Raw genomic sequence first — 72,089 nt, forward strand, 5'->3', positions numbered from 1 at the left:
TAATTATTGAATCACTGTGAGCTACAGTTACAAAGCTTTTATGTTTGAGTTTCAGTCTTACAACAATCTAACAACATCCCTCCATCAATGCACATTTTCCACCACCAATGTCCCCAGTATCCCCCCATCCCACCCCTCACACTGCCCCTATGGCAGACAATTTCCTCCATACTCTCTCTCTCTACTTTTGGAAGAGCAAATTCTTACAGAAGATATTATCAATCATCTTTTAGCATCAATGTGCAATAAGGCTGAATGATGGGTGTCCTTGAAACGTGGGCTGGGCACAAATAGTGTATATTATGGTCATAATGTTTAAAATGCATTGAGCACTGTATAAATGGCATTCTCCCCTTTTCAAACAAGGAACTGGAGCTTGAAGAACCCAGTTAACTTACCCAGGTACACAGGAGGTTATTCAGACTCCATCTTGATTCCTGTTCTATATTAATGCCAAGTAGCAGGTAGTCATATACATCATCAATAGGGTGGAAAAACCAAATCTCTTCTATATTTAAAACTCTTCAAATAAGCAAGACAGGAACGTTGCATTCATTTTTGAAATTCTGATTATTTTTCCAAACTCACAATTTTGATTTGCCTTTCATCTTTTCTTTAAATCCCTAGAGAGATTGATTCTCATCTCATCTTTGGAACCAAGGGAGATTAATAAAGGTAATTGTCAGTACTTCCCCTGACCTTTAATGGTGAACATTTATTACTGCCTTTGATTTGGCCTCTTGCGCAGTTATAGGTTGCCTTTCAGTGTCTGACACAGAAAATCAGCAGCGAAAGCTTTGTGGAAATATGGGGGACCTTTAGCTACACAGAGCTGATTTTTTTATAGTGGCAATGATGACTCTGGGTCTTTGTAAGTTTGGTTTTTATTTCATTCCCTTCTTTGATGTGTTCTTTCTCCATATTAATAGATTTTTAAAAAATTTATTTATTTTTTATTGAATCACCATGTGGAAAATTACAAAGCTTTCAGGCTTAAGTCTCAGTTTACTGTGGTTCTTGGTAGTGGAATATGTGCACTGGTGAAGAAGGGATGGGTGTTTGAGCATTGTGTAACTCAATAGCTTTAAGTAGCAGTGTCTAGGCACAGACAGAAGAAGGCTCAGATCATCTCTGTGTGTATTTGATTGACTGGCCCTCAAAATGACCGAAGTTGGTTTATGCAAAACTTCTTCCTCTCGTTAAAATTTATATTCAATTTTTTTTACATCAATCACCACTGACTTGTTTCATTCTAGCACATCGGATAGGGCATATGCCTTGCACACGGCCGACCCAGGTTCAATTCCTCTATCCCTCTCAGAAAGCCCGGCAAGCTACCGAGAGTATCCTGCCTGCACGGCAGAGCCTGGCAAGCTACCTGTGGCGTATTCGATATGCCAAAAACAGTAACATCAAGTCTCACAATGGAGACACTGGAGACATTACTGATGCCCACTCGAGAAAATCGATGAACAATGGGACAACAGTGCTACAGTGCTACAGTGCTCGGTCTTCATAATATCATTATGCCCCCCCTCAAGAGAAAGCAGAACCTAAAAATGACAATCTCTACATAAGTCATGTCAACTTAAATCTATAACCCCAAGTATAAATAAATCACCAAGGAGCCTCCCTTTGCAACCTCCAAATTAATTGCAATGTCCCTTAGGCTTCTCTTACGATAACCAAGGCAAGGCAAGATTATCAGAGTTACCGAGAAACTACAGTAAATTCTAAGGTCACTCTTCTGATTGTACCTGGTGGAATCAAGACTGTCATAACTAACTTCATGCTTCATAAATGAGCCAAGCAACCAGCAATTCACAACTCCCAGTTGTTCCTTGACGTCACATAGAAGAAAAAAACTGGTGCTAAAATGTTAGCAGAAAGGAACTCTAGCAAATGGCTAGAGGACATGTTTCTTAGAACCCATAACACTCAAAATGTATCTCTGTCTTAAAAAATCATATTTAGCTTTCAATTTGCAAATAAGATGCCTAAAGAATTGCGATAATCCACATTTGTGCTTCAGTCCTGCTTGCTGTAGAGTGTATGCGGTTGTACTCAGAAGGCACTGGGATTGGGGCCAAGAATTATTAGTGTGGGACAGACCCAGGTAAATATCAGAGTGGACAATGCTGATATACAATTTCTCCTATTTTTCTTTTAAAAATATTTTTCATTTCTCAGCTAATTGGTTTGTAATTGAGATAAAATTTGCATATCATAATTAAACTATAAAACCCATCCATTTAAAATACATTTAAGTGGGTTTTAGTACATTCCACTGCATAATCATGACTACATCTAATTTTAGAACATGCCCACCAACCCCCAATAGACATTTTAGTTCATTTACATTTAGTCGTTGGCAACCACTAATCACTTTTGTCTCTCTCTATTTGCCTCACTGCAGTATTGTTGACTATAACCATGACCTAGAAACAACCCAAATGCCCAGCCACAGATGAGTGGGGAAATAAATTGCAACCTATTACAATTTATTGTATATTAAATCTTGTTCTTTTCTCCAACACAGATAAGAACTAGAAAGTGTTAATGTTTAACAAAGTAATCAGAAGACAAAGACAAATAGCATATCATCTGGCTCACCTATAAAAGCAAGGGAACAGACAAAGATCATTGAAGTTAGTTAACTTTGGTAGATAAATTCAGTAGAACTGAATTTATCAAGCATATGATGGGGAGATGTATGGGAGGTTCGGAAAGAGGAAGCTAATTAGAGAGATCATAGGGATAGTGGTGGAAGGATATTGGCCCTTTGGTGCTGACTATGTGAAGTAGTTATGACAGACAGCCTTGAATCCACCAGGTACAATCAGAAGAGCAACTGTAGAATTGTATAGCTAAAACATAAATGTCAACATTATTGTAAACTATGTTATCTCAATCTATAAATATGTAAATAAGAAAATGGGATAACTAGATACAGTAGTCTTTTGTTTGGCTTCTTTCATGGAGCATAATGTTTTCTGGGTCCATCCATATTCTGGCCCACATCAGTAACACTTTATTTCTCTTTCCTGCTGACTAGTGAGGTATGCATTTCATGAATGAGCCACTTTTTGTTTACCAATTCACCAAATGATGGACATTTGGGACATTTCCATCTTTCAGCTCCTTGGTTGCAGTGACCATCTGTGTACAAGTTTTTGTGTGGGCAAATTTCTCATTTTTTTTAAGCAGGAATAAATCTCTATGTGTAGACTTGTTAGCTCCTATGGTAATAATTGACCACGGATGTAAGCGTTGACTGCTGGGCAAGTTGTACTTCCTTTCTAAGTGATTCTTTCTTTGAAACTTCTTTTGAAACCTGGGCTGTTCTTTTAAGCCCCTGTTCTCTCTTGAACATTTATCTTGCCAGTTTGTTCTATTAAACCCATGTTCTCTCTTGAACACGTATCTATTTTTCTCTGAGGTTTTCTTTTTCCACTCTGAAGAAGCCAATGTTCTCTCTTGAACATGTATTCTCTCTTTCTCTTCCCTCATCTCTTTCGAAGTAAATTTCTTTCAATAAAACCCATCTTGCTTCATTGAAAAGAAAAGTTATCCTTTCCCTACCTATTGTGTCTCTGGATCTCATTTTTCCCTTCCTCTTGTGATAACTCAAAGAAACCTGAACAGAAACAAATGCCTTAATGCAAAGAAATGGCATTTCTAATGGTGAAATTTTAAGCAATGATAACAAAACTGTTAGACAATAGAGGAACCCTAGGGGTTTATGCCAATGATGCTCCAAAATCATCACCATTGAGAAGAAAGACTACTCTTGTGGGCCAGAGAGATAATACAAGGAGTTGAGGCACTTGCCTTGCACTCAGCCAACCCTATTTAAAATCCCCCAGTACCATATATGGCCCGTGCCCCTCCCAAGCACCAGCAAGGGTCACTCCTGAGCACAGAGCCAGGATTAGTCAATGAGTACCTCTAATTAATACCAAAAATTAGTACCTTTAATACCAAAAATTAAAAAGAAAAAAGAAAAACTGCTCTTATGAAAAACATCAACAACAAAAACATTTAAGAGATCTGAAATGCATGTCTTCTGCTTACACTTAAGCTACCCTTGTGAGGATTTTTTTCTTTTTTATTGCAGTGTTGGTGAGGGGTCACAAATTTTTCATTGTAGTACTTGAACACACATGTCTGAGCTGCATCTCAGAGCACATACTCTGTCACAGCACTGGCCACCTAAGCAGCAGAGCCACTGGACAAGCCACTGGACCCACACTCAATACATGTGGGAGGCATCAGGGATCAAACTCTGGGCCTTAGTCTTACAAGGTCAGGTCTTTTTGTTTTGTTTAGGGCCATACCGAGCAGTGCTCAAGACTTACTTCCAGTGCTGCTCAAGGATCACTCCTGACTGGCTCAAAGGACCATATGGGGTGATGGAAATTGAACCCAGGTAAGGCAAAGACCCTACCCACTGTACTATCACTTCAGACTCTGGACCATGAGGCATTTTGCCACTTAGCCAATCCCAGGTCTCTGCTGCTGTGCTTCTTAATCCTGATATATAAAAAAAATAGAGGAAGGCTAAAGGTTGGATATTTCAATTAGTGAATGTAAACAATTACAAGTAAATAAGCTTGCTTTATTGGTATGAAAAATAGAAAAATATTGAATTTTTAATGGAGATTCAAGTGAATCTTAACACCTTTGTTTTGGTAGCTAATAAAAAATTCTTATAATCCTGTAATTAATAACATTTTGATATGAGTAAGGTTCTTAGCAAAGTGCCTTCCCAAATATTTTCTTGCTTATCCTTACACAATTCTGTGAAATGGCATGAACTACATAGCATTAGACCCACTTTTGAGCTAAATTCCTAATTCCTGCACCCAAGTGAGTGACTATCTTGGTAAGTGCCCCAACCTGCTTGGGTCCAGTCCTGTAGTTCTGCCATCATCTCTCTGCTTTGTAGAGAATCTTAAGGATTCAACATTGATGCACCTACATATAATTCTGAGCTTTTGGCACATACTGGAATCTGTGAAACACTTATTTCATCCTCCTTTTTTTTTTATGAGCCTGGCACTGGAGATTGGCTTTATCAACAAATCTTTTCAAATTTCATCTATCTAACTTCTCCTTCTTATTTCCATCAGTTATCACTAAATTGACTCAATTTCTATTCCTTATATTTAGATAAAATGATGTTGTGCACATAAACTAACATAATGTCGAATGTCAGTCATATTTCAATTAAAACACAAACACAGAAAGATGTCGCTTCCATCTGGGAAAGGTACAGTGCAAGGCCTTGAAAACACAAGACAGAACAAGAGGAAAGCAAGATAGGAAATCTTTTTTTCTTACCTACATCTCAAAGGAGACTGCTTTTATGATAAAGCTACTGTGCTCAGCTTCTGTAAAAATTCTAATAAACAATACTGAAAGATTATTTCAGTGAAAGGGCCATTTTGGAGAATTCAAGAGCTGACATGTGTGTAGGAGTTGAATACAAGAAAAAAATATGGTTGTTATGAAAGTGAGTTTGATGATCCATCATTCCTTAAAATCTTGACTTAACTTTGTGCCTCGTGGGGAAAAAATATTTTTTAAGTGTATGCTACACTTCGTCAGTAGAATGGATGCTTTGTGAACAGAAATCATAAACATTCCCAACCCCAGAGACAAACAATGAACCAAAAAGTAATTAATAACTCAATTTCAGTAGTGTTTATACAGCTGTGGAAAAAGAAAAAGTAGGCTAGGAGATGAGGAATTAGGAATAGCAACATTTCCAGCTTGTGGCTCTGAAATGGGCAACAGGCTGGGAGGTGGCCAGAAAGCAAAGAGGGGCCAGAGAGATGACTTAAGGGTTAGAGTATGTAGTTAGCCTGTAGGAACCCAGAATTTGATCCCTAAAACGGTATAGTCTTCTAGCACCTCTGGGAGTGGCTTCACATTGGGAGTATTCCCCAAGCTCTTTTGGGCATCCCCTCATCTGAAATAAAGTAACACTTAGACTAAGACTTGAAAGACAAAGCTTGATTACTGAGGAAGTGAGTGCAAAGGTCCTGAGGTAGACGTGTACTAGCCTTACACATCTGTAAAATGGTAAAGAGCAGCAGAAAGAACGAGGGAAGAGCCCACAGGAGATGAGCTTTCAGAGGTAAGTGAGACCCGTTTCTGTGGGGTCTCCAAAGTGGTTGCAAGGATTTGGGGTTCCACTCTGAGCAAGAGCCCTGGTGGATTCTGAGAGGTAAAAGCTCTGGTGGATTGTGAGGTGGTTTCTGATGAGATCACTGGGGTGTGAATACAGGAGAGAAAGGATGACATCAGGTAGATTCTTGGACACCACTTCAGTTTATGAATTCTTTTGTTTGTTTCTTTGCTTGGGATTTCTTCGTTTTGTTTGCTTGTCTGTTTGGGGCCCACGCCTGACAGGATCTGCACTCAGGGATCCCTCCTGACAGGGCTGCGGGGGAAGCATGTGGGGGGCCGGGATTCAAACCCAAGTTGTCTGTGTACACAGCAAGTACCCTACCCACTGTACTCTTGCTTAGGGCCCAGTTTATGAGCTCTCAATCTTTTCCTTTACAGCCAGATATTACTGAGGCAACTAGAATCTTTAATTTCCCTTTGCAAATTCTTCACAGGTTATAGGCTCTTTGCCCTGGTATACAGCAATACTTGGAATACAATGTTGTCAACTTGGAGACATCAGACAAAACCCAATCCAGGAAAAGTTACGTTTACTGGTTATTACTAGAAAGAGTTGGTCCTCGGGCCTTGCTGCCCCCAGGAAATGCACTTAGAAATGTCAGTGACAGAAGCAACTAGATGGTTTTGGGGTCAGCAAAGTCCTCTCTGTAGGCCTGATCAACAAGACCTTGCTGCAGTTCATTTGTCGTCTACTAGATAGCAGTGTCTGTGCTAAAGATATTCAACTGGAGTTAAAAAAAAGATAAATACCTGTGGGTAGAAATGAGATCTCCAGGGACAGGGACAGTATCATGCTGAGTGCAAAGAGTCAGAGGGAGAGAGACAGATATAGAATGACTACAATCATTTGTGGGATATAGAAAAAAGAAATAGTTGTATGAGACTAATATCCAAGACCAGGGAACACAGGGTCTGGGAGGATGTGTCAGTGGTTGGAAGCTTACCACAAGTGTATAAGGAGTGAAGGGCAATTAGAATAGAGAAGGGACCAGTATGACAATAATCATTAGAAATGATCACTTTGGACAGGAATTGAGTGTTTAAAGCACTAAATGGATATATACCTTTTAGTTCCACTATAGAAGAAGGAAGGAGGAGGAGGAGGAGGAAGAAGAGGAGGAGGAGGAGGAGGAGGAGGAGGAGGAGGAGAAGAAGGAGAAGAAGGAGAAGAAGAGGAAGAAGAAGAAGAAGAAGAAGAAGAAGAAGAAGAAGAAGAAGAAGAAGAAGAAGAAGAAGAAGAAGAAGAAGAAGAAGAAGAAGAAGAAGAAGAAGAAGGAGGAGGAGGAGGAGGAGGAGGAGGAGGAGGAGGAGGAGGAGGAGGAAGGGAGGAGGAGGGGGGAAGGAGGAGGAGGAGAAAGAGAAAGAAGATAGAATAAGATAGAAGAAGAGGAGGAAGAGGAGTAGGAGTAGTAGTAGTCATAGGAGTAGTAGTAGGAGGAGGAGGAGGAAGAGAAGAAGAAGAAGAAGAAGAAGAAGAAGAAGAAGAAGAAGAAGAAGAAGAAGAAGAAGAAGAAGGAGGAGGAGGAGGAGGAGGAGGAGGAGGAGGAGGAGGAGGAGGAGGAGGAGGGGGGGGAGGGGGAGGAGGAGAAAGAGAAAGAGAAAGAGAAAGAGAAGATAGAATAAGATAGAAGAAGAGGAGGAAGAGGAGAAGGAGTAGTAGTAGTCATAGTAGTAGTAGTAGGAGGAGGAGGAGCAGGAGGAGGAAGAGAAGGAGGAGGAGGAGGAGGAATGCCTACTATAGAGGAAAGAGAGGGGAAAGAGGAAAACTGGGGACTTTAATGGTGGGAAATATACACTAGTGAAGGGACAGGTGTTGGAACATTATTTGACTGAAACCCAATCATAAATAACTTTGTTACTGTTTATTTCACTGTAATTCAATTTTTTTGAAAATTAAAACAAACAAAAAAGAGAAATGAGACCCCAGTAGCAAACAGTTTACATGTCTTGAGCATGCAGATTTAGGGCTCAGTGAGCCCCCAGGCTTTATCTCTAGCATTGCATGCTACCAGCGTTGCCAGGTGAGGCCCCAGCTCTGAACACTGGCCAGCAGAGCCATGCTTCTCGGATTATTATTTGAGCTCATGAGAAGATGGCATAGAAGAGTCATATTAGAATGGAATTGGAATTACCACCACATGAACACTGCCTTGCTCTATTGCTTGAAAGTTCTGTGAATTGGGCCAAAAGCCAAGTTTAGTTTATTTGGTTTTTATTTATATATGTTGGTTGGTTGGTCGTTGGTTTGGGGGCACTCGAGTAGTGTTCAGGACTTATTCCTGGTTCTGCACTCAGGGATCATGCCTGGTCACGCTCAGGAGAGCATAAATGGTGCCAGGAACTGAACGTAGGTCAGCTGCATCAAGACAAGTTCCCTGCGCACTGTCCAATCTCTCTGCCTCCCCCAAACAAATTTTAAGAAGTTTCTGAAAAAGAAATAGTATGCAGTAAATCCTGATTACGAGAACTAATGATTACAAAGTTTTTTCCAGAGAAAAGAATTAGGAACCATTGATGTATAGTCAAGAATAGTTTAAGTGGGTGCTGGAGTGATAGCACAGCAGACAGTGCATTTACCTTGCATGCAGCCAATCTGGAGTCGATTCCCAGCATTGCATATTGTTCCCCAAGCACTGCCAGGAGTAATTCCTCCTGAGTGCATGAGCCAGAAGTAACCCCTGTGCATTGCTGTGTGTGACCCAAAAAGCATCTTCCTCTTTTCCTCCCACAAGAACCCCAATTTGTCCATCTTTGGGGCCTGTTTTAGGTTTCTCTCTAAATCTGTGCACCTTAAACTGCAATTCTTTGATTCCAAATAAGCACTTGGCCCTTTCAATTGTCTCCTGAATAGTGAGGCCAACAACTTCTGCCTTGGAAGTTCAATACTGTTGGGATAAGTGAAGATGGAAAAACACAACCCAAGGAAAGGGAACAGTCTGACCTAATGTATTAAGGCCGACAGCTTTACCACGTGGTCCAGGGCCAGGGAGGAGGAGAGTCAGGCCAGCCTGTGGTCAGAACAAGGGCTGGTTTGTGATTTTACAGTGAGAAGGCTGTAAAATCTAGGGAAGGACAGACAGGAAAGCAAGCTGGGTTTGGGTCACGGTGCAAACAGGAGAGAGCCAGCAGCAATATCTCGAACAAGGAGCAATAAAAGTCATATTTCAGGTTCAGGGAAGTGAGCTGGAATGTGGAAGACGAACGCAAAGGGAAAGAATCACAGAAAGGTATCTTTGAAGAGGAAAACTAAGAGAAGGCTGGAACCCAACCCCCCCCCAAAAAAAAAAAAAACGGAGAGACCAAAATCAAGGTTTGATTTGCAGGAAGGCTGTACAAGTATTGGGGGAAGATTTTCCTGGAAAAGTCAGAATGAAGAAGAGATTTTTAACAATATGTAAAGGAGGGGCTGGAGAGATAGTAAAAGAGAGATGGCTCTTCTCTTGCATGCAGCCAACCTGGGTTGATCCCTGGCACTATATATTTGCCCCCATCTCCACCAGAAGTGAGGAGTGACCCCTGAACAAAATGCCAGGCATAAGTCCTGCTGGGTGTGCCCCCTGAACCAAAATATACAGATACACCCACACACAAAGGAGTAGGACAGCGAGGCCATGAGCAAGCTACTGAACCCCTGGAGCCACAGGGGAGGACCAGGGCAGGAGTCAGGAGGACAATCATGGTTATTTTTTTTTTAAGATTCTTTCCTTCACTTATTACCATGCCAATGCTTCTCGACTGTAAACAGCAAGCTACCAGATGCTGCATGTGTAAAATCATACAAATGGGCAAGAGGGAAGAAAAGATAAAACAGGGAAGGTGAGAGGCACGTCTCCAGAATTAGTTAACATCTCAAGTCCCGAGCGAGCCAGAGAGGTGGACAAGGGTTAAGGGCACTTGCCTTGCATGTAGCTGACGTGGTTTTGATCCCTGGAACTGCTGTAATATATCCCTGAGCACAGAACTAGGAGCAGTCAGTGAGCACTGCTGGGTGTGCCACCCCACCAAAAACACCCTCCTGTATCTGCAGAAATAGCCTTGACAAGAGAATCTGGAGCTATAGTACAGCAGGTAGGGCGTTAGCCTTGCACGTGGCTGACCCGGGTTCAATTTCCAGCATCCCATATGGCTCCCCAAGCACCACCAGGAGTAGTTCCTGAGTGCATGATCCAGGAGTAACCTCTGTGTATCGACTGATGTGACACCCCCCCACCCCGCCAAATAAAAGAGAAGCAGGAGCCCAGAACCATGGCATGTGTCTAAGGCTCATGGACTTTTTTCAGGATCCCAGAACCATGGCATGTGTCCAGTGCCACTTTCCATGCTGCCCACCATGGGTAGAGCACCCTAGCCATGGGCAGGTGTGGTAGCTAAAGGTGGTTGGGTGTCTAGCCCTGTCCTTTGCTGTGAACTGTCCCTATTTCTGCCCAAAGTTCTTTCTACCATGCTTTGTTAGGTTTGCTTGGACAAAATGGTGACCTGAACAAAATGATGACTGTTGATGAGACAACAATATTCCTAGAACCAGAGATTACCATGCCCCCAGCAGGAAAGACAGGACTTGTAACCCACCTGGTGCCAGGAGGCCACCAGACTGCATTCCACGCTTCCTCACCATCGACCCCCTACAGATAACGGGTGACAGATCAAGCACATGGGTTCCACTAGTCTTGGTTCCCTTTTCTAGCTCAAGACAACTTAAAAGCCCCCTTAGTCTCTCCCAGGGCGGGCACGGCTCTACCCCAGCCTCATAAAGTCTGCCCTGGAACACACTCCAATAAACTTCCTCTACTTCCTTCACTTTACTGTCTGTCTCTGTCTGTGTCGACTGACATCATGGATCCATCACACTTGTTCTTCAACAATCGTATTTTGCCATGCCATGGAACCATTATCTTTTTTTGAACATTTGCAAACATCAGCACATAGAGAAAATATGAGAGTGGTTTTAAAGAACAGTGCAACAACTTCCCAATAACAGAGAACACCCAGAAGAATCTGTTTAAGCTATAGAATCCCTCAGTGCCCTTTCCCCCACTTTTGTTTTTGCAGGGAGAAAGAGAGGAGCCAGAGAAAAGCACTTCAGGGAGAGGAAACACAAGAGGACTTGAAGTGAGAAGACAAGGTAGATTAGAGTGGAGAGTCGGAAAGATATAAAGGAGCAGCGGTTCCAAGGCCAACCAAAATACAAGAGGAAATCTAATGGGAAGGAAGAAAGGAAGGAAGGAAGGAAGGAAAGAAGGAAGGAAGGAAGGAAGGAAGGAAGGAAGGAAGGAAGGAAGGAAGGAAGGAAGGAAGGAAGGAAGGAAGGAAGGAAGGAAGGAAGGAAGGAAGGAAGGAAGGAAGGAAGGAAGGAAAGAAAGAGGGAGGGAGGGAGAGAGGGAGGGAGGGAGAGAGGGAAAATAATTCTCCTATCCTACATGGAAATGAGGGTTATGGACCAACATTTTAAAACAAACTTTAAAACTATACTATATATACACAATGGAATATTACTCAGCCATAAGAAAAGATAAAATTATGCATTGTGCTACTCCATAGAGGTACCTGGAGAGTGTCATGGTGAGTGAAGTCAAAGGGAGAGAGATCAATACAGAATGACCTCTCTCATTTGAGGGGTATAAGGAAACATCATGATGGAATAATGAATGCCCAGAGACAATAGAAACAAAAAGCATGGGAACTGGTCTTTAGCGGGAAACATGTCACTTGGGGGAAGAAGCATAAGACAGGGAGGGGACAAAGGTGGTAGAAGGAAGGGTTCAACCATCTCCATTGTGAGACTTATTACTGTTTTGGGCATAATGAATATGCCACGAATAGCTTTCCAGGCTCTGCCATGCAGGTGGGATACTCTCAGTAGCTTGCCATGCTCTCCGAGAGGGACAGAGGAATGGAACCCGGGTCAGCTTTGTGCAAGGCAAACGCCCTGCCTGCTGATATAGCCTTTCTTACAATGGGTGGGAAGCAAATAGGGGTGGGGTGGGCATTGGTGAAGGGAATTGGACCCATGTTGAAACATTCTATGCCTGAAACCCAATCATGAATAACTTTGTAATTCTTCAGTGACTAAATGAAATTTAAAGATTGTTTAAATAAAATAAAACAAACATCAGGCCTGCCCCTTGCATTGAATGAGGCTGACCTGGACTGCGCTGGGCTGGAGCTGGAATTAGACAAGACAGGCATTGCTTCATCTATTTTGTGATCTTACATTTCCAAGCCAGCACTTCCGCCCCAGGTCTCCCTCTCTTTTCTCAATTAGTTTAAAAGCCTGCTCCTACCCTTCTGCCTCTCCTCCTCATTGATTCTCAGTGTCCTCCCCCCTCCCCGTCCCCCCACACACACCTCCCCTGCTGCCCTGACCTTCTACGGGTCCTTCCTGGCTCATCCAGTCACCTCCTTGCTGCCCCCGTTTTGCCTCTGTCCTCCCCTCGTCTCATCCATCACAGGTAACTTGAGATTCCAGCTGTGTGTTCTAGAAATTGAAGGACTTTCAGAGACAGCTCTGCCTGAGAGCCGGAGAAAGAGCTGAGCAAACGAAAAACTTTCAGCCTGGCTATTTTCAGTTTTGTCTCAGAAAAGCCTAGGATTCCTCCAAGAGTCTCAGCAGGCCAGAAAGGAGTCATGGAATGGGCTTCCTGACTGCTGAACACTAGGGATGCATGCAGAGAACATTGAACACCAGGGTTAGGTTGGCAAGGGGTGGCCGGCCAGAAACCAGGATGGGCCAAAGAGGGAGGAGATAGGCCAGAGAGGAAGGTGATAGGCCAGAGAAGAAGGTGATAGACCAGAGAAAAAGGTGATAGGCCAGAGAGAAGGTGATAGGCCAGAGAAGAACATCGTAGGCCAGAGAGGAACATCATAGGCAAAAAAAAAAAAAAAATGTCATAGGCCAAAGAGGAAGATGATATAGGCCAGAGATGAACTTTTCTGGACAGAGAGAAATACCATGGGCCAAAGAAGAACACCATGGGCCAGAAAAGATGGTGATGGGCCAAAGAGAAATGTCAGAGGCCAAGAGGAACACCATAGGCCAGGGAGGAATGTCATCAGTCAAAGAAGACCATCATTGGCCAGCAGTGGATGTCAGAGGCCAGAGAGGAATGGGCTGGATGTGTGAGGTTGTGATGGGCTTCCAAGAATCACCACACACAATTCGGCTTTTACACAGGGACCCCGCCCCTGATACCACTCCCACAGCTGACGACTCTGTCACTTCAGTCACACCAAGGCCAGAACCCTCTCTCAAATGCCCTCACCCTTCTTGTAGCAGAGGTGAGCACACAACTCTGTCCCCCACACCTCTGACTTTTCATCTGCCTCCCTGTTTGTGTCTCTGGGACCTGCACCAGGTCCCGGTGAGACGGCGGTCACTTCTAAATACAAGCAATGAATATCAACCTGGACAGGGCAGGGCGATGGCTCCGTTGATGAGTGCAGTTCTTCCGACATGCAGAACTGCGGGAAGCGTTCCGGGGCTCTGCCTGACCTTCTATTTGGCCCCTAGGACAATAATATCATTAACTTGCATTGCCACCTGGCTTCCCAGTAAAAGATTTAGAACTCTGGTCTCTGGACATATTTATGGCCTGTATTCCTTGGAACTTGGGGAGTTATTTGCCCTGAGTATTGCAAACATCTTTATGTTTATTTTAAGCTGTCTATTCTCTGCATTTGTAATTCCTTAAGTATTAGTTATGGCTTATCTGGGACTTAAGAACAAGAAAGAGGCTACTACTAGGAAGTGCAGTAAATAATGCAAGGCATAAGCTCCAGCTGGGTTAAAAAAAAAAAAAAGAATGTGAGGCTAAGAATTCAATTTAGTTTCTGACTCCCTCCGGGCGAGGTAACCTTACAAACCCTTTGAGGCAAGCTTCTGAATTCCTGCAGAGCTAAACTGGAATATTTTTTAAAGTATTGCTTGAATTAAAAAGGGGTTGGGGCTCCTAGCTTCCAAAAGAAGACAGTCAACAGTTACACAATAATTTTCCACAAGTAAATGGCTCTTGGTCCAAAATGCCATCCACCTCGAAATGAATGGGCCCAGTAATGAATCACTTCCCCACCTTCAACCTCCCAGTTCCTTCATGAGCTTTAGTGGCCATTGTCCATTATTGCGTGAGATTCAAGTGTTCCCCTCATTTAACATTTCATTTGCAGCCTTGCTCCCAAATGCTTCCATGTCCTCCATGCTGTTGTCTCAACCCATTTTGGGTGGAACATCTTGGAAACTCCCACTCAGCACATTGAGGACAAATGCAGAAGTCAGACAGTCATCTGGAAGGAGAGACCAGGAGTGTTCTGTCCCAAAGGGTTGACACTGTCATTTGGCACCTCCACTTCAAGCCCAGCCAACTTGGAGATGTTGTGAATACCTATCTATAGGAAATGAGCTAAAAATATTTTCAAAGTGATGGTAGCTCTCGCCCCTAGCACCAACACACGGCTTACAATAAATAGCCTACATTACTGGAACAATTGCACTGCTGTTTATGGCATATAAAGTATGTTCACATACACTATCTTATAATAAACTTCTGAGTGCAGACACATGATCCGTGATGTACAAATTTGCACAACAACAATAGTTGTTGTTCAGGCTTACAACAACTATTGAAAAGTAAAACTCAGGTTGGAATCAATGGGTTTTTCACTCCTTTGATTTGGGCTCAATCCATATGGTTTGGGCTATTTGTATTACCCAGCATTCCTTCCCAGCCTGATTTTGTAGTAATGTCTGGTGAAAAAAAATTCCAGAATCAGGGTGATAGAACAGTCAGCCATACTTTTTAAGGACAGAGTTAACCAAAGGGCTGAAGGAAGTTGACTGGTGTGAAAACCCTTAAGAGCTGGAGCCATTTAATTTATGGAGGCTCAACAGACAATTTGCCCAAAAGAATGAGCGATTCGTTATCTATCTTTTGGTACAGAGTTGCAGAGCAGATTTGAAGACCAATGAATGTAAGGCTCTTATTTTAGGACATGTAGTTTAGGATTCTGGAAGATTACACAGTTGAAAATGCCTCTATTGGGTGGACCCTCAGACATAGGAATTGGACAAGCCTCCATACAGGAGCCAGATTGCAAGGAAGTAACAATTTTATTATTTGCACCCAATTTCATCTTTATGAGGTACAAGATAAAGCCACATCTAGAAATTTCCCCCTCCATGCTAATCTTGACATTTTAAACTGCCTGTGATTTTTACTTCATACCTGTATTCTTAAAAGAAGCTGTTAAGGCAATTACCTTCCAAGCAAAAGCTTCCCAAAATGTAACATGCATACAAGAAAGTACACATGACTCAACTTCCATGACCCACACACCCTCTAGCCAGCACCCAGGTCATGAACCACATACACACCGAGGGGCCCCTCATCTTTTTTTTTTAGGTCAGTGCCCCTCCCTAAGAGGCACTTTGCTTTGAATTTCAAGATTACTCCTTCTCTCTAAAATAAACCCACTGACCTCCGTGAACACACTTCATTTTGAAGCCCTTCTCATTCGAACTTCCAGATTGGGCCTTCTCTCTATATTAAACCCAGTGACCTTCTGTTAAAACTCCTCATTTTAAAGCCCTTCTCATCTGTGTGAAGGATTAGGAAGACCTCAAATTAATTCTGTAGCAGTTGACACAAGGCTGCTATAAAATCAAGCCAGCCAGGCTAGTTGAAGTGTGAGAAACCTAGTTTCTTTGGCCCTTATTTGCCTTGGAGTCCATAGATGAGACAGACAAGCTGTATTTGGAAACAGTCAGGACTGACATCTGAATCTTCCATTTTTTCTCAGAAAGAATTCCTTTACAAGAAGATGAGCAAGAATAAATAGATGTTCACACCATTTCCAGCAACACTTTTGAAATCTCTCCTATAGGAGGTTGGGCCAAGCTCTCCATTTCTATCCATCTTCATACTCCCTGTTAAAATCTCAATCTATTGTTCAGCACAAGGATTATTTCCCTGTCAAACCTGGAGCTATATACATGTTGTTAGAAAAGTAGTTAGTATTCAAGGCACCAAGAAGAAGTCCTTTCTAAATTAAATGAAATTTCTGTGTGGTTATATAATACCAAATCAGATTGTCTGATTTTAACAGAGATTTGGTTAAACTCAATTTTATATGTAATTTTCTATTTGTAGAAACTAATAGAAGGAAACTGTAATAGACATGAAAGAGAAGAGGAATCTTATAGAGTTTGTCATATTCCGTTATATATTAAAATGATAACACTGATTTCATGGCCCACTATTTCATTAAATTTCCTGCTGTCATTAATGCTTTTATAATTAAAATAGCCTTAAATTTAATTCAGAACTTACTCTATATTTACAACTTTCTCCTAACACTTGGCCATCAGATTTTAGAGGGTTTTCCCTTAAACAGATGCGATTAACCTTTGCTCCAGAGCCTGCATTTCATTTGGCAGTCCAAAGAAACAGGGATGAAGAGCTTATTTTATGGAATTTTTGCATAAAATATTTCTTAGTGGGTAGTCTTACATATCAAATGAGGTTTTGGCTGCTTTATGGGATTTTCTTCTTATTTATTAGTCTTTGGGGAGCTATCTTCATTGAATGCAACACTGATTTTATTTAAAGTTGACACTTTATTACAAATGTTTATGTGTATAATATTATATATGAGTATTTAACATACATTTGTTTGTATAATACATGTGTACAATGTATATATATGTATATTTATTAAATATTTATATTTATAAAACATTTATTTTTTAACATTTCGTGGTTTATTTAGGGGGTCACTCTCCCACATATGACTCAACAGTAAGAATTATCCAGATACCCCCAAATTCTAACAAATATGAAAATTCTATTTAAGTGACAGCAGGGGTATTTATACCTGACTGTATTCATATATGTTATGTACATGACTAATCAGTTTATCTGTTGAGTGTATTTGGAATTGCTCTATTTGGGTTACTTAGAGTTTCACACAAACACTTATAAAAAAGGAACTATCTCAGGTAGAGAAGGGAAACTGAAATGCATATTCATACATATATAATGTTTACACAAGTGTACAATGATGTTCAACTTCAAAAAATTGGGATTCAATGTTAAATTCAAATGTACTTTGTGTGTGCATTTGATATCTGTGATTTTTTTCTGCTTTAAATTACATTCTGTGTATGGGTAGATGCTAAAATCATCTGCATGATAGATTCTGATTCATTTCCCTGAATTTTCATGCCAGTTCCAAATAGCTCTGTGGTACATTTAAATATCAGTTAAGACTAATAATAGCCAACATTTATTGAGTGCCAACCCTAAGCTTCAAGCACATTGCTGAGTGCATGCAGAAACCTTATAAAGCAGCTGCTATTACAAGCCCCAGCACACACGTGAGAAAGCTGAGACTTAAGAAAGACAAGGGCCTTCGTCAAGTCCTACAACTCTCAATGACAGAGCCAACACTCAAACTCAGGTCACTCTAATGGCAAAGTCACACTAAGACTCCTTCTGCCATGCTGCCACCTTCGTGTCCTTGCCTCTGAGCTACTTACTGCTCTTTTCCAGAATTTTGTTCATTCTTGTAATGCTCTCCGGGTTACCCTTAGAGTTAAACAGCAATGTTTCTAAGCATCCCATCCAGGTGATGACTGGAGTTGTGTTTACCTTATAGAAATACCTCAGGAGAAATTGATCTTTATGTAAGCATTTTATCTTTCCATGCACAAATAAAACATTTTCTTTTTGTTCATTGCCTTTCATAATCACAAGAAAATATTGCACTTTTCACATAGGTCAAAAGTACTTTTTTTGAAATAAATTATTCCTACACATCACATTTTGATCAGTGCTGATCATAAGACCTCTCCCATTATGGTATTAAATACCTACTATAATTATTACAGAAACCAGGCAAGGCCTGAGATTTTACACCAACTACAAGTTATTATGCCAGCCTATTATTACTGTTTCATTCTATGATGTTGGATAAGGCTAATAAATTTGAACCCCATATTTGCACTAATTAAAAAGCCAAATATGAAACATCAGCATATTTTATATGCCATTCTAGCCTTTATTTCCTGAGTACACACAACATTTACATAAAATTAAGATCAAAGGGGATTGCCCCTCAAAGAGGTTATAATTTGCCTTTCCTGAAACTGATGTGTACTACCAACCAAGTCCTCAAAAATGCAGAAATGCCCCCTGCCCCACACATATTTTTAAAAGGTTTCCTTTCATTTTGCTAGTCAACATGACATTTCTCCAAATCTAAACTTAAACTATTTTTTTAAGTGGGAGAGAGGGAGCACCTGACGGTACTCAGGGATCACTACTGGCTCGGGGGACCATTTCACATGCTGGGGACCAAAGCTGGGTCAGCATGTGCAAGGCAAATGCCTTACTATTTCTCTGGCCCCAAGCTTTAACTAATTCTAAAGGGCTGTAGTTCCCCAGACAACTCCAGTCTTGCATAACCTTCTTTTCTAATTGGAGTCTCTTTTCCCAAACCTCTCTGGCCAATCTTAACTCATCTTCCAAAAACATTATAAATTTAACATTTTATAGAAATATTCCCTGAACACATCTCTTAATAAATCCACCCTACTCCTCTTACTCAAACTCTAAGTATATTTCATTTGAAGCATCCCTGTTTTTGCACTTATAAATTTGCAATCCACTTATAAATTTGCAATCTTTGCATTCCTATTGTGCCTAACCCGTTGTTTTATCTCTAGAATCAAGCACAGACCCCATATAGGATAAAGGTGTAGCAAATTTTCCTTCTCTCCCCTACCTTTCCTTTCATGGCCAAAGTCCAATTATTTACAAGTTTTCAACACTGAGATCTAAACCCTCTACAAATGTGTAAAGGGTCAGCCTTTGAAATTGTTGATTATGTTCTGTTCTTGGTCTTGAGTAACTGGGAAGCTAAAGCGAAAGGCATAATGCTTTCTAGGTGAGACAACAAATTCTACAGGTGCGGGAGATAGGTAGCCATAGACACTATAGGGGATGAACTAACAGTGATTGACAGTAGGGTCAAATTTGGGTGGATATTGTGAAATCCCATGGATGCTCCAAATTCTTCCAGATCCCTCTTAGAGAACTGTGGGGCTAATGGCTCAGTTCAGAATCTCTTTGGAAACTGTCATCATTCTGTGGGCAAATTTCAGCTCAGAGTTCTCCGCATGCAGTTCAGCTGCATGCTTCTATATCGCCCAGAAGCTCTTCCCTGATTCTCTTGCAAGGGAAGCTCCTAGGATCCCTCCCCAGTGAGAATTCTGTGTGAAAATCTCCACCGCTCCATTTCCTGAATAACAGCCCCAACACTAACAGAAGACTTCATAACTACAATTCTACTTGAGGGAAATGAGATGTTAAAGTGAGTCAACATGATACTCACAAAAACCCTGAGAAACTTAACCCTTTTCTAAATGATACTCTCTTGTCGCAAAGTACATACATAATATTTAGACTTGGTTTCATTTTGAGATATTGAAAATCTCACAGGGACTCTTTACTATGTTCAAGTGCCACAATTGAACTGACTCTTAGTCTCTTCCTTTTGTCTTATAAATAGGAAGCCAAGAAAAAAAATAAACAGAAGTCAAAACAATAAGTTTGCACCAACAGGATTTTATCTGTGATTATCATACCTGTAGGAACATTGCAGTGAGGTTCTAATGTAAATAAACTAACTCCCACCTTTTTTTTTGACATCAAGGCCAGGAGCAATAGTACAAAGGCTAAGGTGTTTGCCTTGCACACAGCGGACTGCGATGTGTTCCACAGCATCCCATAAGATCCTTTGAACCCATCAGGAGTGATTCCTGAGCACAAAGCCAGTAGCAAACCCTAAGTACTATCAGGTGTAGCCCCAAATCAAAGCAAAAATATGAAAGCCAGATAACTCGTCTCAACTCATTGACTGATATCAACAATGGAAGTACCAAATGGAAGATTTGGAAGTACCAAATGGAAGATTCCTAAAATCTGCAACATTTTTAGAAAATTGTCTTATAGTAATTTTTGATGGTGCTGGAAAGAGAGTAAGGGGGTTAGGCACTGCCTCACATGGCCAACTCTTTATTCCATTCTTGGCACCCGATATGGTCATGGCCTTACAGCACGGAGTGATCCCTGAGGGTAGAGCCAGGAGTTAGCCTTGAACATCACCAGGTGTGGCTCAAACCTCACCTACCCCTCAACAAAAGACTGGCTGGAGACATAGCATGTGTTGATTCATCTAGCACAGAGGGAGGCTAACTGTCCCTGGAGTATCCCAGTGCTGTTTATAAAATCACCACTATTGGGGGATATTTAAAAAAAATCAACAGACATAGTATGTGACTAATATCGAAGGACAGTAGAAACAAAGGCCAGGAGGACAGTGCACTGTTGAAAGCTTGCCACAAGTAAAGAGGGATAGTTAGGATAGAAAAGGGACCACTGTGTGTTAATGACCACTGGAAATGATCGCTTTGGACAAGTGAGTGCTGAGAGAAGGTAAAGGAATATACATGATAACCTGTCAGTATTTGTATTGCAAACTAGAAGGAGAGAGAGAGAGAGAGAGAGAGAGAGAGAGAGAGAGAGAGAGAGAGATTAAAGTCCCTGCCATAGAGACAGCTGGAGTTGGGGGGGAATGGGGGTGGTGGCAGAAGGGAAACAGGAGACATTCTATCACTATATCACTGTCACCCCGGTTGTTCATCGATTTACTCGACTGGGCACCAGTAATGTCTCCATTCATCCCAGCCCTGAGATTTTAGCAGCCTCTCCTTACTCATATTTCCCAATGATTGAAGGCTCTTTTCAGGGTCAGGGGAATGAGATAATTATTGTTATTGTATTTGGCATATCAATACATCATGGGGAGCTTGCCAGCCTTTCCATGTGGGCAGGATATTCTCAGTAGCTTGCTGGGCTCTCAGAGAGGCATATATACATATTTCCCCTTATGATGATGTGTCCCACAGCCGCATGGTCCAGGAATATGTTCACTCATGCATGAGGCTTGGCCCCAGTATGTGGAAAGCCACCTGGAGCATGACAGCAGTTGGGTAGTGGATGTCAGCTGCCGGGGCTGGGTCCTTTGGGGCATGACGAGGCGGGCTCTCACCCACCCCCCTCTAGGGTGCCCCTGGCATGGAGTCCAGTGGCATGGTTATGGGGTCCTCATTTTATGCTCCCTTCCTGGAGAAGCAGTCATGAATTCTGGAGGGTGGCCGATGAGGAGATTATCTGGTGCCAGCAGGAGGTGGCTTATGGGTGTGACTCCACACTAGGGGCACCCCAGAAGGGGGCAGGTGAGAGTCCTCCTTGCCCCAAGGGACCCAGCCCCAGTAGATGACATTCACTACCCCAGTGCCACCAGGCCGCTTTGCACATGCTTAGGGCAAGCCTCACACATGAGCCAAGTCCCACAGAACCCAGGTAATGCGGAACTTTGTGATCTTGGACTCTGGGCGCAATGGGACCCGGGAGCAGAGATCATCTGCCTGATTCCCCTAATCTCCGTTACTGGAGACATTGGTGGTGAGAAACATACACTGGTGAAGGGATGGGTATTGAAGCATCCTATGACTAAAACCCAATCATGAACAACTTTGTAACTATGTATCACATGTTGATTCAATAAAAATAAAAATTTTTAAACATATTTGATATTTTAACACAGCCATACCTACACAGATACCACAGAATTATAAACTTTTGCATAAGATTTTTGTGAAACTTTAATCATTAATTAACTGCTATGGAAATGAAACTTAGATACACCACCGTTGGCCTGGAGAGATGGCACAGGAGGTAAGACACTTAGTTTACATGTGCTTGTGGTGGTCACAATCCTGGTTTAAATGCCCAACACCACCTATGGCCCCCAAGAGCACTGCACGGAGGTTACTCTTGAGCACAGAGCTAGTAATAGCCTCTGAGAGCCTCCAGGTGTGTCCCCATTCCACGCCAACTAAGATAAAATTAAAATCACCACATTTATTCACTTTTTCAAGGATCCTCATTCTTCTAAGAACACAAGCTTCCAAAGAATTGTTCTATCCTGCCTCTCTCCCCAGGAAAACAGATCTCCACTCTCTGGAAGCCATAAGAAATCCTTCCCTCATTCATATACCCAATGAGTTGCTTTATAAATCTCCTTCCCTACTCGGGACTCCTCCCAAGTAGGGTTTGGGGCAAAAGCCTAAACTTCTGTGCATTTCATAAGTTTCCCAGGGATGGGGGATCATTAGCTAGATTTGGGCACCATGAACTGAGATTTTCCTTCTCATAAAACATTAAAACCATCATTGTTAGTCTGAGCAGATGAATTCGCTCTTTCTTAAAAAGCCCCTAGGGAAATGCAGTTATGAATTCAAAAGAATAATGGAGTAAGCAAAATTGGGAAAGATATTTGAGAATTTTCAAATAATCTATGAACTTATCAAATCAAAGTCCTCGGGAAAACTATCTCCTTTGCCTACCCTATGTAGTTTATGGATCTTTTGTGTGATATCACAATGTCCAAATTGAAGAAGTTAGAGAGAGTAGTGGCTTCTCTCTACCATTGTCATTCTCTCTCTCTCTTTCTCTCTCTCTGTCTCTGTCTCTCTATCTCTGTCTCTGTCTCTCTGTCTATCTCTCTCTCAAGTACTAGACCTTCTCTTTACATTTGTAAAAGGAATTCCAAGGACAAAGTTAATCTGGAGAGGTCAAAGTTAAACTGGATTCGTAAGAATACAGATGACTGTCCCCATGACAGTGGGAGTGGGAGGGAAGGACTTGACACCCACTGACTGATGACTAACACCCCACCAGGGGCTCTTGCTCTGAGAATGAGCACATGCTTCCTTTACTGCCCACACTTGGATGCAGGCAAATGACACACAGGCTTGATAGCACTCATTAAAAATGAACTATGTGTTCTTCAAGGCAAGATGTTCTCTGCATTGATGCTATACTGGGTGGAGGGTGGGGGTCCTCCACTCAGCAAAGGGATTTGGACACAATTGCCCCACCCCTGAGGTAACTCAGTCAGTTACCTGCTTCTGGACCTGAATGGAAGTAGAGTGCCGAATGCTGTGTACAGCACATTAAGTTTGCTGCTAAGGAGAGACAATGCAAGTGGTGATAGGGGCTAGGAGTCAAGCACCTGCAATTTTCTTGCATTTGACACATGGGCTTAATAAAAGTCCCAATAATTTTCCGAGGATTTTTTTTCTCTGCATCTTGAGCTCATGGGTAGTTTAAGGGAAGATTAATCGGAGGGTTTGCTGTAGCCTGCTTGCCTCGTTAAAATATTGCATTGGAAGACATGTTTAATACCCAAGGATCCTGCTGATCCTCTTTATTAAGCTCTTTAAAGGAACTCTTTAAACAGTGAATGGAGCTGAATATTACATTTTTCGTTTAAGCTTAAGATTTCCTTTACTACCAGGGTGCTTACAAGCAAGGCTAGATGATCCCTGAGGACATTTACACACAGGCTCTGTAATCTGTACATTGTCCAGAGCTTTTCCAAAGCCAGAGAAATGCCTGGCACCCATAGGGAGAGGAGTGTAGCTGACTTTCCCAACTGCCTTTTTCCAACTATGCTAAGTGTCTCTAAGGAATTTAAGCCAAACATCGTCTGGGAATGAAGTATGTATGGTGAGCACTATTCTGACTGCATGATGCAGCAGTAATACAGGAGGTGGGTACTGCTGTGAATCCTATCTTACAGGTGGGGAAAACGAGGCAAGTAACTTGCCCAGGAGTCACCAGAGTCTGCTTGTGATCATTCTGCAGAGCATCAACTCACCAAGTCTCTCTAGCAATAATTATGGCCCCAGAGAGAGTCTCAGTTCATTCTGGGTACACTTCTTTACTGACATGACCTAAAAAGGTGTTGGCACTTTAGATCACAGAGAATTCTCCAAGGCTCCCAAAACACCTGCTCTTTTCCTGACTTGGCTACCTTTGCCTGAGCCTTCTTGGACAAATATGAGTTTTCTGTCCTTTTTAGTGGGGTGGCAGGGAAAGGATCTCTGTGAAACACAGGGAAGATAATGCTTCTCAAGAATAAACCTTGGGGCCAGAGTGATAGTACAGCGGGTAGGGCATTTGCCTTGATGCGGCCGACCAGGGTTCGATCCCCAACATCTCATATGGTCCCCCAAGCAACGTCAGAAGTAATTCCTGAGTGCAGAGCCAGAAGTAACCCCTGACCATTGCTGGGTGTGACCCAAAAAGCAAAAAAAGAGGGGTGTAAATCATGAATTGTAAGATGTTGGCCAATATTCATTGCCAGATTTGATAAAATATAAAGCATATCTAATAGCAATGCAAGAAAACACTCCAGTACCCAAGACAGTCAATACTTGTGCTAGAAAACCAGGCTACATTAACAGGGGTGTGAGACAATAAAATAGACGAGGATGTAAATATGGAGTTGGCAACATGGAGCGAGGGTCAGGCATAAATCTTGGTGATCTGCATAAGTTATATCTGTACAATGTCTTGTGGCTTCTGAGCTCTCCAGTGCTGGTGTTTATTCTCTAGTCTAAAGTTTCATAATATAGGCAAGATGTTGTCAACTGCAGCTTGGAAGTTGGGAGAATGAGCGCTACAGAGATGTCCCACTGGACACTGGTCCCCGAGCAGCAATGTATTGTCTATGTAACTCAGAAGTCATTGTGTTAAAAATAAAGGCCTAGCAAGTTTCTGTCTGCATTTCCAGGATCAGTGACTTCAGGTTGCATGCCCCAGAGAAAGGGTTTCATTAAGACTTTGGGACAAAGAAGATTCCCTGGTTGATGGATGAAGCTGTTAACCCCACTGCCTATCCGTTTTTTTTTTTTTGTAGTTGTTTTTTCTGTGTTGGTCCCTGAGAATCAAATTTGGAGCCTTTTCAGTGTCACACTTGTAAGGCAGCTGCTTCGCCATTGAGCTCTACTGGGCCCCCAGATCATATATTTCAGAGGCCACAGATTCCAGCCTGCTTTCTTAAGAAGCCTCTTGAAGGAGGCAGGAAGATAGCTCAGGGGTCCAGACATGCATGCTTTGCATGTGCAGGGCTCTGAGTTTGGTCCAGCACTGCATGCCCCAGTGCACACACACCCCTCGCCATGATAGCACCTGGTACTCTGAGCACCACTGGGTTTGCGAGTTTCACATCACCAGGCCCCAGCATTAAACCACATCTCCAAAAGGAAAAGTCTCTTAAAGCCCTTCCGGCATAAAAAGAAGAGAATAAGAACTAGGTTGCATGCTTACCAGGGTGTTTTCAGCTGCCAAAAGGCAAAGCAGAACAGGATCAGAGAGCTAGTTCAGCAGGCTAAGTACATGGTTTGCATGCAATAAGGTGGGGGTACTTCCTGCAACTACAGCGTCCTCTGAGCACAGAGTCAGGAGTAGTTCTGAAATACCAGAGTGTGTTCCCCCTAAATACATATATATATACATATATATATATACACATACATATATGTGTAAACAGAACACCAACCATAGGATATGGGTTTAATAATATAGCCCCTTAAAAATCTCACCTAATAAATGTGTTTCTACATAAGAGCTTCTATGGAAGTGTTGATTGTTGTTATTTCTGGTAATAACAGTAATTGTAACTGTGATGCAATAGAAAATCAAGGCAGGAGGTACCAGACTTGGTGCAATAGCTCAGGGACCAGGAGTTTGTTCTTTTGCACTCACGCTGGTTATGGATGCCTCTTCTTATGGCCTCACAAAGGCTGCAGTGGTTCCAGCAGTCACAAGCAAACAAATCAACTCTAGAAGGGAAAAGTAATATGCTACAACCAAGGATGTGGCTCAAGCCTACCAAGCAAGAATAAGGCCCTGAGTTCCATTCCCAGAACCATAGGTCATTCTTTTCCAAGTGTGACCTCTGTTTTAAAAGAAAAAGTGTACCTTCTCTTTTCTCAAAATAGTTGCCTTTTCCCCAAGCCCTACCTGATATCTTGGGCTACATAGGTCAATACTAAGTGATTATCCAGGGCACTGGCCAGAAGGACTGGGAAGCAGGGAGCTGGAATTTTCTGTAGCTTGGTTCAATAAGGGAAGAGAAGGGGTCTCTCCTGAGAAGCATGTAAGTATCAGCTCCTCATTGTGTCAGGTGACTTATCCCACAGAATTGCTTGGAGAAAGGGGAGCTCTCAGTCCTGTGCACTGGTTTCTCTGTAATCCTAAGAAAGAAAGATGCTGTTGGCCACACACAAAACTCAAGATTTTGGAGTCAGTTTTTTCCCATCTGCCTATGACAAAATATGACGTTAACATAAAGGGCAAAACTCACTCTCCTAGCAAGAGACTAATCACATCCAAGGAGCACATCTCCTTGGAAATGACCACTTCTGTCCAGGAGTTTCCTAAAACCAGAACTGACACATGGGCAGTCATGTACCTGGGAAGGGCTGCCTCCACAAGATAGTCCTGTCCCTGGAGCATGGGCAAGGACCAACATCCAGAGCCATGGGAGCCCCACATGGAAAGGACCTAGTACCTGTGGCCTGATGATGTTTGGAGAAAAAGATTGAAGCTGACCACTGAAGAGATAGAAGATATACACATACCTGCACGACAGATATTCTGTGGATTCAGCCCACAGAGAGGCTGACTGGCTACACTGGTAACCTGGCTCATACAGGGAAATAGACAATGGAGAGTCTATTCCATTGACCCAAGAGTTCAAGAGTTCCAGAGTGAGGAAACCTTCTTTATTTCCCCATACTCTAAATCCACCCCTAGAAGATTTAGCAGGGCTCTGTCTACAGGCAGGGTGGACACCCAGAGAGGGAAATCCTGAACACAGGGAAATCTAAACAATTGGTAGACTGGAATTTTGCCTCACCATGGGCTCACAGGGGATATAGGAAAAACTAGCTCACACTGGGCCTCCAAGAACATCACCCTGGTTGAAAATTGAGCTTCTACTATTAGAGAGATTGCCCTTCAAATCTGTCTTTGAACTCTTGTCTATTATCTAAACTATCTAAGCCTCTATAAAAAGAGAATCAAGAATATACCTTCTTAGAGGGTTGATATGAGGTTTAAATGAATAAAGAAATCAACATTTCTTAGGACAATATGCAACATGCAATCGCGGTGCCAATCATTAGAGAGCTGACAAAGAGTCAGCCTATTATCCATCTGGAATCCAATAACGACCGTGGAAGTTGACCAAAACCAATTGTGGTGCAAGTAGAAAGGAGTTGGCAAAAGAAATTGGGGTGAAAGGAGGAGTTGGAAACCTTTTTCTTGTCAATGATAATATTGCTTTTATCATTGTATGGATTGGAGTTTTTACAAGGTTTTTTCCCAAACCTCTATGAAATAATCTGGAAAGTCCCTGAGAGATGCCCACAATGAAGCCTCACTGGGAGAACTCCATAGTTCCAAGTATAGCACAACTCCAGCCAACCCAAAGGCTCAAAGGACCCACAAGCCACCTCAACATGCTTAGGTTGGAATCAGACCCAGATGGAGGCAGGAGGCCCGTGGAAGTGAGAACATCAGTAAGGACACTGTGTTAGGGTCACAGAGATACCCCTGAAAGATGAGAGATTTGTCATTTCAGAAGGCATGGAACTCGGGAGCAGAATATGTCTCTGGTCCACGGCAACTCTAGATCCTGACTCCCTGATTCTCAGGTTCAGAAGTTCAAGTTAAGCATAGTGAGTCGGTTTTTATCATCTTCCTCTTAGCTCTCCTGCTGCTACAAGTAACTACTATGTCATCTGGTTTGCACTGATTCATCACTTTGGTTTACACATGACTTCTGACAGTTCAATTATTCATGATCTCTTGTGGCCTTCACTGCCTTCAAGACTTGAGAAATTCTGCTTTGTCTAATCTAACCCCCAATGTTATGGTTGAACAAAGTTCTGACACAGGGGCCCAGAGTGATAGTATAGTGGGTAGGGCATTTGCCTTGCATGTGGTCAACCCAAGTTCAATCTCCGGCATCTTTTATGATCTCTCAAGTACCACTAGGAGTAATTCCTGAGTACAGAGCCAGGAGTAACCCCTGAGCCTTGCCGGGTGTGACCAAAAACAGACAAAAATAAATAAAAGGTCTGACACAGGGATCTCATAACTTATAGATGGTCTTTGAGTGACCGTCCAGGCCAAAGTCACAATGACAAAGTCTCCCACTGGGAATGAGTTTTGCTTTAAGTACTTTAGCAAGGAAGCCACTTGGCACTGGAAGAGAACACAAAATTGTGCAGGCATTCAGAAGTTTGGGTTAACCTCTTAGCAAATAAATCTCAAACTGGAAACTATATTTGAGCAGGAAGAAGCTTCTTCCACTGGAGGTTTGAGTGCTGGAACTGAATATGGGGCATCATGAAAAATTTGGCAACTGTGAAGGTTTCTGAATGAGCAACATCCAAAAGTTCATTCCAGATCAACTACATCATGAACTTGAGATGTCTCTGGCAATGCTCACCCAACTTGCATTTTTTTTGGATGAAAAGGAGTCACAAATAGAAGGTGTCTAAGGAGAGTCTAAACTCAGAAAAGGTTTGAGCTGAAGTGATGGAAGGACTTTGTTTCCTTGGGCATACAATGGCCTTCAGAAGGTCAGATACGTGGACAGAGTCCAGACAATACAAACCCAAGTCTCCTGAGAGAAAAGCAGAGAGAAAAGCCATCCTTTGGTATTAACTTTATATTAGAATAAAGACTTTTCAAGGTGGAAATAATATATCAATACTTCCATAAGGAGAGATAATAATAAAACTATAATTTAGAGATTTTATTGAGTTTCTTGGTTTTTCCAATATTTAATTTTTTTCTTATCTCCCATTTGGGGAATCATTTGTGATCATGACCACCAGTCTCCCCAACACTGGATAGGTTGTGATCACTTCATGTGACCCCTTCAAGGACATGGTATCTCTTGGGACCCTTGGGTCTCTCACAGTCGAGTTGATTCATTGGGGTTCCTCTCTGTCTGTAGCTTTGTTTTATGTGGTGAAGAGTAACCTGAAGTGAGATGACAACTAAAGATGTCCTGAAAAATCTTAAATGAAATCCTGGACATAATAAAGACGAGGCACTCAAGAAAATCCAACAGTTCTGATTCAACACTGTTTATTTTTTACCCCATAAAATAATGTGTCCAAAATAGCTCATTACTTGCAACAAATGCATCATATTTGTGTGAGATGTTGACAATAGGGAGAATTTGATGTGAGGTGAAAGAAACTTCTTGTAGTAGCTGTTTCACTTTTCTGTAGTCCTGACATGTTCTGAAAAATAAAGCCAATAAGATTTTTTAAATAAAACCCATCCCTAACAATCCACAATTCAGATACTTTTCCTGTCCACATATGACAAGTGATTTAGGACTCTGCAAAAATACTTTCTACATAAGGATGAAAGGTCCATTATGCAATTAGGAAATTCTTGGAGAAACTGTGAAAGCTGTCCTTTGTTGGTTGGGTTACATTTGACCTTGCTGAAGGTCAGACAAGGCCAATAATCGAGGATCCAAGCTGTCATCCTGGTCTTTGCCACATGCAACCTGAATTTAGAAGCAGATAAACATCACAGCATGCTTTCATTTTAATGCTTGAAGCTACCCATCAAGATGGGGTACTTGACTAAAAATTAATTAAAGAAAAAAAGAGTAGACCATGCCAAACAGGTGGTACTTGACAGAGGGCTGAAGCAGAACAGGGAGTCTTTCCTAAAGAGAACGATTCTAACTAGAGCCATTTGAGACATCATCAGTTCAGGAAAGGAACTCGACAGAACAGAATGAACGTTCTAATTCCATTTATGTTATTATATTGATAATGTATTTTTATAGTGCTTCTTTTCCCCCGCCAAGGTTGTCAGGCACACTCGGCAAAGTTCTGCACAACGAAATTAAGAATATTGAATAGGAGAGCTGCCCTGTAAAATTCCTCACCTTCAAACATCTTCAAGGAAATTCACACAGCCACACTGAGGTAGATGTGATTTAGGAAGAAGAGCTGCCTCAGAGGACAGGGGTCAAAGTCTTAAATTTCATCAAGGTTTTCATTCTTGTCTTGGATAACTGGATCTTGAAGGAGAAATCACTGCCCACTGCCCAGTCTGTATAGTCTAGAATGGCAAAGTAAAAGGCAATGCCAAATTGGATCTGCTGGGGTGATGCTGAATGAACAGTCGCATTTCTATCAGCACTCCTGGTCATCTGGCCTGCTTAGTTCTCCTTCTGCAAGGCCAGAACAATGAATACAACTCACTCCAATCCATGAGCAAAAGGGAGTTTTATTTACAACATAAACCATATCATTTCATAGGTGTTTTAAAAGCCATGAAAGAAACCGTCAAGTCACATAGGAGTTGGAGCTATGGACTTGCCTTAGAGAAGGTATGTCTGCCATTCCCGAGTTTAACTCTCAGCACCTCTCCTGAGTGGCAGTTACGTGCCACCGTCCAGTCCGTCGCTGCAGGCTGACTTCCAGGATTGATTCGGGGTCTCTCTGCTCTTAGAGTTGAACATGGATGACCCCATTCTGACTCTGAGTGCGATCTTGCTACTAGTGCATAATGCATCTCACTCTGCCTTTTCTGATTTCTCTTCCAGTTCCCTGGGAGATGTCCGGGACATATGGGGTTCCAAGGTATTCAAAACACCTACCACTTCCAGGGCTGGAAGTAGGGAGAAGGTAGGTGGAGGAAGAATGAGGTCTCAAAGCATGGAATGTGAGAAGGAAGGGAGTAATTGATGTATTAACGCCCCCAACTCTCTTAACACTTTATTTAACTAAAACAAAATCTGGGTTTAGGGACTCACTCAGTGGTGTTCAGGTCTTACTCCTGACTTTGTGCTCAGGAATACTCCTGGTTAAAGAGTATCATTTTAGGAGCTCTCCCAAGTGGTGTTCAGGAGGCCCAAGGGTTCGCCCAGAGATTCTCAGCTAATGGTGCCAGCAACGTGATGCAAGGACCCAAGTATGCTGGGGAACTTCCAGGCCACATCCACCAGCCTGGGAACCTCTACAGCTATATTAGATGATTCTTAGAGTACCATATGGGGTTCAAATCAAAGCCAGGTCATGTATATGCTATGCAGGCAGCATAACCTCTGTACTACCTCTAAGTCATTATCATTTTAAACTGCTGGGAGAATAATTGTGTTTCAGACATGTTGTTTTTCACACCTATTGCTGCTAAGGTACTTCTATTTATTTTTTGTTTCCAATGAAAATCCCTGTAAAAATATGTCTACACAATCTCAAACTTTCTTTAGTATATGCTCAAGTGAATTTGCTTGGTTAAGAAAGCATAAGATGGGGGCAGAGAGAGCACAGTAGGTAGGCACTTGCTTTGCATTCAGCCAAACTGGATTCTCTCCTCAGCACTTCCAGGAGTAATTCCAGAGTACAGAACCAGGAGTAACCCCTGAGCATCCCTGGATGTGCCCCAACCCCCAAATAAAAGAAGGTATAGGTACAAATAAATGAGGAGAATATTTCACACAAATGTGGTTCCAATATACCCTTCAATATTCAACAATATTCAATAACTCATCAATATTACCTCCCAGTTCCTCCTTATCCTGGGGACCATTAATCTCTTGAGACCAACTCAGTTTCTACTTATCAGGTTTTTTAACTTTATTAACTCACTTATTTATTTGATGAGGACTCCTAAAGTTATATCTCTAGTCAGTGGGTTCCAAAACTAATCCATATTTCAATCTGCTTTCTCGTTTTTTTAATTATTTTTTTATTGAATCACATGAATAGCAAAGTTATTCATGATTGAGTTTCAGGCATACAATATTCCAACACCAGTCCCTTCACCAGTGTTTACTTCCCTCACCCATGCCTGCAGTATCTCTCCCACCCCCAGCCTGCCTTTATGGCAGGCACAATTTTTCTTATTTCCTTTTGCTCCCCGCTCCTAGGCGTTGAGGTTTACAATGCTGCTACCAATAGGGCTTCATGCCTGTCACTTTACCTCCTTTCAGCACCTACTCCTGGTCCAGAGGGACCACTTCCTTCTATCATTTCCTTATCAGGTTTATTTCCTTCTCAGCTCACACCCCCCCCTGCCCCCGCCAAGGCAAAATGAGCTGGTCTCCCTAACTCCCATTAGATCAGGAATGTTGCTTCTGTGGTTTTCCAGATCCAGATGTTTTCTTTTCAGCCTGACCTCTCTCTCTCTTCCTCACTGACTTTGGCTAAAATATTTGTACTGAGCATCTGTCTTTCTTTCCCAGCTGGGATAAATCCAGGAGTGGAGCTTTCCTGCACTACTGAAAGCTGTCAAATAGAGCATTTCCAGGCTCTACCAGTTTACTGCCTGTTCTTTGGTCAAACAAACATATATACTAAGAGAGATTGATAGCCGATTAGATATCGAGGGCCTTACACTGAATCAGGCTTTGCTTCGTGTTTATGGAAAACACTTAGTCATCTTCCAAGTCATTAATTAATATGCTCACTATTTATTCATCCATATTTGCCAAGGAAAATTAAGCTGTCTCCTGACTCTTGGGGGGAGATTTTTTGATTGTCATCTTTAGACAGATCTCTTCATCTTAAGTCATTTACCAACAAAGACCACTGTGAAACAGATAGGCATTTATGTGACAAATCTGAGTGATCAATGACAAAATATTTTCAGCATTTTTTTAATATAAGTGAAAAATATTTGTTGTAGGGACTTCCTTATGAGAAAGCAAACAAAATGTCAGCTGTAATGATTTAGCCCAGAGGTAATTGACAGAAACAAGACATTTATTTTTAATTTCTGAATCTTTATCTTCAGCCTAATCCCAAATAATAGACACTGAAGAATCACTTCCTAAAGGGCCATCAGGAAGGATGTGATTAGAAATATCTTGAAATTGGCTGTTTACATAAAAGGAATGATAATTAACCACTAGGAAAAACAGTGGGCATCTGGATAGTGTTTTTAAAAGTGGGGGATGGCAGGGAAAGGAAGAGGAATGAAAACCAGGGAGAAATGGAGAGGAAGTAAACCAAGAAAATTATACACAAAAGAATGAAAATTGCTGGAGGTTTGTAAAAGCAAAGAGAAGAGCAAATAGAAGGGGGAAAGGAAGAGAGATAGAACAGAGATTTTGATAAATTATGATTGACTTATAAATCACTTCTAACGAATTGGGTTTGTTTTGTTTGGTTTAGAGGGACTCACTCAATGCTGCAGAAGAAGTTACTCCTGGACTGGTGCTCAGAGGTCACTCCCAGGTGTGACACAGGAAGTATTGGGTGCCGAGAATCAAATACAAGGACTCATTCATGCGAGACAAGTGATCCATGACTAAGCCACATCCCAGGTCTCTATTAAATTTTTTTTTCATCTTAAAGAATCTTTTTATTAAGGCACTGTGATTACAAAATTATTCATGGTTGAGTTTCAGGCATACAATGTTCCAGCATCAATCAATCCCACCACCAGTGTCAACTATTCTCTACCAGCATCCCTAGGTTCTCCCCCACCTTCCAATCTGTCTCCTTGACAGGCACATTTTAAATTTGGTTGTTATAGTTTGAATCTCACACTTACCGTTGATGTACCCAGGACCCTTGACCTCTGTCCCTGCCCCTGCACCGTTACTTCCTGTCTGCCTCCTACCACTCCCCTTCACCTTGATTTCTTTCCTTTCCTGCCTTTCTTCTTCCTGTACCCTGAAGCCAGAGGGAATGTAGATATCCCCCACTTAATGCCTTACTTTTCCTTATCCAGTTATTCTATCTACCACAAATAAGTGAAATCATCCTGTACTTGTCCTTCTCTGATTTACTTCACTTAAAAGACTATTCTCCAGTTCCGTCCTAGATGCAGCAAACTGCATCGTTTTATCCTCCTTTATAATTGGCGAGGAAAGGACCCACTTCTGATTTCTGGATTAATTTAGTAAATTTGAAGGGCTGCAAATGATAATGAGTCAAATGAAGTGGAAGAAACAGAAAAGGTGGATCTTTTAGAAGTCTCTTGGGGCATCTTAGATGACTAAAAGAATAGCTGAAACTCCCAATCCTTGAAGCTTTAGGCCGGTTCTCAGAAGCAATCAGATCCAGATGTACAAATGCCACTTGGAGTCTCCAGGTATCTTTCTTACCTGCCTTTCTCAGCATATCTCCAGACTACTGCCCACTACAGACCATCTGATGCCACATGTGGTCCAACAGAACTGCAAAGCCTGGCATCCTCCTACCCCACTTCTGCTCCTGCCTCAGGGCCACTTAGGCAGTCTCTGGGATTACTTGGCAGGGCCCATTGGGATTCTTGGCATACCCTAAGCCCTTGGGTGAGATGCATAGCATCTAGTGAGAACATGGCGGGTAAGGGGGTAGTTCTAGAACTTCAGAAGTGGAAGAGAAGGAAAAACAGAGAGAGACAGAGATAGATAGATAGATAGATAGATAGATAGATAGATAGATAGAGAGAGAGAGAGAGAGAGAGAGAGAGAGAGAGAGAGAGAGAGAGACGGTTTCCAGAAGGCTCTGGACTACTGAACAGCATAATGTCAAACCATCTGGAAGGAGTATGGTAGAGCACAGCTGATTATCATCATTTCCTGTATTCACACTGTATCCACAGAAAACACAACAGGCACCTCATGGCTTACCCCTCCAACGCTTGTTGGGCTTGAGGGGTTCCTGGACATTCCTCGGCATAATCCCTCACGCCCCCACCTCTCGCCCAAGAAACACTTCTGGGAACATATTCTTCCAAGACCAGCTTGAGCTTGTTCTTGCACAGTCATTGATTGACAGCACCTACACTTTTGGAGCAGGACTCAAATGCATGATGCATGAGCCAAACTGGCACAGGGATCTGTGCGGTGTGGAGCACAGGAGAGGGAGCACCACTGTGGGATGGGAACTCATGTCCAAGTTCCACAGTGCTCATTGTGAGAGATGGAGAAATGAAGAAAGAGTTGGTGTGTTCTTGGAGCGGGAGGGGAGAGCCTAGGAGTCAAGTATTACCTTGGGAACAAGAACTTCCCACTTGTCGAGAAATGGCTCCAGAAACATTTCATTTCCCTCAGAAAACAGCATGTACCCAAACCTGTTTGTTTGTTTTATTTTTTCTTGTACTCCAGCTCAGGCCAAAGCATTTTCTGTCTCCGGTATTTACCTAGGACTCTTTGAGCGAGTGAAGTAATAAATTTAGCTTTCTCAATTACCCATGTTTCTGAAAAACATGCTTTCACTCAAGTCCATCTGTCCTGCTGGATTAAACTGTCCAGGAGAGGAGGAATTTGTTTGATACATTTTCATATTTTTTCCTCTCCTCTCTTTCCAAGCCCATGGTGAAGGGACCATTGGAACTCCATCCAGTAAGTAAATGAAAAATGGAATCAGCAGAGAATCCTAAAATAGTTGGACACAATAGCAATGTCTATAATTGGGGGAGGTTGGATACACAATCTATAAATAAGATTTGGTGAATTCACCCTCTCCGCTCATTTCAATATCTCATTTCATTTGTGTTAGCCATTATTTATCAAGCAGCCTCCTCTTTGCAAGGCACACAGATGATTGCTATACTCCCCAAACAGACTCTCCAAAAAGGTCTCCTTTAGAGACCCAGACATCAAAAACCAGCAATCGAGAGCCACACCAGTGTTCACTGTCAACACGTGGGGGTGTGACACAGCCTCAAACTGGCTTCAGATCCCACCCAGCTTCAGGGATTCTTGCTTCCAGAAACCCAGTAAGCTCAACCCAGCATTCTGCATCTTCTGTTGTTGCTGTTTTAAGAACAAGCAGAGTGAGTCAGAAAGGCCAGTTGTTTTTCCCAGCCTGTTCTCAGAGCCCGGCATGAGGAGCACCTCCATTTGGAGAGTCGCAATTAATGTGGAGTCATTGCCATTTATTAGCTAGATTATTCAGGAATGGTTGTTTTTTTTTTCTAGACTATTTAAAGCCCCAGTGCACTTGATTGCACCATTGAACACTTAACGGCATGGAATAGGATTTTTGGTTTTTGATTTTTCCCGGCAGATGTGGTTCCCTGCTTGTGAATTTAAAGGTCCTGTTTTCACTTGTCCAAGGCAAATTTTGTTTCAATTTTTTCAAACAAGGTTATTAGCATTATCAGAAAGGGTCTCCTTTTCCTTCCTTCCAAAAAAGGTTGTTACAAGTATGAAAACACACAGGGGTTAAAGAGTAGCAAAGCCAATCTAGCCCCAAAGTCTAAATACAGGGTCATCCAGTTCCAGAAATGTCAGGGCAACATAGAGAAGGAAAAGAAGTTTCTCCAAGCAATGACAAGACTTTGCTTTTTTTTCACTTTTTATTATTTTTAGGGTTTAGGGGCCACACTCAGCAATGCTCAGGGATGACTTCTGGTTCTGTGCTCAGGAGTCACTCCTGGCAGTGATCAGGGATCATATATGATACTGAGGATTGAACCCACGTGCAAGGTCAGCCACATGCAAGGCAAAGCTTGACCAGCTGTACTTAAGCAAAAATAAGAAAATAAAATTTTGCTTTTAAGCAGTTAAACTATTTTAACTTTTTTTAAACAAGGGGCTAAAAGCAAATAGCATCAAAAGATTATGTTTGTGTAGTACATAGTGTGGGAAAAAAAGATGAAAAAAAGGAAATGTCATGAAACTGAACTTTGCCTTTGTAGTCATCTCAGATTAAAGGAGACAAGGAAAGGAAGAGATGAAGAGGGAAGGGGGAACTTGGGACACTTGTGGAGGGCAATGGCTCTCTGCTGAACTATGCATGCATGGAAACTATAATGAACAGTATTATAAACCATGCTACTTTATAAAAGTGGCATTTTTTTTAGGTTTATACTACCAAAAGTATCCCATCCACATGAAGAGCTTGGCAAGCTCCCCATGGCGTATTTGATATGCCAAAAATGGTAGCGATAACAGATTTCATTCCCCTGTCCCTAAAAGAGCCTCCAATCATTGGGAAAAATGAGTAAGTAAAGGCTGCTAAAATCTCAGGGCTGGGACGAATGGAGACATTACTGGTGCCAGCTCGAGTAAATTGATGAACAACGGGATGACAGTGATGCAATGATACAGTGATAAATGAAATAAATCAATAGGCTGAATCAACAGGGAAACTGGGGACATTGGTGGTAGGAAACACACACTGGTGAAGGGATGACTATTGAAACATTGGATGACTGAAACCCAATTGTAACTGTGTATCTCTTGGTGGTTCAGTTAAAAAAAATTAAGGGAAAAAAGTTTGCTAATAGTATATATGTGTGTATATATGTATATATCATATACATACAAACTATGGGGTTGGATAAGAAGGAAGATGCAAAGTTTAATGGACTCTCCCTCTCCCCCACACTGTCAACTACCCTGACTATGTGTGACCCAGGAAACCATCACAGAACCGTTAGTCTGAACTCTCATGTCCATACTCAGTCACTGCCTCCCTGGAGACCTGGCTTCTCTGGCCTTGGTTATACTCCAGAGAATCAACACTTCCTGCTGTCTAGTTCCCTGTCTAGAGAGAAGATCATCTTCTAAGTTCCCATCAGAAAAGATAGTAACAGATACCAGCTAGAAGTTGAGCTTTACATGTCTATGTCTAATAGTGCAAATGGCTCTAGAGGCATATTTTGGATGCATAAAAAGCTTCATGTATATATTATATAGTATAACCTATCCATATGTTTATACCTTTTCATGTCTCCTTCCTCTGATTAGGTTGCACACTAATAGAAGCCCCTAACTTTAGACTTTCCATGACTTTGTCCTTCATACGATTCTGTTGCTTTTCCCCTCCTTTGCTTCCCTTCTTATTCTCTAAATGCTGCTTACACTGACTGGGTTTTAGTTCCTCAGCTATTCCAAGATGTCACTGTCCCTGGGGATTAAGCCCAGCTGGAATGTTCCCGCTTCTCACCCCCTGCCACTGCTCCTGTACATCATCACTTCATACCATTTCCTCCACAAGATTCAGCTTGGACCTTTGAATTTCTTCTGACATGCTTTCCTCAGCTGTCTGTTGAGCCATCAGAAGACGTTTTAGTCCGCTTGCATACATGGTGTGCTTGTCAACTGTAGGCTTTCCCACAGAGTGATCTGACGGGACCATTTTATTGGCCAATCTCCAATGTCAGCATCGTTAAATCAATCTGTCTGAACCGACCGAGTTCCCCAGAGGAGACTCTTCCAGGCTCCTGCCTGAAGGGTAAAGACCCAGTTGACAATTTTCTTGAAACTATGTTGATGCAGACTAACATATGTGTGTCTAGTATGCACAGTCACCAGATTCCCCTGTTTTCAGTAAACCCTGTTTTCCCTTGCTGGATCTAAGCAATGACCACATCCTAAATGGCTTAAGAGAATATATGGGGCTGGAGCAATAGCACAGCGAGTAGGGCGATTGCCTTGCACGAGGCCGACCCAGGTTCAATTCCCAGCATCCCATATGGTCCCCTGAGCACCACCAAGAGTAATTCCTGAGTACAAAAGCCAGGAGTAAACCCTGTGCATCGCTGGGTGTGACCCAAAAAGAAAAAAAAAAGAGAGAATATAAGTTTACCGGCCAGAGAGATTGTGTAGACATCAAGGCTCTTGCCTTGCATGGAGCCAACCTGGTTCAACCCCTGGCATTGCATATGGCCCCCTGAGCTCCACCAGAAATGATCCCCAAACACAGAGCCAGGATAAAGCCCTGAGTACTGCTGGGCATGGTCCCACCCCACCCCACCTCACCCCCATCAAAGAAAAGAATATAAGCTTAAAAGGTTCCAGGATGGTTCAATGACAAAATCTCCCGCCTTGCAGGCATGACTACCAGGTTTGACTCCTGATGCTGCCCACATGTGCCTACATGCATGATGCATGATATAGGTATATAGGGTAGCTCTGCTTGGTAACACACCCAGTGCCACAACAGAGGGTGAAATCTCAAACACCCCATGTTCAGGTGTGTACAAGTACCACAACTAAAGTGTGCAAGAACTGGGTTCAAGTATGTGATCTCCAGCAAACACACAAGGTAAATCCATAACCGTATCTAAGACCTCCAGTGAGCATTGCAACCAAGCATGTGTGCCATGCCTGGTCATTGCAATGATCACAAAGGGAAGGCAGATGGGTAGAGCACTGTTTCTTATCTTACAGTTTTAAAGCTCAGAATCTAAAAGGGATTCCCTGAAATAAAATCAAGATGTCCCCTGGCCTGGCTTCCTTTTTGGAGTTCTGTAGGGAGAATTCATTTCCCTGCTCTCCCCCTCTCCAGAGGACTGTACATCCCATGGCTAGCAGCTTCTTCTTCCATCTGCAAGTCCAGCAAAGCATTCAGATCCCCATCAGGCTGCCATCTCTCCCACCCTTCCTATTCTGCCTCTGTCTTGCACTTACAAGAAACTCTGCCATAACACTGGACCTTACCAGAAAACTACCCATCTCAAGCCAGATGTTGAAAAAACCAATTGTTCCTGCAACCTTAAATCCTCTTTACCGTACAAACTAATGTATTTATATGCTCTGTTCAATGGCTGTAATTTTGCCTACCACCATGCTTGCATCATGAGTTGTACCTAAAATATCATTAGCATGCGCAGAGACCCTTGGTTTTCTCTTCTTCACAAACCAAACATTCCTCTTGTAAAGAAGGGATAAAGAAGAATGCTAATTAAGGATGAGGAGGTTTGAAAGACAGTTTTGATAGTCTGACTAGGGCAGTTCTTAAAGAAGATCTGAATGAATCCTCCTGTCTTCCTCTCTACTATCACTCCCCACATTCATAAGCACCATATCTCCCAAGTCCTAAGATGTTCAAAGGTTCCTAGGTCATGCTTCAAGTCAGTTAACCTTTGCCACTACCTCTTAGGCTTCAATTTTCCTAGGTGTCTAAGTCAGTCACCATTTATGTGTCTTCTTTATGGTTTCCCAACCATCATCGCCATTTCTTTTCCCTTTTTCTCTTTGTGTTTGTGGGTTTGTTGGGAAATATTTCTCATGCTTCCCATCCTTATAGCCTTGACTGGAAATTATAGCACTGGAATCTACAGGGCACTCCACACCTTTATCACAGACCATGGGATTTTTTTGAGCCAACAGAACAAGACCCAAGTAACATTGGCCAGCAGACCTCAGGGTTGGCCTCCAAGACTTGTCATCTTGCTTCTCATCTTAGCAGAAACCCTTACTTCTCTAAATACATAAGACCTGATAGAGGAAGGGAGCCCCAGGGATATAATCTCTACCAAGAACAGTAAAGTTGAGCTTGACTCAAGGCTGATTGGAGAGACATGAGGGAACGTCACCAGGATCGAATAAATCATCCACCCAGCTCCCTCTGCTGATGTACGGAACGGGAGCTCAATAGACTGGCTCTATGGAGGTTTCCTTCACCACATGCTGAGGGAATTTTCTATGCTTCAGAAACGAACTCATGCAATCTATTTTAAAAATCGCTTTATCATGATTGAGTACTTTTTTTTTGGGGGGTTGCTTTGGGGCCATATCCAGCTATGCTCAGGGATTACTCCTGATTCCTGACTCTACAATCAGGATTCAATACTGGTGGTGTTCAGGGGACCCTATGGGATGCTGAGGACAGAACCTAGGTCAGCTGAATGCAAGGCAAGAGTTCTACCCACTGTGCTATCGCTCCAGTCTCAACTGGGTGCTCTTAAAGGACTGTGGTAGGTGAACATATTCAATTCTGTTGTCTGGTTTTTTGTTTTTTGTTTTTTTTTAGAAAATGGGGATTTGGCCCACACCTGGAAATACTCATGGGCTATTCCTGCCTAGCTTTTCATTCAGAGATTTCTCTTGGCAGTGCTTGGGGGGCTATGTGGTGCCAGGGATCAAAATAGGGTTAGCCATGCACAAGGCAATAACAGCACCCACTATACTATCTAGTAGCGCTCTGGCCCTCAATTCTCTGTCTTTACCTAGAACTCTTGGTCAATTGTTTCCTCACCATGAGACCTATTCAATGGGAAAACAAAGCAAAGCATAGACATCATATTAAAATCTGGTTCTGAGAATGTATCCATCTCTTTCTTCCTTCCACTCTCTTAAGTTTTTTTAAAAGGCAAAACTAAATCCATGGCACAATTGTCATAACTCTTAGTTTATGATGGGCTTTGTTAATCAAAGAAGGCATTAAAATGAGAAAACTTAATATTCCATGTGAAGCACATTTTTATTCTCCATTCCTACAAATAGATGGTACCACGTGCCTTTTCCTATCTTATCATCCAATCACACTCTCTCATAATTTGTTGTTGTAGCACCATACCTGGTGGTGCTTAGGGCTTACTCTTGCTCTGTACTCAGGGTTCACTCCTGGTTGACTCAGGAACCATATACGGTGCCAGGGATCAAACCTAACTCAGCTGCATGCAAGGCAAGCACCTTGCTCACTGTTCTATCACTCCATCCCCTTCTCATAATTCTTAAATAGGAATTCCTGGAACTTAGTTATAGGTTAGTGTAGAAAATAATTTTGAAATATACTTAATTAGCAACACTTTAATATCAGTTCTATTGGCAGTTATTTTTGTTAATATTGCATGAACATCCCATTTAAAATTGGGGGGCTGGAGAGATAGCACAGCGGGTAGGGCGTTTGCCTTGCACGCAGCCGACCCGGGTTCGATTCCCAGCATCCCATATGGTCCCCTGAGCACCGCCAGGAGTAATTCCTGAGTGCAGAGCCAGGAGTAACACCTGTGCATCGCCAGGTTTGACCCAAAAAGCAAAAAAATATATATATTGGTTATAAAATAGCTTATCTAAAGCAAGTGTTTTTTGAGAACACTAACATATCCATAGTACATAGTACATAGTTCACATATTAATATCTCAAATCAAGATAGTAAGCAGTATGCACGAAAATCTGAATTTACATTTCCTAAAATGTGCAATGCCTAGTCTTGTTGGCATTGGTTAATTTTATTTTTATCAACTCTCCATCTGAATTGTTATTTTTGAGTTTTGATCATAAAAGAAATTGTCTGAAATATTTCAGTGAGTCATTCAACAGAACAACACTTTCATATATTTGAAGGAAGATTGCTATGTCGTTGGCTCTGATTTTCAAACCAATGCAGGATAGAACATTACCCAACAGAATAATTATTAAATCCTATCCTAATTTTGAGGTCTCAGAAATACAATCACAATTACAAAGAAACTTTTAATAAATGTTCTCAGCACTTAGCTTTTATTTTTAACTTGGTGATAATTAAATGTGCTTATTTTGGCCCTAAATTTGAAAATAATAGCTGATTCACAGCCTTCATAAGCAACAGAAAGGACCTCTGAGCATACAGCAAACAATAAAACTAAGAGGACAGAATCACTTCGTGACCTTGAACACTAATGAATTTGGTATTTCTCATGCATAGCCCAAGAATGATGATGATTTCCTAGGTGAGACAAAATGATAACAGCTTGAATGTAGTGACTTCATAGGAAAATAGACAAGATAAACAGTATGAAAACCCTAAAGAAGAACCAAGAGGCAGTGAAAATAGATATTTTTAATGTTAAATACAGGAACCAGACAGATTGTACAGGATGTGGGCCACTTGCCTTGCATGCCGCTGACCTTGATTCTATGTCCATTATCATATGTAGGGCCCCAGTGATGCCCCAATGGTGACTCATGAGCACCCATGGATGTATTGCGAATGACCGCACACAGTGGTAATGACAATAGAATATGATGAGAGAATTCCTGATTAATAGTAGTAAAAGATTTAGTAGTAAGAAAATAACAACTGTAATAAAAACTAATAATTTGTGAGAGCTTAACATTTTATAACTTCTTAACAATCCCATGAGATTTTTACTATGATTCTCACTCTCTAGATAAAGCAACTGAAAAACAGAGTTTCAGTAACTTTCCCAATATTACACAGGGATGAAGTTGGGATTTATACCCAGACAGGCTGCTTATAAAGTCTCTTAGCCACAATACTCGGCACATGAAGATTCCACTCCAAAATGAAATGATACATATTGCTTCCCATGGAATTTGACCTTCCCTAATCCAGTTTCCTCTGGGAACTCTAAAAATGTCCTGCAAGACATGGAAATTATCATATTGCTGTGAGTAGATGGAGCAATGTACAAAATTATATTCTTTTAAAAATTATTTGTGTGATTCTTTTTAAATCATTCCTCCTTAGCTTGCCTTTCACTTTTTGCTCTTTTTTTTCTTATAAAATGCCTATGTCCCAGGAGGATCTCTCCACAGCTTTGGAGCCAGCCTCACATGCTGGGGCAAAAGACAACTGGGATAGAGAAGGAACCACTAAGTGAATGATGGTTGGAGGGCTCAGTCGGGATAGGAGACGTGTGCTGAAAGTAGACTATAGGCCAAACATGTTGGCCACTTACTACCTGTATTGCAAACAAGAACACCCAAAAGGAGAGAGAGAGTAAAAGGGAATGTACCTGCCACAGAGGCGGGCCCTGAGAGTGATGGGGTGGAGGTAGTGGGAGGGATACTAGGAACATTGGTGGTGGAGAATGGGCACTGGTGGAGGGATGAATAATTGATCATTGTATGGCTGAAATATAATCACAAAAGTTTGTAAGTCTATAACTGTATCTCACAGTGATTCATTTAAAAATATAAAAATAAATAAAATAAAATGCCTATGTCCAGTCTATTCAGGTAATTATTGACAGAGTGATATGCCTTTGTGGTTATGGCCATAGTCACAGTCTTGTTTATGTTGTACAGGTGTGCAATCAATGCACCTTTTAAATTCTATGGAGTGTGGTCCTCCTAATTGCAGTAAATTGGTTGCACTAATCACTTTGAGTTGTTGGCCAACATATTTATAGATTTCTACCAGGTGTTCTACCAGAAGATAATTGCTTAACAGTGCAGAGTTTTTGCAACAATGTTGATTGTAAAATCTAATGACAATGCCAAATGCTAGCTTCGTCGTTCATTCACTATTTTTAAAAAAGTACACTATGCATCATGTGTGTTCTGGTCATGAAATAAATCTTGGAGTCATAAAAAGCCAGTCTATAAAACGCACCAACTTTAAGAAGCTCACAATTTTGTGGAGATTATGATGAAATAAAGTATTTTATGAGTCTTAAAGAAAGAAGAAATATATAAACATTTTTACAAGCCCAAAGGAGTGCATGACTAACTCTGCTTTGGAACTAGGAGGTCAGAGTCCAAGAGGAGATTATGTCCCTTGAGCTCAATCTTGAAGAATGTGTTAGAATACTCCAATTGTGAGGAAGGGTGCAGGTCCCGAGAACATCAGGACATTTTATGTGGCTGACATTTTAGGTGAACAGGGGAAAGGGTATCGAATGGAGGTTGTGTCAGGAGGGTGGATTCAAGTTGTGAAGGAACTTTAATGTTAGGGGTAGAATGTAAACTATCCTTATTTTTTATGTGTTAGGAATAGAAGCATAGAATACACACATCGCAGTTTGATAATTGATACCTCAAATATTATTTTTTATGTTATTTTTTAAAATTTATTTATTTTTTATTAGTGAATCACCTGAGTTACAGTTACAAACTTGTGAACTTTCATGTTTGCATTTTGTTTATATCTCTCCACCAGTGCCCAGTCCCCTCCACCAATGTTCCCAGTATCCCTCCCACCCTCCCACCCCATCGCCCCCCGCCCCACCCCACCTCTGTGGCAGGGCATTCCCCCTTGTTCTCTCTCTCTCCTTTTGGGTGTTGTGGTTTGCAACAGAGGCACTACGTGGCCATCATGTTTGGTCTATATTCTATTTTCAGAGTGCATCTCCCATCCCGTGCAGGTCCTCAAACCACACTTTACCTGGTGTTCCCTTCTCTATGAGAGCTGCCCTTCCCTCTAAAATCAGGGACGAGACAAGGATGTCCACTCTCACCACTTCTGTTTAACATAGTACTGGAGGTTCTTGCAATAGCAATTAGACAAGGAAAAGACATTAAGGGCATACAGATAGGGAAGGAAGAAATCAAGCTCTCACTATTCGAAGATGATATGATACTATACCTAGAGAAACCCAAAACCTCTACCAAGAAACTCTTAGAAACAATAGACTTGTATAGTAAAGTCGCAGGTTATAAAATCAATACCCAAAAATCCATGACCTTCCTATACGCAAATAACTAAACAGAGGAAAGTGACATAAAAAAAACAATCCCATTCACAATCATACCCCAGAAAATCAAGTACCTCAGAATCAGTTTAACCAAGGAAGTAAAGGATCTCTACAAAGAAAACTACAAAATGCTAATCAATGAAATAAAAGAGGACACGAGGAAATGGAAACATATTCCTTGCTCATGGATAGGAAGAATGAACATTGTCAAAATGGCAATACTCCCCAAAGCACTATACAGATTCAATGCAATCCCTATAAGGATACCCATGAAATTCTTTAAAGAAATTGATCAAACACTCCTGAAATTCATATGGAACAATAAATGCCCACGAATAGCTAAAGCAATTCTTGGGAAAAAGACGATGGGAGGCATCACCCTCCCCAACTTCAAACTTTACTACAAAGCGGTAACAATTAAAACAGCATGGTACTAGAACAAAGGCAGAGCCACCGATCAATGGAACAGGGTGGAATATCCCTACATGCAACCCCAAATATATGATCATCTGATCTTTGATAAGGGAACAAGAAATGTGAAGTGGAGCAAGGAAAGCCTCTTCAACAAATGGTGCTGGCATAACTGGACAACCACATGCAAAAAAATGGGCTTAGACCTCGACCTAACACCATGCACAAAAGTAAACTATCCTTCTTAACAACAATAGACAAGCATGATGGAGTTGTGTTAGTGAGAACACACACCATGATGTCTTAGAACTTTCTGTGGTCATGTAAAGTCTGTCTCCACTACTGGACTTAAAATGGCCTTTTTACTGACATCTCTGTGTCCTTTGGGGAAGAGATGCAGATTCCTTTCCATTCCCTTCCAGCTAAGCCTTTGCAACCTCCATGCTTGAACTCCTCCATATTAATGGACCCACAGCCGCATCTCCCCACCCATCAAATTTCACACTGCTCACAGATAGGTCCCAGTCTCTGAGTGAAGACAGGCAGGGTGTAAAAGAGCAATTCCCATATTAACACCTCAAAGTCTCCCAGAGGGGGGGCTAACTAGAGATTCTCCCTCAGCACAGCGGGGACACTGCAAATCCAATTAGGGAAATGCAAAGAAGCTCACCAAGTTCAATGAGTGAAACCAATAACATGCAAGGCTCAACCAGCACCAACCAGCTCTGTAAATGCTCAGAGAATGGCTTTAGTGATACAATGGTGAGGATCTTTAAAGAGTTCAAAGAAATGATGGCATTGGTAAATACGAAAGCACAAGAAAATATTAGAGCTTATATGAAAAAACAACAAGCAAAAATGACAGAAACGAAGAGTTCAGTAGGTGATATAAAATAAAAGAAAAGCTCATGAAAGATATGAGCATCTGAGGAAAAGATCAAGGTGCTCCAAGACTATTTTGAGGAAACTTCTAGAAAATACCAGAAGATAAGGTGGAGGTAGAGGGGGAATGTAAAAAATAAAAAAAGTGAACAGCACACCAGAGAACTGTGGAAAGAACTCAAGAGGAACAATCCAAGAATTACCAGTCTCTGAAGAAGAGGAAGGCAAGTTTGATGAAGAAATCATAGTAAAGAAATCATAGATACGAATTTTCTGAAGTTGAGATATTCAGGCAACCAAATACAAGAATCACAAAAGGTACATAGACTCAAGGAGGAAAGTCTGACACACACTGTGCTCAGAATGAAAAAACCAAAGACAAGACAGAATATGGAAAGCAGCAAGATCAAAAGCGGAACTTGCAGCCAAAGAGAAGCCCCTACAGTTCACAGCAGATCTATTAAATGAGATTCTATGAGTCAGAAAAAAATGGAGGAACATAGTACAAAAACAAAATGAACACCTCCCAAGAATAATCTATCCAGCTAGATTCACTGTCATCCCGTTTCTCATCGATTTGTTCAAGCGGGCACCAGTAAAGTCTCTCATTGTGAGACTTATTTATTACTGTTTTTGGCATATCCAATATGCCACGGGTAGTTTGCCAGGCTCTGCCGTGCGGGCGCGATACTCTCGGTAGCTTGCCGGGCTCTCCGAGAGGGACAGAGGAATCAAACAGGGGTTGGCCGCGTGAAAAGCGGACTCTCTACCGCTGTGCTATTGCTCCAGCCCCCAGCTAAATTATCATTCAGATTTGAAGGAATGATGGAGAGCTTCGTGGACAGGCAACAGTGTAGGGAATTCATAGCCTTGAAACCAGTTTTGCAAGAAGCTTTAAAAAGTTTCTTTGTTTTGTTTGGGGGCCACACCCAGAGGTGCTCCAGGCCTACTCTTGGCTCTTATACTCAGGGGTGACTCCTGGCCGGCTGCGGGACTCTATTAAAGGAGCAAAGACAGGACAAACTTCCCAGCATAATGGCACTTACTCGGTATTTGTGGTTCCCTTCTACCAGATTAAGAAAAGTCTGTTCACTCCTAGCCTGCTAAGGGATTTTATACATTTTCAATAACAAATGAACATCTTGTTCATAATTGAATGTTCTATGTCTGATCAGGTGGGGTGTTTTTTATATACATAGAGACTTCTATTACAATCTTTTACTTTTACTTCATACATTTAAACAGAATCTATAATATTTTATCTTCTAGTATAAAGTCAATATTCCCCTTCTTAAACTAAAATACCCTTTTATACTTTTACAGGCTTATTCAGATTTTCCGCTCAAATTTTTCTTAATTCTCTTCACTCTTACTAAATTATACATTTATAGAATTTACCCATTCCATGTAAATTTTAAAACTATTGGCACAGAATTATTTATCATATTCATTTAATTTATATGCCTCTTAAGAAGATATCATTTTTTAAAAAAAGTTTTATCTTTTTTTAAAAATATATAATTTTTTTAAAAAAGATATAACTTTTTAAAAAAATACTTTATCCACTTAATTTAATTATCTTTTTAAAAAAATATATAATTTTTTTAAAAAGATATAACTTTTTTAAAAAAATACTTTATCAGCTTAATTTACAGTTTTGTGGAATTTCAGAACATTAGCTCTATTCATCTATATGTGCATAAGTACCACTACAATAAAAAGTTTCTCCCTTATGTGGAATTAAAAAAAGAAACATCATAAGTATTCAACAAGTGGTCAAAGTAATCACAACTGAATATTTTGTCTATAGAACTGAGCTTACATAGCAGGTAGAGGTTGGTGGGGTCTTTGGGACACAGGTGTAAAGAAGAGAATTCTCTGGTGGTGGTGTGATGGTGGGATAATGAATGCATGGAAAGTCTGACAGTTCTGTCAATCCCATACCTCAATAAAAATAAAAGATTATTTAAATAATCTAAATTAAATAAAAATAAAGGACCTTTTTTATGTCATAAGTGCTCTAGGAAGTTAAGTGAATCCTCAGTACTGATGAATAAACTTATGCTTTTACTTTTGTGGGTCTTTAAAATAACTTGGTCAGCCACACAAATCATAGGTCTGGCTGCATTTGACTGGATGGTAATGAGATCTTCTCAAAAACTCATATTTCTGCAGCCCTCCATGTGCAAGATCCCATGCACAAAGAAATGTGAAACCTCCTGAGGTCTGCAAAGGAATTGATTCCAGACACTGGAGGATTTGCCCTAAGAAATCCTAGAAACAGGTGGGGGTAAAAAACAGACCTGGAGAAACTGTTCTGATGGAGGGAAGGACATTTGCAAGTTCTCTCTCGTACTAGCTCTAAAAGGTGCATAGTAGATTTGGATCCAACCCTGTCATATTCCTCCTAAGTGAAGTCAAAACCCCAGTCTTTGAGCTAATGTTCTTCTTATATTTTTTATTTTATTTTATTTCATTTTATTTTTTGCTTTTTGAGTCACACTCGGCGATGCACAGGGGTCACTCCTGGCTCTGCACTCAGGAATCACCCCTGGCGGTGCTCAGGGGACCATATGGGACGCCAGGAATCGAACCTGGGTTGGCCGCATGCAAGGCAAACGCCCTACCCGCTGAGCTATTGCTCCAGCCTCTTATTATTATTTTTTTAATCAAACACATACTTCAGAATGAGGTCAGTCTGTAGCACTGTAGCACTGTCTTCCGGTTGTTCATCCATTTGCTTGAGCGGGCACCAGTAACGTCTCCATTGTGAGACTTGTTACTGTTTTTGGCATATCAATATGCCATGGGTAGCTTGCCATGCCCTGCCATGCAGGCGAGAACTCTCAGTAGCTCGCCGGGCTCTCCAAGAGGGACGGAGGAATCCAACCCGGGTCAGCCACGTGCAAGGCAAATGCCCTACCTTGGCCTTTTCCTCTCTCTCAGGGGTTGGATTCACCACCAACAAAATCCTGTTCTAAAGATAGCCTCTGTGTAATACTAGGCCAGAAGGCTTGTAAATAAGAGTGAGACTGAGAACTGGCAATCCTCAAGAACGTAGATGAGAAACTCTCATGAGGGCTCAGTGCACCCTTAAGTGTCTTGTTTGACAGCTGAAACGGGAATCTTTGATGGTCCAGAGAGCTAAGGAATAAATGAAAGAACTGTAAAGAAGCTACTTCAAGAATGTAATAGACCAATATTAAAGCCATTCAAAAGGAAACTTCCTCTCCCACTGCAGCACTGTTATTGGTACATATTTATAAAGGAGAGCAGAAATGGCTCTTTATCTGATTCTTGAAAGTCCCACTTGAAACACAAGAAGAAACATGAAAATACATACTCTTTTCTCTCTCTAGCATTCTTCCTTTGGGCCCAAATTATTTTTGATTAGAATATGTTTTCTCAAACCCTAAAATGTGTCCAATAAAACTGTAATTTCAAGATGCTAGGGAGGGAGGAGGCCATGGGATATAGGTAAAAGAATTCTGGTAGTCTGGTGGTAGGCTCGGTATAGCAGAGCATAATACATATAACAATAGTACTGACAGCAATAAGGCACTTGCCTTGTGTGCGACTGATCTGGGTTCAACCCCCAACACTGCATATGGTTCCCTGAGCAATTCCAAGGATCACTCCTGGGTACAGAACCAGGAATAGCCCCTGAGTACTGCCATATGTGGCCCCAAATCGTTTTGCAAATAAAATAGGACAATAATGTTGATGCTACTGTTAAATTTTTAATAAATTTTAATAACTTACCCAGCACATTTATTGAAAAGATTGTCATCTCCACATGGTCTGTTTTTGGCTCCTTTGTTATAAATTAATAACAGTTAATTAATTAATTATCACTGTCACTGTATCACTGTCATCTCATTGCTCATCAATTTTGCTCGAGTGAGGACCAGTAACGTCTCCATTGTGGAGACTTGTTGTTACTGTTTTTGGCATATCAAATACCCCACAGGTACCTTGCCAGGCTCTGCCGTGCGGGCGAGATACTCTCGGTAGCTTGCCAGTCTATCTGAGAGGGGCGGGAGAATCGAATCTGGGTTAGTCGAGTGCAAGGCAAATGCCCTACCCGATGTGCTATTGCACCAGCCATTAATTATAAATTAATTAATCTGTTATAAACCTGAATTTTCTTATGATTACCCTATTCTGTCCAAGTGACTAAGGTGTACCTTAATGCAGTACAATGTTGATTTGACTACTGTAACTTTGTGATATAGTTTATTTTATCTTGCAACTGCTTGGCTAATCAGGGTCTTTGGGATTCCAGGTTACATTGTACATTTCTGTGAAGCCCCAATCTCCAGAAGGGAATAAGATTCTAAGCACATTCTTGACACTAAATTTTATACTTTCAAAAATATAAGAATAATGGTTACTTTGGCTTTGAAGGGTTATTTGGTGGGTGGAGAGAGCCCATATCCAGCAGAGCCAGGGTTTCACTCCTGCCTCTGCATTCAGGAATCACTCCTGATGGGCTCAGAGGACCATATGGGATGCCGAGGATCCAACACGACAACACGGCACATATAAGGCAAATGCCATACCCACTGCATTGTATCTCTGGTCACAAATAATGGTTACTTTGTACAAGGAGGAATATGCAGTTTCATCATGTATCGGTCGCCCATCATTTGAAATCAAGATCTAATGTTTACCCATGGATAGATTACCCAAAACTAAATGTAAATAAATGAAACTTACTTTCCTCCAAAATCCAAACTAGAAATATAAGCAACTATTCACCCATATTATCTCTGATCCCACTATTCTTAGAAACTTAAGGCCAGGGATTAGTACAGAAAGTTAGGCACTTGCTTTGCACACTGTCACTTTGATTGGGTCCTCAGCACCACATATGTTTGGTCCACACATACAGTGAGGCATAGCCACTGAACACCATAGAGTATGCACCACCACCTCGTAAAAAATAACGAGTAACAATGTTTGCCTAAGTGTAAAAATTAAGAGTGCAAGAAATGAAACATTAGGAAACAAATGTACTTCCATTTTAAGCACAAACGTGATTCATTCTCATATCACGTACTCATAATAAAAGTACTATCGACAGTAGGCCACTCTACTGAGAGACAGGAGAACAGCCTTTGAAAAATCATCAACTATGCACAGAAACTGGGAATCAGACTTAGAAGCTGGTCTTGGAGGCAAATGATGAGTTTGGCTTTGGGCAATGTTGTTTTTGAAGGAAGGAAAATTTATCTTGGTATATTCTCTTTCCTCATTCTCTTTTCAGTTTCAGATAAGAAAATAAAGCTCAAAATGAAAATGTTTAAAACCTATTAATTTTCAAGAAAAGAAAGTAAGAAGAAAACAAAGAAAAAAGGGGAAAAAATGAAAAAAAATTAAAAAATAAAACCTACTAATTTTCATTTTGTAAAATTAGAACAAAGGGTGTGGGGATGTGTCTCAATGTTAGAGTTGCTGCTTTACGGGTACAAGGTCCTGGGATCTATAGCCATGTCATAGAAAAAGGAGACAGACAGGTGGGATTAAAGAAAATTAGAGAGAGGGAGGGAGGAAGGAAGGAAATGGTATAAACAAGAACACTAATTCATACAAATTTACAATGTTCATATAGGTTTATTTCATTCTTGCTCTTAGTCTACAACTTGGTATAACCCTACAAGAGTGCCATATCCTAATGATCCACAGGCAACAAAACAGTTTATTTTGGGGGTGGGGTAGGGGTAGGGGTCACACCTGGCTATGCTCAGGGCTTACTCCTGGCTCTGTCTGCAGGGATCACTCCTTCTGGCTTGTGGGACCATCAGCAGCACTAGGGATTGAGTCCAGCCGCATGCAAAGCAAACACCCTACCCACTGTACTATCACTTTGGGCCCTAAAATGTTTTCATATTTAAAACTTAAAAACTGTATGATCAGGAAGATAGTATAGTGTGCAGGGCGCTTGCTTAGTATGCGGCTGATCAGGGTTTGATCCCTGGCACCCCATATGGTCCCCTGAGTCCTACCAGGAGTGGTCCCTGAGTGCAGAATTTGGAGGAAACCTTGAGCACGGTCAGCTGCGGTACAAAAAAAAAAAAAAAAAAACAAACAAGAAACCTAATCTTAACTCTCACCAATCTATGTGACAATCATAACAGCTCCTTATACTGGTGAATGGGGCTGGAGAGTTAGCACAGCGGGTAAGGTTCTTGCTTTGTACAAAGCTGATCCTTTTGATCCCCAGCATCTCATATGGCCCCCTGAACAACACCAGGTGTGACTCCTCAGTGCAGAGCTGGGAGTAATCCCTGATCATTGCCAGGTATACCAGGTATGGCCCCCAAACTAAATAATAATAACAGTAATAAACTGGTGAATAAAGCAGGAGTCCTTATCTTGTCTAACTGGAATGTATATCACGAGGGCTCCTCAAGGGGCCTTAACCTGGCCCCAGATTGCCACCTGAGTTCCCCATGCACACACTGTGTTGCATATTAATTTAAACAAAGTTTAGAAACAGGCAAATCAATTTCCTTATGAAGATTCTGCTTCCCAAAAATGTTGTTTCAGCTTGCTTATTAGCCTCAGAACAAAATGATGCCTTTTATTATTGGGGTGGGGGGGCAAGACTCACTGATTGACCCTCACATTGGTTTGTTTTTGTCCAATGAAGCAACAAGTACAGAAATATTGCTTCATATGGAAATACTGTCTTACCTGTCAAGAGTATTCTTTTAAAAAAAGGAAAGTATTCTTGCAAATCTGTTCCCCCTTGCTTATATGCACATGCACATGCATACACACACACACACACACACACACACACACACACACACCGCAAAACATACTTAAATATTCTTTTTTTCCGTGCATGTATTTGAGAGAGAAGGAGAGATCTAGTTCTGAGATGAGGGTGTGACATTCACTCAGGAGATGAAACAGCAGTGAACATAGCGGGCTCTGGAGGCCAGGCGAGACAGGTTCAGTCCTGAGGGAGAGATGAAGGTGACATCTCCAGGGAATTAATCTTTGAAGATGTGTCAGGGAGTCAAATCATGAATGGGAGAGAACAGCGCTTGATGGAGTCAGGTTATTTTAAATTGGATGTATATTTCAAGTAACAAATTAGGTTAACAACAATATGAGAATTATTTTTTTAATTGAATCACCATGAGATACACAGTTATAAAGCTGTTCATATCTGGGTTTCAGTCATACAATGTTCCCATATCCATCCCTCAACCCATGTATATTTCCCACCACCAATGTCCCCAGTTTCCCTCCCATCACCACCCCCTCCCTTCCAGATTGCCTCTATGACACTTTTTCTCTTCTCTCTCTCTCTGTCTCTCTCTGTCTCTGTCTCTCTGTCTCTGTCTCTCTCTGTCTGTCTCTCTGTCTCTCTCCTTCTCTCTCTATTTTTTTTTTGCCTACCCTGAATCCAATCTCATGTGGGGATCAGGTGAGAATAGCACCTCCCTTTTCCCAGAAGTCAATAAACCTGCTGTCTTCAATTTGTGCCAGTAAGACTCAGCCCGAAGATTTTCCTATCAGGGTAGATCACCCACTTCCACCTGCAGCTGCGAAACATTGCTGAGTAGGAGCCTCAAGCAGTTGTTCAGTCTTATCTTCTCCACCCCTCTGGATTTCTTGTCTTGAGAAGATGTTAACACAGTGGAAAAAGGCTTAGGGACAGGGCAGAGACATCCTGGGGCATCATTTGGTCTATCAGATTATATGTGTGTGAATCCATACTACCTCCCCAAGTCTTAGCTACAATTGAAAGGATCCAGATTCATTCAGCTGCTTAGCGGACATGAGGCGGCATCAGAGTTGGAGAAAATAAGCATTCTCACATAGATGTCTGCATGTTTAAAAGATGAAACATTCATTTTACAAAAATGGAAGCTTTCCAGCAAACTGTGAATGTAAGAGTGAGTGTAAGGTTTCACCTGCAGGTTTGTTCAAGGTGTTCAAACATTCATCTTCCTGGGATAAAAGCTACAGAAACAGAATTGTGGCAAAATAACAGAATTGTGGCAAAGTAACAGAAGATAAATGTCCAAGAGAAGCAAGCAAACAGTGACCTGGAATAAGGGACTTGTTTCGGGAAAGGCTGTCTCTCCCAGCCATCTGCCTAGTAAGCAATGGTGGCTGGAAGGACTTATCTGAAATATACATGAGATTTAACTCACTTGTCAGTTTCTCAATTAAGATATTTCTGGAGTATCAATCTATTCATCTACACTTACAGGCAAATTTCATACACTATGTTAAGAAATTCGTAAGAAATGTGAACATTGAAAGTCTCTGAATTCTGGAGAGAAGGATCAGAAGAGAAACATTTTCACTCCACATACTTTGGCAGCAATTTGAAAACATCAGAACCTGGAATAACAATGGCTGTCATACAATGAGCAACCACTGGGAGCCAGGTACTACATACAATGAAGCCAGCTACTGACATAACTTACATAACAATAGCCCAAAGGAGTTTGGGCTTATCCCATCAGGCAAACCTGAAAAAATGAGACCCAGAGAAATCAAGTGATTTACCCAGGCCACAGAACAGTGCAATCATAAGCTACATGATCCTATGCTGAATCCTAAACTGTGTTCCCAAATGCTCCATTATACTGCTTCTAGCTAACATCTCTGCTTGACCTGATTACCTTGCTACCAGAACTTTCACTTGCACCACTTCTTCCAGGTTTTAAGAAAACAAGGGGACATTGGGGAAGAGAAACTTCAAAATATTTTCTAGGGCTGGAGAAATTGCACAAATGGTTGGGCACATTCTAGAAGCCTAGGTTCTGTCCTCAATACTGCATGGTCTCCTGAGCACTGTTAGGAGTGACCCCTGAGCACGGAGCCAAGAGTAGCCCCTGCACAGCTGCCAGGTGCAGCTAAAAGCCTTACCCCTCCCCAACACACACACACACACACACACACACACACACACACACACACAGAGTATTTGCAACCCTGGAATATTGGAGTTCCTGGCCCAGTTGTAGAATGCCTGCTTTGTATGCGTGGGTCCACATGTTTAATTCCCACTCTCCTGGTCTCTGAACCTTTGAAGCTGGCGAAAAGCCTCCCACAAAGAAGTCGTTTCAGACATTTCTGTGGATGAGGTGGACATGTTCTGGAAAGCTCGCTTTGTGGGTCCTGGAATGCAGCTCCATGGCAGAGCGCCAGCCCTGTGGGCTCGAGAGCAGGGTTCGAGCCCCCCCGCTGCTAGTTCCACATGCCAAGGGCTGTTTCAGCAGCACAGGGACTTGTGGGACTTGTGGCACAGCCACGGAGTACATGATCTCTGGCACCCCACAGCCAGGTATGAGCGAGTCCCATGACAGCAAGAGAATGGAACGGGGGAAATAAAATTAAAAACAAAAATTAATCCCCATGTTAAGCATATGTGACAGAGCCCTTGAAGCAAGGTGGGTCAGCTTCAGACCCCCTCAAAAAAACCACTGGAAGAGTCCAATTTAAGGTACCATGTGGCTTTGAATAAATTTACTTATTGAATAAACTTACTAATGCAACAGCTAAGGAATCCATTTGTCCATCACAAGCATAAGAACTGTTCACTATCGAAAAGAAATAAGAGTAATAAAGAAATTTTCAACCACTTGCCATCATCTGACTAACCAGAAAGAGCCACAGGTAACCTTTATTCCTTGCCAGGTTGTACGCATAAGCAAACATATCACTGTCTGCTTACAGAAATTATAGTTTCACAGATGTAATGATGAGCATTTCCCCTATGTTACAAAATAAATGGAAAGAGAACTTTAGCAACTGCACTAAATTCTATCAAGGGAGTATTTCAGAATGCATTTGCTCTTTCTGCAATAATGACAATCAGTCATATTTACTGAGCCCGTACATATACGAGACACCCACAGAAAGCTTTGGAGCAATGCCCTCAAAGTTGAGAACTACTGTGCAAGAAGTTTATAAGCCCCTCTTGCTAAATACTTAGATTTTTGCAGTGGTGTGTTTCCTTAAGAGTGTAACAAAAATCTCCTACAAAATTATTTCCAGAAACTTTTGATCATATAAATCAGAAATACACTTTTTTAAAAAGTCACAGACTTATTTCTCTGTGTATATCTATGTACATGCCTATATATGCAGACACATACATATGTATATATGTGCATATGAATATATGTAATGATATAAAACTTTATTTTAAAATAATAGTTCTTGCAACAACTCATTTAGTCTGAGATTTTTCAATTCTATGGTAGTCAAGCTACGGAGAGTATCCCGCACGGCAGAGCCTGGCCAAGTTACCCGTGTCGTATTTGATATGCCAAAAACAATAACAACAAGTCTCACAATGAAGATGTTACTGGTACCCACTCAAGCAAATCGATGAGTAATGGGATGATAGTGATACAGTGATAGTAGTCGAGTCTTTTTAAAATTCCTTTAATTCTGACTAGAGAGATAGAACTATGGGCTGAGCACAAACTTTGCATGCAGAAGGCCTGGGCTTAATTCCCAGCATCACATGGTCCTCTGAGCACACCAGGAATGACCCCCAAGAGCTATAAGTAGCTCCTGGGCATCAGTATGTGTAGCCCAAACACACACACACACACACACACACACACACACACACAAATTTCCTTAATTTCTTTTTCAAGCAACTGGTCCTGATTCATTACAGTAGTGTATGACCCAGTAACAAAGAAAGGACTATCAATGGAAAACTGAGAAACACTATCTTTTCTGTTTTGTCTGTTTGGGGGCCACATCTAGTAGTTATTAGGGCTTATTCTCAGGGAATCACAGCTGGCAGGGTTTGGGGTACAGATCAGGGTACCTGGGGTCAAACCTGGATGAAACACATGCAAGGCAGGAACCCTACCCACTGGACAATCTCTTCACCCCTGAGAAACATTGTCGGAGAGTATGGCAAAGCATCAAGGCTTTCAGAAGAACTTAAGCACCATCAAAGATACAAACTCAATGATCAGCTCTGGAGGGAGCATGGGATTTTTGAAAAGGTAAAAAGAAAAATCATAGAAAAGTTGATGTGCAGTTTGCTTCATAGATGTTAAAAGCAGCTAGAAAGAATTGTTATCTCTCAAAGTGACAGGAGGATTGTCTGTTGTCTAGAGGGAGGAGGTCTAGCTCAGAAGAACGCAACCAATACGAGAAGCAGGGCGAGAGGAGGGTCTGCACCTGCAGAAGATCCTCAGGCACAGAGATTGCCCGGAGCAGCTGCTGTGTCTCTAACAGTTGATTTTCAGGTTAACAAGAATCATCATTAAATTATCAGAGTACTTCAAGGAGGGATTCAAATGCCCAAGAGGTCTCCCACTTTCTTTCTCTTCCTAGACCTTGTCATCTTGGAAATCAAGGCAATTGTTGAGTTTCTCCTCACAGCCATCACCACAGGGGAAGAATGGCAATTTTCTGTCTGAAAATCCAATAGGGTTCGAGGCCAGAGAGCCACGGAGACACTGAGCTGTCAGCCTTTCGATTTCCTGTGGCCCAGAAAAGAGGGTAAATGGGCTGCAATTTGTAGTGAGAGTCTCAAAGCACGTGGCCTGCAGAGCACAGATGCTCCTTTGGCTGGGCGCAGAAAGACAAGTGGCAGGTGGAGCATTAAGGGGAGAAGGCCAGCCACACCTCAGGGAAGGGTTCGTAGTTTAGCGCAGAAAGCAAAATGAAGAAGAGGAGAGAGGTGTGGAAGTCAGACCACTTTCATGGGTTGCCCAAACTACTCCTCTTTCAGCACCCAAAGCCCTGCCTCCCAAGAAACTCTTCATTCTGAGCAAAGTGGGGCAGCTGGCCACCTGAGCTTGAGTCCAATTAGTTTGCAGCTGACTCGCAATTGGGCCTATCTGCTCAGCCTTGGTGGATAATTGCCTCGAGATCTCTGTGCTTCTGTTTCTTCACCTGTGCAATGGGGCTAATAGAGCTTACCCAGCACCAGTACAAGGAGATTGAAGGACTTTGTTTTTCCTGCACAGAGGCAGGGACATTCCTCAGCGTGAACTCAACCACAGCAAGAATGCACAGAGCTCATGGACCACTGGGGGAGTTGAGGTGACTGGAATAGGAGAAGGTGTTCACCTTTAGGAGGGATTTTAGGAGGAATGGGGTCAGAAGGTGTGGAGTCTTTGGGCAGCCCTGATGAGTTAGGAGTGATTGGGGTAATGTGGAAAATGTTCATCGTGGGAGCAGGTGGAGAGATAATACAGGGCTAAGGTACTTTCCTTGCACTTGGATGACCCTGATTTGATCCCTGGTACCACATATGGTCTCCTGAGCACCAGCAGGGGTGATGCTGAGCACAGAGTCAGGAGTAAACCTCGAGCAAAGCCAGGTGTAGCCCAAACCACCCCTTTCCAAAATGCCCTATGGTGAAGCTGAATTTTCAAATTCAAAGGCAAGGTGGAGCTTAAGAAAATAGACAAATCAATTTATTATAATGTCCCTGTATTCTGAAATATCTGTGACAAATATGCAAAACTATCCATTTATTTTGCCTTAGAAATAGAGTGAACATTGAATGCACTCTGTTTCAAGAAGTATTATAATGATTCATATTTTATTGCCTTTATGTGGTTTTGCTCATATTGGAAGGAGCTTCTTGCCTTGCTTGGACTCAGAGAGCCAACTATTTTTTCTGAACAGTTTCACTCTCAGGTGTTCCAACCAAGTTAATGACCCTTGTTTTCATTATCAACAAAGGCCATAATTAAGCCAGTTTATGTTTGGATACTCATTTCTGCTCACAAAGGGAATGGTGATGACACAAAGAATGGTTTCAAAGAAATCCAATCATAGGAACAGGAATGTTAACTCAGAGTCAGAAGCCCCAGTCCTCAGAAGTTTGGCTTGATAGATGCTTTCCTTTTTTTCTTTTTTTTTTTGCTTTTTGGGTCACACCCGGCAATTCACAGGGGTTACTCCTGGCTCATGCACTCAGGATTTAACTCCTGGCAGTGCTCAGGGGACCATATGGGATGCTGGGAATCGAACCCTGATTGGCCATGTACAAGGCAAATGCCCTACCCGCTGTGCTATTGCTCCAGCCCCTGCTTTTCCAGGTTAATGTCCAAAAACACTCTGCCAGAATTCCTGCGTGGTACACAGTGGAGTGATAGCACAGCGCGTAGGGCATTTGCCTTGCACACGGCCAACCTGGATTCAATTCCTCCACCCTTCTCAGGGAGCTCGGCAAGCTACTGAGAGTACCTCGCTCACACGGCAGAGCCTGGCAAGCTACCCATGGCATACTCGATATGCCAAAAACAGTAACAAGTCTCACAATGGAGATGTTACTGGTCCCCGCTCAAGCAAATGAATGAGCAATGGGATGACAGTGATACAGTGAAACAGTGAAGAGACAGAAATTACTCACCAGATGACAGTCAGGGACAATTCCATGAGGGAAAGAAACACAAACTTATCAGCTACAATGGTGGCCAAGATATTTCAGCACAGGGACACTTCAATATTAGAAAATGGTATAAGATCTTAAACTGTTGCTGAGGCCAGAAATGAAAGAATAGATAAAATTATAGCAGGAATACTGGGAGAACTTAAAATGTAGGGGAAAGGTGCTTACTCTGCATTGCTGCTGACATTGGAAAGAGACAGGATTTAACCCTGCACACAGATAACGCACAACCATGAAGCACCCTACCTTTTTAAAAGAGAGAAATAGGAAAACTCAAACTTTACAATGAAAAATTTCTCCACCATAATTATTATTTTTTTGCTCACACCCAGCAGTGCTCATGGCTCAGGGGTCACTCCTGTGGGATGCTGGGATCTAACACGGGTCAGCTGAGTGCAAGGCACCTCACTGGCTGTACTGTCTCTCCGACCCCTCCACCTTAACTTTTGAAGGAAATCATGTTTGGCATCTCACCTAGGTCATTTAGTCAGACACTAAATTATTCTGGGGGGGAAAAAAAGTAATGTAAGTATTAAAATCCATACTGAGTCTTTTTGATGGTGTGGAAGATGACCAAGGGTCCTATCTTGGGATCACTCCAGCTATACTCACCCAGATATGTGGGACTCATGGTTTAGCACGGTTCAGTGCTTGCCCAGCATATTAAATCTTAAGGGATATTTTTTAAGAGAAGAAGAGAGGGTATGGAGACAGCAAAAGGATAAAGCACAGGGGCTGGAGCGATAATACAGTGGGTAAGGCACTTCCCAGGCACATATCAGATCTGTGTTGGATCACTTGCACCCCATATGGTCCCCTAGAACCTCGCAGGAGTGATCCCTGAGGCAGAGCCAGGAATAAGCCATGAGCATTGCTGAGTGTGGTCTAAAAACATACGAAAGAAAATGTATCCAAGGATTATATTGGGCTGGAAAAATAGCACAGCAGGTAGGGTCCTTGTCTTGCACACAGGTGGCCAATATTTGATCCCCGGCATCCTATATATTCCCTCAAGCCCTGTTAGAAGGGCTGATTCCTGAGTGCAGAGCTAGGAGTAAGCCCTGAGCATCGCCGGGTGATGCTGATGGCGTCCTTCCAATCTATGCTCAGACACGGACATTATTAGTTAACAACAGACAAACACCTATATCCTAGAGCTTCTAGGCCTCATCAGAATGGAATGTCAATTTTTCGAACTGGACAATGAGAATCCACTTTACGAAGAGCTGCCTGATCTGCATCATTCCTTCCTTTAATAGTGCTGAGGACCAAGAAAAGTTACTTGTGTCAACAGTTTCTCCAGCCTTTAGTTTCTTATCTGAAAAATGAGGGCATGCTTTCCTCTGCTCTCTGAAAGTGGAACATTCCTATTTGGTGTGATTGGATAGGTAATTGGGGCTGGGGAGCCTAGGAATGCTATTAAAGCATCATTTAACTTACATGGGAGAAAAAGTAGAGCATTCTAATGCACCCCCCCAAGTAACTTCCCAAATCCTATTACGTAGGAACGTTCTCCTTTCCAATAGTGGGGAAAACCTGTATTAATTAAACCTATTTCTAAATGGGTTTGATGACGCTCTTGAATGGCATGAGAACAATTAACCAAGAACCTGGTAAATAAGGAGGTTTTATCTGGGTCCATGGGGACAGTCATTTACAGGAAATTAAAAGTTTGGTCTATTTTTCTTCTCCTTTATTTCTTTTCTTTTTTATAAAAAAAAAGCAGTCTACAAATATTCAATGTTGAAAAAGAAATCCCCAGGATTAGTTCAAGTTGATTTAATGTCCCAGGAGTTCCAAGTTACCTACAGAGACTGCCCTGGCTTGCTACCAACCAGCACTGCCTAGAGGCACCCAGATAAAGATCACTTCATGTTGAGGCTGGAGTGCGTGTTTAGACCAACCTGAAACGCTAATTATTCCCACCTTAGAGGGCTGAGCTGGAAAGACAACACTGCACTTGGCAAAAGGCACTCTGCCCTCATCTCTCCCCAGAGCTGCCCCTGTTCTCCCCCTCTCTAATCCCTACCTGCTGGGGGTGAGACTCTTCCACTTCCTTGAGTTGGCATATTGAGGAGTGTGCTGGAATTCATCCAAGAACCATCTCAGGGACTGGGCTGTAGGAGAGCGGGAGGGGCTGCAGACCACTAAAAAGGCTTCCCCCAGGCAGCACCCATGCAGTTAGGGATACAAATGAAGACAAGATAGATGTTTGAATAGCAAATAGAGATATGAAGAAATGAGTGAGTCCCTGGCAGATAGAGAGTGAGGAAAAGATCCAACATGATCTGGGAAAGTAATATTTGAGGTGAAACCTAGAGGCCATTGATGATACGGGACTGAAGAGTCAGAAGTTAAGGTGATTGCCTTGCATGTAGCCGATCCCAGCTCAATCCTTGGCATCATATATGGTATCCTGAGCACAAAGCCAAGTGATCTCTGAGTGCAGGATAAGCCCTGAGCACAGCAGAAGAAAAAGGAGGAGGACGACAAAGACAAGGATGACAAGGAGAAGAAGAAAGAAGAAAATGATTTTGAGGGAGAGAAGGAAGTTGGCAGTGGTCATGAACATCACAGATGACAAGAAAATCAGAAGACCCTCAAGCAACTCAAAGATAGTTAAAAGACTGTGAAGTCAGAACATTTAAATACTTGCAAAACAAGATATGTTATAGCATTAACAGAAAGTATACCATGAAAGGAGGACCAGTTCTAAAACTGTTTGTCCAGACCTGGCACTCTTGCCTGTTTGTATTTCCTTCCATCTTTGTGCAAAGAAAAAAAAAATCATTGAAAACGAGTTGGCCTTCTCTTTAAGCCTCTGTCTAATCATCCAGTCAATGGAAATAAGCTCACAGAAATGTTATATGGGCTGGCAGTAGGACTAAGAGAGAAGGGGTACATAAAATTCCTTGCTCACCCAAAGTCTCTTGCACACAGATGGCAGTCATGTACAGAATATTGCTTTTATCCACCTGGAAGAAATGGCCGGGACTTGGATCAATGGGCTGAGCACAGGCTTTGCATGTGGAAGCCTGGATTTGATCCCCTGCACCACAAGGATACACCAGAGTCACCTGAGCACCACCAGGAGTCAGCCTGGACCACCCAGCTGGGAGGAGCCCCCAAGTACCAATAGATGTGGTCCCAAAACAAACAAAACGTCTCAAAAACAAAAGCAATCCATTTGTGTAGTTTCTGGTAGACAGGGGAGAAGCACAGTGTTGATAGTTTGAATGTATCTCTGTGGGATTTTTCCATAAAAGTGTTTAATCTTTGACATCTTCATATAAAAATACTAGAACCACAAGACCAAATAAAAAATAAAAAACAGATGATGCTCAGAGAGAGCCAGAAAAATAAAGAACAGAGAGAATGAAAAATAGTGATATTCAATCTCCAGAATAACAACAACCAAAAAAAAGGCAAGTCAAAAGAGAATTTTGATACTGTCTCATCATAGAGCAAAAGCACAAAGTTCCCTAGTCAGACAATCCCATGGGGGGGGGAAGAAAGAAAGAAAGAAAGAAAGAAAGAAAGAAAGAAAGAAAGAAAGAAAGAAAGAAAGAAAGAAAGAAAGAAAGAAAGAAAGAAAGAAAGAAAGAAAGAAGGAGGAAGGAAGGAAGGAAGGAAGGAAGGAAGGAAGGAAGGAAGGAAGGAAGGAGGAAGGAAGGAAGGAAGGAAGGAAGGAAGGAAGGAAGGAAGGAAGGAAGGAAGGAAGGAAGGAAGGAAGGAAGGAAGGAAGGAAAGAAAGAAAGAAAGAAAGAAAGAAAGAAAGAAAGAAAGAAAGAAAGAAAGAAAGAAAGAAAGAAAGAAAGAAAGAAAGAAAGAAAGGAAGGAAGGAAGGAAGGAAGGAAGGAAGGAAGGAAGGAAGGAAGGAAGGAAGGAAGGAAGGAGGGAGGGAGGGAGGAAGAGAGAGAAAAAAGAAAGAGAGAGAAAGAAAGAAAGGAAGGAAGGAAGGAAGGAAGGAAGGAAGAAAGAAAGAAAGAAAGAAAGAAAGAAAGAAAGAAAGAAAGAAAGAAAGAAAGAAAGAAAGAAAGAAATGGACTGGAGCAATAGCACAGCAGGTAGGGTGTTTGCCTTACACTCGACTGACCCGGGTTCAATTCCCAGCATCCCATATGGTTCCCCAAGCACCACCAGGAGTAATTCCTGACTGCAGAGCCAGGAGTAACCCCTAAGCATTGCCAGGGGTGACCCAAAAAGCAAAAAAAAATAAAAATTAAAAAAAGACAATCCCATGGATATCATTTCTGAAAAAGGCATCTGGAGCTTACTAGAAAAATTGAGAGTTTCCCATAGACACCGTTACTTTCGGCTTCTTGAGATTCAACCAATTTGCAGCCACACTATGGCTAAGGATTATGGCAGTTACTTTCCCACCATCCCACAGGTATCCCTGGAGCCTCCTTTGTACACCAGCTGTCATCCCAAGGTTCTGGACTTGGGGGACCAGGGGACTCCCCCTCAATCTCATTCTCCTCAATTGTGATTTGAATTCCTGATGGATGGGGAACCACTGAACATGTCTTATGCACAAGTTCCTGAGCGAATCGTGAATTAGAAGAAATGGGATGTTGAGCCATTGCCTTTAAGTTAATAGTGAATTAGCATATTCCCTTTGGAGTGTGAAAAGGAAAGCAAGAAGCCTGGTTAATTCTCTGCCTCCCAGAGGAGCTTTGAGAAAACTAGTCCATTTTCTAACAACTTAACATTCATCAACACTGCTTAACAATCAATGATGGGAAATGAAAGTCAGCCCGGGTAAGACCAATGGAGCACTATCAAGAAAGAGTTATAGAAAAACTATATATAGTAGAAGACTAATATCCATGGCCAGGGAATACAGGGGTTAGGAGGACTGGTCAATGGTTGGATCTAGCCACAGGTTTGTGTGTGGAGCTGAGGGTAGGTAAGATAGAGAAGAGACCAGTATGACAATTATAGTTCGGAATGATCACACTGGGAAAGAGCTGAGGGTTAAAAGTTGATAAAGGAATTTTTTTTATAACCTTTCAGTATCAATATTGCAATCTACAATAACAAAAAGGAGAGGAGAAGGGGAAGGGGAAGGGGAAGGAGGAGGAGGAGGAAGAGGAGGAGGAGAAGGAAGAGGAGGAGGAGGGGGGGGAGGAGAAGAGTTCCTGCCATAGAGGCAAGCAGGGGCTGGGGGGTGGTGGAGGATGTTGGGAGGAAACCTGGTTACACTGGTACTGGGAAATGTACACTGGTGGAGGTATGGGTGTTCGAATACTGTATGACTGAAATCCAATCATGAACAGCTTTGTAAGGGTATATCTCATAGAGATTTAATTTTTAAAAAAAAAGGTTAAAGAAAAAGAACAACAACAAAAGAGATAAGTTTAGCATCACCCAAACATGTGTTTTCAAACAAAAAAGAAAAGCAAAATGGAAAGAAATATTGCTTGGGGTTCAGCAAACACTTTGGAATCATCTATAACTTGGATACAAACCCTTCAAAAATATAGAATAGGGGCTGGAGAGATAGCACAGCGGGTAGGGCGTTTGCCTTGCACGCGGCCGACCCGGGTTCAAATCCCAGCATCCCATATGGTCCCCTGAGCACGGCCAGGGGTAATTCCTGAGTGCAGAGCCAGGAGTAACCCCTGTGCATCGCCAGGTGTGACCCAAAAAGCAAACAAAAAAAATATATATAGAATAAATTGAAATGAAGGAAGCCAGTAGGTAGTTAAATCAGTTAACATATAAAAATTTAACATTAAGCATTACAAATACTTCAACTCTCTTTGTAGTGATTGTATATCCTCAATTTTTTTTTTATTTTGGGAGGGGGCTTTTTTGGGGTCATACCCAGCAATGCGAAAGGGTTACTCCTGGATTATGCACTCAGGAATTACTCCTGGTGGTGCTTGGGGAACCATATGAGATTGCTGGGAATTGAACCTGGGTCGGCCGTGTGCAAGGCAAATGCCCTACCCTCTGTGCTATTGCTCCAGCCCCTATCCTCAATTTTAAATGATCACATTCTCAACTTGAGTCAGAATTTATCTATTTTACCCCCGAATTTTACTTTTGTAAACTAAAATGTCTTGAGGTAGCCACTTAGGTCATTTAAATAACTCTAAATTTAGATGACTACTTCAAAATATACCTGTTTGCAGCAGAGGAGAATCTTAGGTATAAAATCTATAATAAGATTCATTCTGGACTTAAGTGTGGGAGACATTTCACAAAAGCATAACAGACAAAGTCAGAACTTTAGAGCTATGTCACTTGCATAAAACCTAAGAACAGAAACTAGAATTCTACATAGTAAGCATTATGTGGAATTCGGCATATGGTAGAGTAGTTGTTGCTATTCCCTTCCTATAATGACAAGCCTGAACTATTGAGTGATTAAGTACATCTCCTAGGTCATTCAGGCAGTTTTCAAGCCTGTGTGAGTTTGACTCATAGATCTAGGTGTGTTGAGCAACTTAGTGGATCCCTTTTAATACTAGAGAGGCATCTTGTGATGGTTTTTACTCACAATGTTTCTTGTCTCAATGATGGGCAGGAACCACATTCATGCCTCAAATTTGTTTTCATTTAGAGGAGACGAGTTCAATAGCATTAAGTTGAGCTTTAGATTTCAAAAGCTTCAGGAAGACATCTAAATTAGCCCAGAATCTCTTGATTGCAGGCGACAGAAATACAACGGAAACTGGCTTAAGCAAAATAGCCAATTTAATGGCTTAAGTAACAAAATAGTGTAGCATTAGCCGCAGCTTGACTAAATAGACTCTCTCCTTATCTTGGCAAGAGCCAGCCCCCTTAGGCTTTATGTTATACCAGTTTAAATACCATAGCAAGTGAAGAGGCTGGCTTTCCTCATAGTTCCAGGAAAAGTCTAGGGATTGAACATTCCTGGATCAGTTCAATGATGAACCAAGTACTTTGATTAACAGCTGAAAGAGGATGGTTGGCTAGGTTTGGGTCATTTGCTCATCACGTGGACTCATAGCCTGGGAGTTGGTGGGGAAGGTCAAGAATAATGTTTCAAAGGAAAACTGAGATCTATATTCCTAGAAAAAGAAAAATGAATTCCAAAAAGAAAATTCAAAAACAACAGGTGTGTGTCCTGATTATACTTACTCTTGGCTATGCCATTGAATTGCTTGTTTGCTATTACCAAAACAAATTATAGAAAACTCATAAAATACTGTTCTGAGAAGTACCTTTTCTTCATAGAACATTAAGATCAATTTAGTTTAACCAGTTCAACTGATTTGATGTATAACCCAACCTTCAGGCAATGAAGTACCAGCTGCAAACACGAATTGTCAGTCTCCCATGGCTCCCAATGTTTATGCTGCCATGTGAGATAGGCATAATCACTTGCTACCTAGAGAACAAACAAGACCGCCACACAGAAATTGTTGGAGTGAATTTCAACACAGGAGCAGCATCAGTATCTGGTTTTTGCCTCCTTGTTTCCCTGTGCCATAACTCAGGGATTGTTGGGTAGGAACCATTTTAAGACTTTCTGAAAATAGGTCAATGGGCAAGAGATAAACCAGAACCAAGAACTAGAGGGAGAAGGTAACTGAAAATAGATACCCAGAAAGGATAATCTAGAACATATTTCTCCCATCTGGGTATTCTAGACACAAGTCTTAAGCAAATGACAGTCTGGAGTTTTTCTATAATTTGTCTCACCAACTGCCTGGTAAAGGATTCTTTATCAAGAAAAATATATTAAATCTTGATAAAGTTCTAATTCCAATAGGACATCCTAGTGGAGTACCACTTAGGATGACAAGATAAACATATAGTCTATAGGATGGATTTTCAACCATCCACTCACATCACACATTACTTGCAAATGTAGCCATTGTTGGGGAATGGGGGCTGGATGTGGGGGAACACAGGAATCTTAGAAATGCCATTAACATAGCATAGTTTGTGCTACACATACACTTGACTCTAAGTTGGGTCCTTACCCGACTTAGTACAGATAAAAAGTAAACTAAGATCCATCAAGATTTGTTCCAAGTCAATAATATTAGTAAGCATCAGAGGCAGAATTTGAAATGTCTTATTTGAATTAAAGAACCCATTCTTCTCCCAAGGATTCCCAGTTTCCTCTTGCCTAGTTCGTGACTGTTTGCTAAGTTGGAACAAGTTTCTCTAATATCTACCTCCCACCTACTCCTCTCCTTGTCACCATATGTCCTCTGCTCTTGAATTCCCCCTAACTAAGCTTAGTCTTGAACTTCTTTGGTGCCTCTAGCTCTGCCTACTTCTATTCTACTGGATGACTCTTCATTCCTTGAGTCGTCTCCTGGACCATATGTTTTTCCAGAATTTGCACCTGGGCTTTGTTCTCCTGCTCACACTCACCTGGATGGGCTTGGCAACTGCTAGTATCTCCTGGCTTATGCTGTTTGGCTGAAGTGAATGAAATCTTTACCAAGTTCCAAGGCAATCACTGTAAATTCTCTGTTGGCTTCAAGGATATGTATGTCAGTAGAAGAAAAGTTCTTCTGGCCTTTATTACAGTAAAAAAAATAAAGCTTGAATTTAGGCTTTTGATCCACACATTCAAAGTGTGAACTCCAGGGTAAAAAAAAAAGTGACCCATGTAATTTAAAAGTATATTCTCTTATAGAGAAAGTATCCCAGGGATGAGAACAGCGGTAGCTGGCAATGGAAAGAAATCACTTTTAACCTCTCAGTCCTGCTTCCAGGATTCTGCAAAGACAACGGCTACAGTGCCTAAGGCATAACAAGAATGTTTGTTCCAGCACAGAGGGAGCTGGAAAAAGCTTATATCAACCCACATAAGGGAAAGAGTTGGATAAATCATGGTACATTTAAGCCTAGATGTAGCCCTCTAATAAAAGGGCCCTTTAGCTTTAGGTAATCCTAACACTTGGTTCTCAAGGTTACCTCAATGGACTTAAGGCAGTTCTTTAAGAGAATGAATTATGTTTCTAAATTCTGAGTTACAGTGGCTGGGCCGAGAGTTCAAAGTGTCATTTGGCATATGCTTTGTACAAGGGTGACCTGGGCTCTATCCCTAGCATCACCTGGTCCTTTGAGCACCACCAGATGTGACCCTAAACCCCATTCCAAGGCCTGATCACTGTCAAGTGTGACCCAAAGACCAAACAGCAATTACTGAGTTCTAGGAAATTCCCTGATATTATAGGAGACATTATAGAATCTCAGCTTTTTAGAAGTATGCAATGGACAAAGTCATAACTTATAGATACAGAGAATCACACTTAGATATTTGTAGGAGTTGGACAAAATAGTAGACTTTTAGCACAGCAGGTAGGGTGTTTGCCTTGCACACGGCCGACTGGGTTGATTCCTCCGCCCCTCTCAGAGAGCCCGGCAAGCTACCAAGAGTATCCCACCCGCATGGCAGAGCCTGGAAAAGCTACCCATGGCGTATTCGATATGCCAAAAACAATAACAACAAGTTTCACGATGGAGACGTTACTGGTGCCCACTCAAGCAAATCGATGAGCGATGGAATGACAGTGATAGTGATACCATTTTCATTGGTAATCTCAGATGGTGAGAATAGGAATGGAGGAAAGCTAAAGGTATGTTCTCTAAAACTTAGAAATCTTTGATTTATTTCAAAAGTTACATGGTCACATATAATCAATAGAATTTTGGAAGAGGACTTTAATAGCAATTTTAAAGTCAAATAAATATACCTATGAAGAAAAGGAACCCTAATAAAAACCACCCAGGGTTGGGAAAGAAATAATATAGTGGGTAGAGTGTCTGCCTTGCATGGAGCCGACCTGGGTTTGATCCTCAGCACCTCAAGAACCACCAGGAGTGATCCCTGAGCACAAAGCCAGGAGTAAGCTCTGAAGACTGCCAGGTACAGCCCAAAGCAAAACAAACCCAAAAATTCCCCCTTGTAGAACATCATGGACATTATTCCCTGTATTGATGTTTTCCCACCCCTTTTCCAGAGGAAAACTCAAGAATAAATAGCACTGGTGCTCTTTGGGGTTAGTACGACATCTCAGGTGAAGACTTTCCAGGTTTGGCAGGGACAAATGAAGAGTATGCAGATGAGTCAGTGGCTCAGTAGGATGAGTCTGACCCTGTTGCAGAGGGGAGAGAGGGGTGAGACTTTAGCTAACCTTAAAAGGAACAAACTAAGATTTTGCTAGCAGATCTCAGCATTGTTTTCTCTGAAACAGACACAGCAGCAAATATTGTAATTTACCTCACAGTCATATGGGCATGCCATGGTTTGATGAAGCCCTTTTATCATTTTATAATCACCTTTTGATAATAACTATCAGCATCTTAGGAGTTCCACTCAAAGGGTTTCAGCACACCAGAGATAAGCCTCTGGTTCTATGCAATGCCCCAAGAATTATGTGTAACATTGCACCTTTCATTTCTGCTCCAAAAACACATCAAATGCAAATGAGGTAAACAAAATATGAATTGGAGAATCATTCTACTCTAATGCATATTAAAGAGGGGGCATTGCAAAGTGCTAGCACTCTTTTAAGAGGAACAAATTCCAAGAGACACACCTACATGTGACTGCATACACCTTGATAATCACAACACAATCAGGATGCAGTGACTCATGCCTAAGAGTATTACAGCACATTGAAGGACTCTGAGCATAAACCTATGCATATTTGTTAGGAAGGGAGTTATAGAATGGCAATCATGGTTTTAAAATTCCTCTGACAATAGAGAAAAGACTGTTTCATTTCCAACTTGACAGGGACGGGAAAGATAATACAGTGCATAGAGTGCTGGCCTTGCACATGACTGACCCAGGTTCAATCTCTGACAGAACCAGGAGTAAGCCCTGAGCACCAGCAGGGTAGGGTGGCACAAAAAATAAAAGATCAGTCCCAGTCTAATACTCCAACCACCATCCATCCACGTGCTGACCTATAGAACTGAAGCATGAGGCATTCTTAGATGTTCTCTACTGTCTTACACAGGCCTGGCTGTACCCAACTTAAGGTTCACACATGACCCAACTTTGACCCTGTCTTTGGCTTTTTCCTGGCTCTTTTTATTTTTTTGGCTCTTTTTTGGAGGGGGCCGGGGTCACACACAGCAATTCTCAGGGATTGTTCCTGGCTCTGCACTCTACATTCCTGGGGTGCTCGGGGGACTGTATGAGGTGCCGGGGATCAAATCTGGGTCAGCCATGTGCAAGGCAAATGCCCTACCCGCTGTACTCTCTCCAGCCACCAATATCTTTGGCTTTTTGATCTGGGTATTTTCACTCACTGGCCATTATTTAACCCTTCCCCTCTCAACTCAGATTTCATGTCTGTTTTCATCTTCCACTTTTGCACCACATTTGGCAGGAGACTTTGTGCTGGTTTTGCCTTCTTATCCTCAATTTCCATCATTGAACTAGAGAAAAATCCCAACTAGGACAACTCTGGCCTCTCTGTACTTAGAAATGATGAGTTTGGGACAATGAGAACTAGAGAAAAATAAACTCCTAGGGCACAATTACAAGAATCCAGACCAGAGATGATGAGGAATAAATAAAGTAAACTTGGAAATATAATTTGATACAAAAGAGAGCTGAGTTCGCAGGGACTAATTATTTGCTAAGGAATGAATTGTGGAAAGTTACTAAGGTGCTAACTTAAGCAAATATATATCACACACATAGAGTAACACAAAATAAACTTTTGGAATCAAGTCTAATCTCTTCACACTTGAGAAATCACTAAGGGGGGGGGGAATCCTTTAGCTATGCATGCTTTTAAGACATGATTATGAAATATTTCTCCTTTGTCTTCTTTGTCTCCATTAAAAGGCATAATTCCTTGTTTCAGGGGTTTTACAGCCATTGCAAATGATTCTCTCTCACTTGTATTTGCTCAAGTTCACACTCCAAGATAGTGCTTTAGGGGTTACAAATTAACCTGGGTGTGTTTTATAGTATCATTTTGTTCCCTTTAAGTACAAATTGTATCTTAAAATGTGCCAGAACTGGAAGCGTGTCATGCTTGGTGACACAAAAGACATTTGTATTTTCCTAGCAGCCTGTTTAAACTTTTACAGGATTCCCTCCCCCCATTTACATTTATGTTTTCTATGTGCATTTCAGTTTACTATTTGAAACTATTTTCATACCTTACCTATAATT

This window comes from Sorex araneus, chromosome 2, assembly GCF_027595985.1.
Source record: "Sorex araneus isolate mSorAra2 chromosome 2, mSorAra2.pri, whole genome shotgun sequence".
Lineage (NCBI taxonomy): Eukaryota > Metazoa > Chordata > Mammalia > Eulipotyphla > Soricidae > Sorex > Sorex araneus.